General features: G+C 27.6%; 8 protein-coding genes and 2 non-coding genes across 12 annotated transcripts; 5 read left to right on the top strand and 5 right to left on the bottom strand.

Moving 5' to 3' along the window:
- The first annotated feature begins 5,131 nt into the window (after positions 1 to 5,131).
- On the top strand, positions 5,132 to 6,376 carry LOC113867933 (LOB domain-containing protein 41-like). The gene is made up of 2 exons (XM_027503442.1): positions 5,132 to 5,437; positions 5,689 to 6,376. The coding sequence occupies exons 1-2, from the start codon at positions 5,248 to 5,250 to the stop codon at positions 6,351 to 6,353; spliced, it is 855 nt and encodes a 284-aa protein (XP_027359243.1). The 5' UTR covers positions 5,132 to 5,247; the 3' UTR covers positions 6,354 to 6,376.
- A 9,329-nt stretch (positions 6,377 to 15,705) lies between these two features.
- On the bottom strand, positions 15,706 to 15,812 carry LOC113868306. The gene has a single exon (XR_003505327.1). It is a non-coding gene; the product is annotated as a small nucleolar RNA R71 (small nucleolar RNA).
- Positions 15,813 to 16,101: 289 nt separating this feature from the next.
- LOC113866530 lies at positions 16,102 to 17,049 on the top strand. The gene is made up of 2 exons (XM_027501359.1): positions 16,102 to 16,536; positions 16,582 to 17,049. Exons 1-2 carry the CDS (start codon positions 16,102 to 16,104, stop codon positions 17,047 to 17,049), a joined length of 903 nt encoding a protein of 300 aa, XP_027357160.1.
- A 6,781-nt stretch (positions 17,050 to 23,830) lies between these two features.
- Positions 23,831 to 29,073, bottom strand: LOC113868068 (cytokinin hydroxylase). Its single transcript, XM_027503628.1, has 5 exons — positions 28,794 to 29,073; positions 28,377 to 28,603; positions 27,959 to 28,200; positions 27,389 to 27,758; positions 23,831 to 24,250 (listed from the first exon to the last, which is right to left on the bottom strand). The coding sequence occupies exons 1-5, from the start codon at positions 29,071 to 29,073 to the stop codon at positions 23,831 to 23,833; spliced, it is 1,539 nt and encodes a 512-aa protein (XP_027359429.1).
- An 8,323-nt stretch (positions 29,074 to 37,396) lies between these two features.
- LOC113868136 (adenylate isopentenyltransferase 5, chloroplastic-like) lies at positions 37,397 to 38,254 on the bottom strand. Its single transcript, XM_027503700.1, has one exon. The coding sequence runs from the start codon at positions 38,252 to 38,254 to the stop codon at positions 37,397 to 37,399; it is 858 nt and encodes a 285-aa protein (XP_027359501.1).
- Positions 38,255 to 41,919: 3,665 nt separating this feature from the next.
- Positions 41,920 to 42,026, bottom strand: LOC113868219. The gene has a single exon (XR_003505245.1). It is a non-coding gene; the product is annotated as a small nucleolar RNA R71 (small nucleolar RNA).
- Positions 42,027 to 43,038: 1,012 nt separating this feature from the next.
- On the top strand, positions 43,039 to 43,599 carry LOC113866529. Its single transcript, XM_027501357.1, has one exon. It carries the CDS (start codon positions 43,039 to 43,041, stop codon positions 43,597 to 43,599), a length of 561 nt encoding a protein of 186 aa, XP_027357158.1.
- A 9,921-nt stretch (positions 43,600 to 53,520) lies between these two features.
- LOC113867557 lies at positions 53,521 to 57,298 on the top strand. 2 transcript variants are annotated; one of them, XM_027502948.1, is made up of 4 exons: positions 53,521 to 53,734; positions 54,708 to 54,988; positions 55,478 to 55,708; positions 56,746 to 57,298. In XM_027502948.1, the coding sequence occupies exons 2-4, from the start codon at positions 54,752 to 54,754 to the stop codon at positions 56,995 to 56,997; spliced, it is 720 nt and encodes a 239-aa protein (XP_027358749.1). In that variant the 5' UTR covers positions 53,521 to 53,734; positions 54,708 to 54,751; the 3' UTR covers positions 56,998 to 57,298. The 2 variants fall into 2 exon arrangements, with proteins under 2 accessions (XP_027358749.1, XP_027358750.1); XM_027502949.1 differs by lacking the exon at positions 53,521 to 53,734 and adding an exon at positions 53,755 to 53,901 and having other exon boundaries at positions 56,746 to 57,279.
- A 913-nt stretch (positions 57,299 to 58,211) lies between these two features.
- Positions 58,212 to 60,942, bottom strand: LOC113868067 (uncharacterized protein DDB_G0275933). The gene is made up of 3 exons (XM_027503627.1): positions 60,742 to 60,942; positions 60,338 to 60,485; positions 58,212 to 58,343 (listed from the first exon to the last, which is right to left on the bottom strand). Exons 1-3 carry the CDS (start codon positions 60,794 to 60,796, stop codon positions 58,265 to 58,267), a joined length of 282 nt encoding a protein of 93 aa, XP_027359428.1. The 5' UTR covers positions 60,797 to 60,942; the 3' UTR covers positions 58,212 to 58,264.
- A 1,633-nt stretch (positions 60,943 to 62,575) lies between these two features.
- On the top strand, positions 62,576 to 69,829 carry LOC113867328 (ultraviolet-B receptor UVR8-like). 2 transcript variants are annotated; one of them, XM_027502584.1, is made up of 11 exons: positions 62,576 to 62,754; positions 62,842 to 62,986; positions 63,078 to 63,188; positions 63,321 to 63,381; positions 63,677 to 63,795; positions 64,714 to 64,799; positions 65,318 to 65,519; positions 66,620 to 66,673; positions 67,433 to 67,546; positions 68,180 to 68,236; positions 69,338 to 69,829. In XM_027502584.1, the coding sequence occupies exons 1-11, from the start codon at positions 62,726 to 62,728 to the stop codon at positions 69,539 to 69,541; spliced, it is 1,182 nt and encodes a 393-aa protein (XP_027358385.1). In that variant the 5' UTR covers positions 62,576 to 62,725; the 3' UTR covers positions 69,542 to 69,829. The 2 variants fall into 2 exon arrangements, with proteins under 2 accessions (XP_027358385.1, XP_027358386.1); XM_027502585.1 differs by having other exon boundaries at positions 62,594 to 62,754; positions 64,714 to 64,774; positions 65,350 to 65,519; positions 69,338 to 69,809.
- The last annotated feature ends 2,260 nt before the right edge of the window (positions 69,830 to 72,089 follow it).

Here is a 72,089-nt window from a genome sequence, read left to right as displayed (position 1 = left end):
AAAACATTTTTATGTGTTTTTTATTTTACAAATTAGTAATATAAAAATGCTATTTTCTTATTAAAAATAATTGTAACACCTTAATATAACAAAAGTCATTAATTAAAATACAAAATTATTTTCATTTTAAATTAAAATTATATCACACGAGTGCTTATAAGATCAAAGTCAATATGTTAAAATAATTAAGGAAGACAATATCATTAATAAATGTTTTAATATTTATCAGTTCAATTATTAAATTACATAATATTATCTTAATAACTTTATTAATTGATTATGTATCTCTAATTCTAGATAATTCTAATTTTTTTAAATATATAATTTAACAGTAAAATTTTAATTATTTTTAAATATATATATTAAAATAAAATTATTTGATAATATATCAATTAACTTTTAAATTATATGAAATTTGATCAAATTAATCTACTTCATAAAACTTTTTCATATAAAAATTATATTGATAATATTATATATATATATATATATATATAAAGAGTTAATAAAAATATTCTTTTATTAAATTTAACACCTACTATTAGTTAATTATATGTAATTAACTAATAAATTATATGTAAGATAATATCGAGACCCACACTTTTATATACAGAGAGATAAAAATCTTACTTTTATATATGTAATTATCATTTGTATGATTCACACTGTACTTTAATAATCTTCAGGTTCTTCCTCATTTGATTATATAAAGATTTAACAATTTCCATTGTGGTACATATATAATATGGTTGTAATTTTTTAAATTTATGATACACGTGTGCAGATAAAATTTTGTTATGAAATATTTAAAATTGTATGCTTATTGCGTACAATATCATCAAACTCTTTTATTGGTATCATACACACCATTAAAGAGCAATGAAGAAAAGTTAAGAATTATTTGTAAGCAAAATTATGATAAATTATATATTAATTTTGTCCTAGAATTTTAAAAAATAATAATAATCTCCTCAACTTTCCTTATTCTCAATTCTCTTCACTTGGCTTAAGTTGAACACGTTAATTTTTTTAATTAATTTTAGCGTTTATTTATTTTATACATTACTTTCTTAAAATAATAACTTGCCGACAAAGAGCCCATTTGAAAAGACATCTTAATTAAACATATATTTAATAATTTTTTTAAAATGTTAAACATTATTTTAAGCTATATTAAAAAAATTATTGAAATAAACTATAAAATTATGAATTGTTTTTATAAACTCTTTCAAATACTCTAAAATTTTATAATATATTCTACAAGAACGTGAATTTAAATACTAATGTCGATGTGAACACTTTATTAGTGACTAATTTATAAATACTTGTGTAAATATATTTTCAACCTTAAGACATGTTTTGTTTCTAATAAGTTCTTGAAATTCAATTCACTTAAATTATATATAAAAAAAATTAAACAATTTCATACAACATTTATATCAGAATTGATTTCCAACGTTAGAATGTGGCTATTTGAGAAAAGATGTACCCACAATAAATATTGAAGTTAGGTTAATATAATTTTACTGAATATCTACAATAGTTTATTTATCATTATAGATATCACATCTTAAACAGGTATCTTCAGCTTAATTGATGATGAATATATATTTTGAGTAAGATATGAAGAATTTTAATACGTAATTCCAATTGCATTTAACTGATGTAAAGGTCATCTTTCATATTCTCCATTTGAGAAGTTTGTAACAAACACACAATGCACAATTTGTAGTTGTCTGCAACTAGTTTTTTTTTATAGCTTGTCTATAACTTGTGTATTTTCAACCACTCTTAACAATATTTTGTATCTTTATATTCTATTAGTAAATAGGGACCCTTTCAAGTTGAATGAGCCTAGGATTTTGGTAAAAATAGGCAACTATTTTTGTCAGAATAATGGACATGTTCAATGTTACCAAAGATGCTTCAAACCTTTACAGCGATGAAAGAAGGAAAGGAACAATAAATGTTCAGAATTTTTCAATTTAGTTTATTAAAAATGTAAGTATTATTTGTTATAAAAATATAATAGCTATTTCTATCAAAATAATATTTTATTATTTATATTTGTTTAAAATTAATCTTAAAAATTGATAATGACGTATTCATTTGGATTTTGATTAAATTTATTTTAAAATAATTAATTAATTTGGCTAGAATGGTTACACTCCATGTAAAGTTTTTGGCCTGTGCACCTTGCATTGTTTGATATTTATGTGTATCTTTATTAGAGAAGAGAGTATTTAATCATATAAAAAAATACAATTTATAAATATTTTATAAACTTTAATTTTATTGAATTATTTTTCAAATTATACCTGTCTTACAAATAATTTCTTAAATTAATTTAGAGTTAAATTACTAATAAAAAATTAGACATTAGCTTGCGTTAAATCTCAATATGATTATAATTAATTTTTTACGCATAAAGATACAACGAAAATTTTGAATTTAGAAAAAAAAAAATAAAAGCGAAAGTAATAAAAAATAAAGAGTATATATATTATTGTAATAATAGTATAATGGTAATTATTATATAATGGCATGTAATATATAATGTGATAGTTGAGATTCTTTTACGAGGCTGGAAAATTGAGATGATTGAAAATTTATTTCGTTGCTAATATAATTCTTAATTTTCATAAAGATCTGTTTAGAAAAAAGATAAAGCTTAGCGATTGATTGGAAAAAATCAATAAAATTTAAAAATTAATTAAAACAAAATAAAAGTTTAAACTGATTAATTATAAAAACAATAAAATTTAAGGATCGAATGAGATAAAATTAAAATTTAAGTCTGTTTCTTAGAAAGTTAAGGTGTAAGAGATGCTAAATATATGTTTTCTTTTTATTATATTGTTTTTCAGTAATATAATTAAAAATACACGTTACAAGGTAGCATTTTTATATTTTTATAGTAAAACAATCTTGATATATATATATATATATATATATATATATATATATACTTTTTATATTTATTGAGTATTTTTATTAAAATACAATGCTTTGTCAGATTGTGTAGGACTATAATTTAAATAAACAAAGCAGCACTCCGTCACGAATTTTTCAATTTAAAAATGTGACGATGAAGAATAAAGGATCGAATCCAACTAATTAAATTAATAAAATCGGGGCCAGCCACCTTATACAAAGCATAAAGTATTACAATTAATAAAAAGAATTTATTAATTTATTATTGTCATTTTTAAATAAAATTTATTTTTTATTTTTATTTCTTAATGTGTATTAAGTCCTTCGTTGAATAACAATAAATATTAAAAATATTTAAAACAAAAAAAGACATATTATATCTACTAATATGATATATCTTTTAAAAGATATTTTTTTAATTTAATTTTCTAAGCAAGTATATTATGTCCTTAAATAATAAAAATTAGTAAGCTACTAATTAATTATTTTGGTATATTAAAGAATGGTAAGTTAAAAAGATAGGATTTTTAAATTTATTTAAAATTAAAAATAATTAATTAAAATCAAGACACCTTAAAGCCTCATTTTAAAATAACTATAGATAAAGTCTATTTTTTTTAATTTACTTTATACATTCTTTCCCTTTAGATAAATTAACTCTATCAAATTTATGGGTAGCACTTTTTTTTATTAAATAACGATAAATTAAATAGAAAAGCTACTGGTTTGATAAACATGTATACTATGTATCAAAATAGATAAAAGCTTGATAAAATTATAATTTTTAAAATAATATTTTATCATATAATGCCAAAAAAAAGATTTAAATTAAATATCAATAATTAATTATAAGACTTTTAAAATTTAATTTTAAATTAAAAAACTAAAATTATGTACGTACAATAAAACATACACGTATGAGATGTTTAGGAAAAAAAAATACACGTATGAACTTATTTGCATCTTCAAAATAACTTCTAAAAATTACAAAATAAAATATTATAAATTTGTTAATCTATGATACTTCAAGAAATCAAATAAAAAATTAAACATTAGAAGATCAAGTAAGAAAATATAAACCTTTTTAAAATTGTAAATATGAAACATTATAATACATTATAAAGATTGAAAGATATGGAAATTAAAAATTTTGTATGATTATAAAATCAATTAAATGCAACACAGTAATAAAAATTTATCAAATTATGATATATATGTAGATAAAAATGTAATATACATACATACAATATTGTGTTAAAAATTAAAAATGGTAGAAATACACTATTTTATATATGAAATAGCATGATAGACAGAAGAGTGAAAGACAATCAAATGTTAAAATTAAGATTGTTATAATTAACTGAAGTAAGGGCTCATACAAAATATTTAAGTTAAAGATATAAAATATTTAAGATTACAAATAAAATTATAAAATTATAAAATACAAATATAAATATTATTTTAAAATACATTTAATATTGTTTTATATTCTTAAGTGATCATAAATATTTTGATATATCTTAAATTGTTAAAAGATATATAATAAAATATTGATGTAGTATTTAATAATAGACAAAATTTAGAAATAATTTCTTAAATGTTTTTAATTAAAGTTAAAGTTCAACTGGAATAATTTATGACAATGTTAAATATATATTTTCATTAATTAAAAAAGTCTAATAAATTGGTTAAAAGTTTAATGTAAATTGATCTTACCTCTTTATTAGAGCAAGTTTCGAACAAAAAACCATTGGCTCATGTGACTTGGTCTCTCCTATAGTTTCCTCAGCTGCGCCCACAGTCCCAACACCAAATCCAGAAACCGGTCTTCGGTTTTCTCCAAAACCGCTTTTTATTCCCAAAAACCAGGAGTTTTTTTTTTTACGATTATTTTCATTCAAAACCACTGCTTGTGGACCCTACCTCCCCAATATGTGGCGATTCGACCGCACTCTGAAATCTGAGCGTGCATGACACGCTCCTTCTCATGGAATTGAATTACTTGCTACAAAATTTGTAAGAAGGCAATTGGCATAAGAAAACGTGGCACGGGTGCGCTGCAACTCATGGAAAGGGTGTGAAACTCACGCGCATGAAATGACGGTGGGTTTAGTCGCCCCCACAGAAAAGGGAAACGGATTCATAGCTTAGCTTGAAACTAGAAAGTGGTTCGAAGTTCCAACCTCCTTGAATGTGAAAACCCAGCAGCGCCCAACAACTATAAAGTTCTCTCTTTCTCACTTGTTTAGAAACTCTCAATTGTGTTTTCGACCTAAGAGATAGACAGAGAGAAAAAACTGAGATTGTTTCAAAATGCGAATGAGTTGCAATGGTTGTCGTGTTTTGCGCAAAGGTTGTAGCGAAGATTGTAGCATAAGACCGTGTTTGCAATGGATTAAAAATCCAGAATCGCAAGCTAATGCAACTGTGTTTCTTGCCAAGTTCTATGGCCGTGCTGGCCTCATGAACCTCATCAACGCTGCTCCTCAACACCATCGTCCAGGTTCTTATTTCCTTCTCTTAAACATTTATTTCTTAAAAATCAGACAAAATTAAAATTTTAGTTACTTAAACACGCATAGTTGTTTAATTTAGCTTATCTTAAATAAGTGATTATTTTTTAACAGAATTTTTCAAAAATAAGTGGTTAATTTTGTGAAAAAGTGCTTTTAAGACATGTATGGCTTATTCCTACAAAACGATTATTATTTTTATTGATTGTGTTTTGGTTTTTTTTTTTTTTTTCTTTTTCAGCGATTTTTCGATCGTTGTTATACGAGGCATGCGGTCGAATTGTGAACCCCATTTATGGTTCTGTGGGTTTGTTATGGTCCGGGAGCTGGCAGCTCTGTCAAGCCGCCGTGGAAGCCGTTTTGAAAGGGGAGCCGATCACGCCGATTACTTCAGAAGCCGCAGCAAATGGACGGGGCCCACCTCTGAAGGCCTACGACATACGCCACGTGTCAAAAGACGAGAATTCAACCGGCTTGAATGAAGCCACTCAGCGAGCCAAGTCTCGGCCCCGGCTTAAGCGAACTGGCACCACCGTCGTCAAGCCAAAGACCCTTAAAGGAGCTCGGACCGGTCTGGATGAACTGGAAACGGCGAACCGAACCACGAGCCACGGGTCGTCCCTGAGCCACGTGGCAGAGGGAGAGAGCAAGGAGAGTGAGAGTGTTGTGTCAGTGGAGACATCGATCCTATTTCATGACGAACCAGAGTCAACTGTGAAAGCGCGTGACCAAGCCGATGAGAGTGGTTCGGAGATTGGTTTGGAATTGACACTTGGGTTCGAACCGGTGTCACGTGATGATCACGTGGTTCCTTTAAAGAAGAGAAGGATTGAGTTGATGAGTTGCTGTGGCTCAGCGGAAAATGGCTCGTGCAAGACGGAGTTGGGGCTTGAATACTCGGCTTGAACGGCTTGCTTGGTTTTGACTTAATTGGCTTCTATTGAGACTTGTAGATGAGATGAGAAGTTTAGAGAACCGCAATTAAGCTTTTTTAGTTTAATTTTTCAACTTTTTTTTCTTTGTTGGGTTAACCCTTTGTGAATGGGTGTTGTACAAATGTGGCTGCTATGTAGAGGAAAAAAGAAATTAGAAATATAGAAATATATTTATTGCAGGGAAAGTTATTTCTATTCTGTGTGGTGTCACTGAAGATGAAAATTGTAAGATAATAATTAATATTTTTATTTTAATAATTTTAAAAAATCTGAATCAGATTCGCTGGGTATTTATCAATGCGTGTGTCTAGTAGCTTTTGATATTAAAGCTGTACGTAGGTATGTCACTTCTTAACATCAGAATTAATGGATGTCCGCGGCATGGGTCGGTGTCCACGGAAGCCATGTCATGTAATCTATTGTTAAAAATATTTCAAATTTATAAATTTTTATTTTATCTTTTTACTTTTTACTTTTGAATTATAAATACTCTAATAAAAAATAATCGTCTACCTAGTAAATATGATTAGCCAACATCACATGCAAATTTATTTAAATAATATTATTTTAAAAATAAATTCTTAAATTAAAGTTTTTTAAATATATTTCTTATCTGATATGAATTTTAGCCAAATTATCTGTATTGTACTTGCATGTACGATAAGTTATTTTTTTAATTTTTTAACACATTATTGGTGGTGTCTAACTAACATTTTACTAGAGGTAGACATGTGTCAAAATTAGAATTGTATTGTTTATTTTTAAATGATAGGCAAGTTATTGGTCAAAGAGCAACTCTATTAATTACCAAGTAGCGATACACATGTATAAATGACACGTGTCAAATGAATAGGTGTATCGGTTAGTTTTAAATAATTGTCAATTCGCTGGTGAAGCTGCATCAACATTATTGGCCTATAGAGCGCGATAACAAGTGAAAACTTAACACGTCTTAATAATTGCTGGTTATATAAATGATGCATTGAAAAATCTATGTAACTGTGGTAATATATATATATATATTTTGTACTCTTCACATTTGCCTTACATTGCTAAAGGAAGAAAAAGCCTTTGGAGGAAGAATAATTTTTGGAGAGCCCAAGTTAGTTTTGTCAGTAATTATGTTATTTATTTGTTATAAATTTTGATTATTTTTGGTTTAGATAAAATTTTATATTTGTTATTTTTATAAAAATAATTTTTTTATTTAGTAGTTAAAATAAAATTGTATAATGTTATAGAAATTTTATTATTAGAGAAAATAATCTATATAAACAATATTAAGATTTTATTTCAATATGACTGTAATATTTTATTATGTATTAATAATTTAAATATTTGTATATATTATTGAAAAAATTTAAAAGCTATGAGAAGAAATGTTAAAATGATGTAAAATAATTTAACAGAGGTGATAAAATTATTTTGAAATTAAATTATTATAAAAAAATGCCTGATTTGAGTAAAAATTTATAATCTTTATAAAATAAAATTTGGTATATAAAATTATGTTTATTAAAATTTATTATAAACTATTGTGATAGGTTACGTTGTTTTTTATGCAAAAAATTTAAATAATTTAATGTTTAGTTTATGTTGATATTTAAATATAATTATACTAATTTTATTATGTTAAAAAATTACAGAAAAAAATTTAAATATATATCAATGCAATATTATTTAATCTTGCATGGTAGGGTCTTAAAATTCGGTATGTATAGTAAAAATTATGTTACTTTGTCTATTTTATAAAATAAATATTGTAAATAAAAATATTTCTATTATAATAGAGGTCAAAATTGTGTATAATTATAAACTCACGTAATTTCAATTTTTTTAAACAAATGTTATCAATATAAAATCTATATTAGTCTATAATAACTTAAAAATTCAATTTTTTTTAACTTTATATAAATATAATTTAAATAAGTTACATAGATTTTCTATCCTTAAAAAAATTATTTATCGTAATTATTATTTTTAACTATATTACATTTTTATTATTTTAAATATACATATATTTCATTTAAATTATATTTTAAATTTCCTTTTCATATTGTCATTAAGAATGAATTTATTTATAATTTTAATTTTTTTAAATTCTATTATTTCTAATTTATTAGTAACAAATTTTAAATATTGTTTACTATTTATTAAATTTGTTTCCATGAAATTTTGATTTATTTTACTCAAAATTATTCTACATTTTAAACATGTTTCATAAAATTATACTTTCTATACCTTTAATTTACCCTTCTAATTAATCTTAACAAGTGATGAAATTTTTTACTAATTTTATTTAATTTATCATGTTTTATTATGCAATTTTAATTTCTTAATTTAACTCATTATCTATTTTTCTTCTCAGCCAATTTAATATATTATTATGTTGTAATTATAGATTACTTTAATTTCAATTTACTATTTTATAAAAACACTCAACTAAAAATTTATTTTATTCACAATTAAAAAATATTAATCTATTTTTATTGACTTTACTAAATATTTTACACAAAATTTATAATTTTTTCACAACTGCACTTAAATGTAAATATATTATAAATTTTTTCAATTTAATGCTAAACTTCAGAATTAAATATAACAACAATTAATCAACTTCTAAATCTATTTTTTTAAGAAAAAATATAATTCAAATATTATATTTTCAATTAATTTTACATTAAATTATGCAAAAAAATATAAACATTAAAATAAATTACAAAAAAATTATACACGAAATTTTTATCCTTCACTAACCGCTTTTTCCGTTGAAATGGAGTTCAACTTCTATATTATCCGATACCAGAATCTGCAAATATTCAAAATATAACAAACTTATTTTTTTACAAATAAAATAAACATATTTATTGAAAATTTTATTTTTATCTTTGAATTTCGTTTAGAAAAATATTGTAAAATCAACAAATTATTCTCCGAAATTTGACACCAGTAATAGAAAAAATGCTTCTGGCCAGCGTTAATGGAAGATGAAGCGCAAGGACAGGAAGAAGAAGGCTTCTGTGTCACCAGTATCAACCATGTCATGTGTCACAATCAGAAGCATTATCGTCACTGATGCATCGATAGGCTAATCGACAGGCAGACTTTAACACGTATTTCCATTCTCCCTAGTTGTTGATTTTAAAAAAGGCTATCGTCGCTATTGGGACTATATAGATGATGATAAGACACGTGACAATTATCGTCCTTGTTTGTCCGATACAAGTAAAAAAAAAAATTTATTTTTTTTAATTACTCAAAATTCTTTACCTCCACGTGTTCAACTTTGAGAAAGTATCGGTTGGGGTTATTGATAGTGTATTAAAAAATTAAAAAACAAATAGTCTATCGTACATGCAGATAGTGTATTAAAAAAGTAAAAAAAATAGCATATCGTACATGTAGATGCGATACAGGTAATGACCTGTCCAAAACTCGTACCAGATAAAAAAAATTGTTTAAAAAAAGTCTATTTTAAGAATATGTTTTTAAAATGACATTATTTAAAAATAAGGGTGTGTCATGTAATCTATTGTTAAAAATATTTCAAATTTATAAATTTTTATTTTATCTTTTTACTTTTTACTTTTGAGTTATAAATACTATAATAAAGATTAATCATCTGACTAGTAAAAATGTTTGGGCAACATCACAAGATATGTTCCTACGTTGTACAGGTTTATTTTATTTTATTAAATAAATTTATTTTAAAATAAAAATTATATAATATAATATATAATAATAATATTTTATTATATTAAGTATTGATATTGAAAAAAAACTTATAAAATATTTTTTTGTAATTTTATTTATTTTTTATTCTTCTTAAATTTAATGATCATATAAAATTATTTGTCATTATAAAATTTTTAAAAATAATTATAATAATACTTTATTAAATATAAAAAAAATTTATAATATGAATTATAAAATATAAATAAAATATTTTTTAATTTTTGACTTATATATTTATTAAACTAAATTTATATAATACATCATTTATTTATAATTATTTGTTATAAAATTAAAATAAAAAATTTATTAATTTTTTATGCATTTGTTTATAATTTTTAAAATAATTAATATAGTTTTTAAAATAAATCTCTCATAAAATGCATGAGAGATTTACTAGAGTACTTAATCTCTTTTTTTGCTTTTCTTTCACTTTCTCCTTTTCTCTACCTCATTTTTTTTTCTTTATGTTCAAAATGTCCTCTCTCAAACAAATTTTCAAGCTCCCTTTAATGCTTCCTTTTCCATAGTTATTTCTTCCTCTTTTATGTTGGTATGAGTTTTGCTTTTAGAATTTTCATAAAAGACCAAAAATTCAGAATTTTTCATTCTTTATCTATAAAATAAGCACTAATTTATAAACTTAATTATTTACAATGTTTTATTTTCATTTTGTTATATCAAATGGACATTTAACTTGGTACAATGTATCTTATTTGGCAGTGTTATAACTAGGGTAATAACGGATGACGATCGCATAGAAAAAAGAAAGAAGTAAAAAAAGGTTGCTTAGTTTAAGGAAAAAAAAAACTGATGATAGAGAGTCACTATTAAAATTTATTATAAAGAAAATACTGAAAAAACTATAATTAAAATAATAATCTTTGAAATTGGATTTAGAAGTCTTTTACAAGTAAGAAAGGTATTAATACTCTATAACATCCGTTACACATTTACCTTCTAATGATAATTATTTTACTTTAGAAATATTTATTTTACTCCAAAAGAAAATGATTCCTATTCTTGCTATTTTTAATTTATTACTATCCCTTTATTTTCCTTTTTTTATTTTTTTAAGAAGAAAATCTTGAATTATTTTTAGTCTTTTTAAATTCAAAATTATATAGGAAAGTATATAAAAAATATCTTTTGAAATTCTAGAATTGGGAAAAAAATTAAAAGATATTTGGGACTTTACGAGTCAAGTTTTTACTTATACGTATCCCTTGAGAAATCAAAGTCATGTAATTCTTTTGATTTTTAAAAATCAAGTTTTGGATAGGTTTCAAAGATTTTTTTCTAGAAAAATTATTATTTTTAATTCTATTTTTAAAATAAACTCACTATTGTACTGGATTCAAGTTAGCACACAACTAATCAATAAACTCTTACAATCCAAATAACATTTAAGATAAATCTACCACTCTATCAACATTATTTGGTTCTTGTGTGGATTCAATATTTATTTTAAAAAATAATAGATTCTTCTTATTTTGGAAATAAACCCACTCTTGCACATAATTCTAGTTAGTAGATGATTATTCAATAAGCTCTTACGATCTGAATGACACTGAAGATGAATTTACTACTCTACCAATATCACTTGACTGTTGTGTAGATTCAAAATAATCTTAAACTTTTCTTATTTAGAAATAAAACAATTCTTGTATAGAATTTAAGTTAGCATATGACTATTTAATAAACTCTTACAATCTAAAGGATATTAAAGATGGATTCACTACTCTATCAATATAACTTGGCTATTGCGTAGATTTAAAACTTTTTTTTTTAAGAAAACGTAAAAATGTATCTATTTTCCTATAAAAAATGTACAAAAAGGAAAAAAAATTTAAGTTTTGCAAAAGAAAGGATTTGTAAGGTTTTAAAAAAAAGAGCTTTTAAGGTTTGCAAGAAAATAAAAAATTATGATTTTTAGGGTAGAAAAAACTATAGTTTTTAGAGTTAAAAAAGTAGGATTTTTAAGGTTTGCAAAAAAACTTATAGGATTTTAAAATCATAGGTTCTTTAGGTTTTACAATAAAAGGAAAAATTATTAGCTTAAAAAAAATTATGATTTTTAGGGTTTAGAAAAAAGACTTACGATTTAAAAAAAGAAGAAGAAGAAATTTTATGGTTAAAAAGAAAATTAGAGTTTTTAGGTTCACAAGAAAAGGAAAGATTTTTATGTTAATAAAAATTAGAGCTAGTGAAAAATAATTTTAGGGTTAAAAAAAAGGATTATTTTTATGTTTGCAAGAAAAGAAAAGATTATTAAGTTAGAAAAAATTATGGTTTTTAAGATTTGCAAAAAAGACTTTTAGGATTAAAAAAATAAGATTATTTTTAGGTTTATAAGAAAAGAAAAAATTATTAGGTTAAAAAAATTAGTTTTTAGAGTTTACAAAAAAAGAATTTTTTTTAATATAAACAAGAGAGAAAACACATAAAAAAGACTAAAAGTAAAAAAAGAAGAAGAAGAGTTTTTACTTGTTCTAATAGATAAAGAGAAATTAATTCTCTTTTACATTTGTTTTTGTTGATCCTTTTATGATGACTTAGAGTTTTTTATTGAATTTTTCTTTCAATCCTCTAGATTTATTCTTTCTGCATATCTAAAAGAATATGCTTTAGAAATTTTTAATAATATCACAACCTTAATTTCTCTTTAACTTTTTCTCTCTTTTTCTTTTTTTCCCTCTAATTCTCAGACTCTCCAAAGTCTTTTACTTTGATTCCCAAACTCTCTCAATTCTCTCTTTTTTCTATTTCTCTTTTTTTTTTTTAAATTACACTTCCTAAACCCAAGATCTTATTTAATATACATTTTTTATTTTGATAAAAAATAAAAATTTAAAATTTAAAAATTTTGTTTTTATTTTCTTTTGGAAAACAATCCAAATAAAATTGGTTATTCACATTTAGTTTAATAAAGATTACTTTTTGTCTTTGTTAGGAATTGAAATAAAGATTAATAGTTCTTTTATCCAATTCAAAATGTGAAAGTCATGTTTATAGAAACATATTTTTATTGTGTAGTTAGTCTTATCACAATTTGTGCATAGACTGTTATTTTTATCTTTTCAAAATCGTGCTTTATGTCACAACTTCCTCTTTCTCTATGGAATAAAGTTTAGTTTTGTGTTTCGTTAACAAATGTAAAGATATCACACTATTTCTTATTCAATGAATGGCTTCCAAACTCCCGTTGTTGTTGCATAACTAATAAAAAAAAAAACACCTTGATAATTATAGGAACAAGCTCTATTAGCATCAATTAGGATCTCACTTGAGCAGATTGTTCTCTCTTAGAGATCAAATTTTATAATTGTCTTCTTTGTTTTTGTTGATGGTTTTAAAATTGCACATGCAACATACATGAATTGATCTAAAAGTTTCCAATTCCTCCCATAATGATTTGAGTCTAGTATAGTATTTAGAGACCAAATGATCACATTGTACAATTCTTCTTCTAAATATAAAATTCTAAACTTATTTTTATGTAAAAAAAAGTTCTTAAAGATCTTTTCAAATCTTCAATGCTTTGCTAATTAATAAATGCTTCCTATACTTATCCTACATTGTAATTCATGAATGATAATTGAGACTTTTAAGCTATTCATTGAGAGAATTTACTATTATTAAGTTCATTTTATTCATATTTCAGGAAAAAAGATCAACAAGTGAAAGCTTAAAAGATGTTGGGAATTGAAGCAAGAAAAGAATATGAGATATACATGGGCAGGTACACGCTCGTGTATATGAGCGTGTATCTCACTGGATACACAAATCAAGCACACAATCAAGCCAGAAATATATACGGGCAAGTACACGCCCGTGTACATGAACGTATATATCACTGATTGCGTCAATTGAAAGGCATCATCTAAACTAGAAATGTACATGGTCAAAGTACATGACCGTGTACATGAGCGTGTACTTCCTAGAAAAGCTTTAAAAGGTAATTGTTAGAGACCAGAGATGTACACGGCCAAAGTACATAGTCGTGTACATGAGCGTGTACTTTCACGTGCGTTAGAATTTAAACTTTTGCGATAAGATGAGCCCTTGGACGACTCATATAAAAGGGAACTTGACACAGAAACCTAGAGGAGGAGTTCGGGGGAAAGAAGAAGTCAGTAACGACTGGAGACTGTAATGAAACTCTTTAATTTCTTTCTTTTGTAATTGTAGTTTCTACATGTTTAGGTTCTAATTGTCCTTTGAGTATCTAGACGTAATGAATCCTATGTGACTAAACCTTCTGGAATTCTTCTTAATGTTATTTCATGTTTTCTTCTCTTGGGTTTAATTGAGTAGTATCAATTGTCTCCTATCTTGTTTTCTTGTTTGATTTTGAGTAAAAATCCTGCATCAAATTAACATTGTTCAATTAAAAGGACTTGAATGTATTTCTAGAGATAGAAAGACGTAAGTTTTCTGTATTAGGAATAACCCTAATTATGAAATTCATAATGAACTTAATGCAACCTAGGGGTATTAATTAAGGAAGAGATTCTGATTGATCAATCGAGGGTTAGGAATCATTATCCTTGATAAAAGTATTGGTTTAATTTAGAAATTCCTGCAGCGATAAGGGATTAGAACTAAGTAGTTAAAGGAGAATTTCAGTTATTTGGATATTTAGAAGGATTTACAATCTAGATACTTGCTTATTTCTCTTGAATACACTTAGTCATACTTTTCTATATTTTATCATCATAAGAAATTTGTTCCTTTTAATTTATTATTCTCTTATTTCAGCAATTTTATCAACACAATTTCCTTCTCATATTCATTAACAATTGGATAATTAATGACGTAATTCTTAAAAAATAGTCCCTGTGGATACAACAATTGGTACTCTATTTTTTACAATATTACTCTGACAATGGGTACACTTGTCCAGTAATCAATTTTTACACACCAAGTTTTTGGCGCCATTGCCGGGGACTGATTAATTAGGATTCCCTTGATTACATATTTACTAATTTTCTTTATTCCTTTAGTCTTGAATTAACTTTTCTATTTTGCTTTCATTCTTTTTTAGGAGCTGATTTTTCTAGTGTATGACCAGAACCCGTTCTGCTGCACTGTTTGAAGAACTATTTGAATTTGACCCAGAAATAAAAAGAACTTTGCAAAAAATTCAGAAAGAGAGGCGACTGCTAGTACAGAGGGAAAATGCACAAACCCACATGGAAGGAATGACAAACAATGAAGAGCAACCAAGAACCATGTCCGATTATGCTCATTCATCATTAATTGGGACAGAATCTAACATTGTCCGTCCAGATGTGCAGGAAAATTTTGAAATAAAGCCTAATGTTATTAAGATGGTTTAGCAGTTTGTTTAATTTGATGGGTTGCAAGATGAAGACCCCAACGCTCACATCGCTAATTTTCTGGAGATCTGTGATACGTTCAAGATTAATGGAGTTACTGATGATGCAATATGCTTGAGGCTATTTCCATTCTCTCTCAGGAGCAGAGCAAAACAGTGGTTGAACTCTCTCTCACATGGATCTATCACTTCATGGAAGGCCATGGCAGAAAATTTCTTAGCAAAGTATTTTCCTCCCGCAAAGACTACTAAGATGAGGAATGATATCTCTTCCTTTTACCAATTGGAGTTAGAGACCTTATATGATACATGGGAGAGGTTTAAAGAATTATTAAGGAAGTGCTCACATCATGGGATTCCTGACTGGCTTCAAGTGAAAACCTTTTACAATGGATTGAACCCTGCCACAAGACAAATGATAGATGCTGCAGTTGGGGGAACTTTAAATAGCAAGACACCAAGGGCTGCATAAGAACTGTTTGAAGAAATGGCAATGAACAGTTGTCAATGGAGCTTCACTCAATCTAAACCTGCGAAATCTGCTGGAATTTATAGTCTTGATGCAATAACATCCTTGGCAATGTAAGTTGATGCCTTAGGGAAGAAGATTGATGGTTTATCTGTTAACCATCCAGTTGTTCCGGTGATGAAATGTGATATTTGTGGAGGAAACCACCCTAATCATGAGTGTCAAGCTACTCAAGAAGAGCATGCCAATATGATAGGAAATAGACCACCTTACCAAAATTATAATGGCATGAATAATCTGGGCTGGAGGAATTATGCAAACCCACCATGGAACAACAACCAACAGCCGATGCGGAACAACACACTCCCAAGATTTCAACAAGCTTCACATTCACCACCACCCCCAGCTGAAAAGAAGTCAAACCTTGAGGAATTGATGACCAAATTAATTCAAACTTCAAAATCTTGGTTCCAATCCACCGAAATAGCACTAAGAAATCAACAAGCTTCTATCCATAATCTAGAAAATAAGTTAGGTCAAATTTCTAGACTCCTCTCAGAAAGACCCCAAGGGAGCTTACCTAGCAATACTGAAACTAATCCTAAGGAGCAGGTCAAGGCAGTAACATTAAGGAGTGGTAAAACATTACAAGATTAGGGAAAGCAAGAAGTAGAAAAAGCTGCAGTTAAAGAGGAGGATAAATGTCAAGAGAAGACTGTGGAAAAGCCCCCTGTAGTGAAAGAATTCATACCTCCACTCCCCTACCCAGCAAGATTGAAGAAGGACAAGGATGATGAACAATTTGGTAAATTTCTTTCCTTATTTCGTCAACTTCATATCAATTTACCGTTTGTTGATGCTTTGGCACAGTTGCCCAAATACGCCAAATTTCTGAAGGATCTATTGTCCAACAAGAAGAAGCTGGAGGAGTTGGCCATGGTAACTTTGAATAAAGAATGCTCAGCAATCCTGCAAAACAAGATGCCCAAAAAATTGAAGGATCCAGGGAGTTTTACTCTTCCTTGTCTCATTGGTAGATTGATAGTTGATAGGGCTTTGGCTGATTTAAGTGCTAGCATTAATTTGATGCCATATTCTGTTTTTAAGAAATTAGGTTTGGGATAAACTAGGCCAACTAGGATAAGTATTCAATTAGCTGATAAGTCAGTTAAATATCCTAGGGTTATCATTGAAGACGTGCTTGTAAAAGTGGACATTTATTTTTCCTATTGATTTTGTGATTTTTGATATGGATGAGGACACTGAAATTCCCTTGATCTTAGGTCGCCCCTTTTTAGCTACTGCAAAAGCCATAATTGATGTGAGTGATGGAAAGTTAATTTTGAGAGTTGGGAATGAAAAAGTCACTTTCAAAATTCCTGAAATAATGAAAAATTTCTTAAAACAAAATGATTCTTGTTTCTTTATTAAAGTAATTGATGACTTTGTTTCTGACTGTGCACAGGAATTCTTGATCTCAAACCCATTGGAAAGGAGCTTAGTTCATGAAGAAGGAAAAGATGATATGAGCCTTCTAACTCAAGAACAGTGGTGTTAACTAAAATCCACTGGGCCATTGTTGAGAAAGAAGAATTTTGAAGTTCTAGAGCAGAATTTAGAGAAGCAGCCCAACCCATCCACTAATGAACCACCAGATGTAGAATTGAAGGTCCTACCTGAACATCTGGAGTACACCCTTTTGGAAGATGGTTGCAAGTTACCGGTTATCATTGCTTCAGATTTAACACAAGAACAAAAAGCCCAGCTGTTGAGTGTACTTCGGAAACACAAGAAAGTAATAGTATAGAAGATCTCTGACATAAGAGGGATTAGTCATTCTTTTTGCACTCACAAGATTTTGATGGAGTCTTGTTTTAAGGCCGTAGTGCAACCACAAAGAAGGCTAAACCCAAACATGAAGGAAGTGGTGAAAACGGAAGTAATTAAGTTACTCGATGCCGGAATGATCTATCCCATCTCAGATAGTCCTTGGGTGAGCCCGGTGCAAGTCGTTCCAAAGAAGGGAGGAATGACTGTGGTGCCCAATGAGAAAAACGAGCTGGTGCCTACTAGGACTGTCATTGGATGGAGGGTTTGTATTGACTACCGAAAGCTGAATGATGCAACAAGGAAAGACCACTTCACTCTTCCATTCATTGACCAAATGCTGGAGCGTCTTTCGGGCCATATGTTTTATTGTTTCTTGGATGGTCTCTCAGGATACTTCCAAATTTTAGTTATTTGGATACTTAGGAGGATTTACAATCTAGATACTCACTTATTTCTCTTGAATACACTTAGTCATACTTTTCTATATTTTATTATCATAAGAAATCTATTCCTTTTAATTTATTATTCTCTTATTTTAGCAATTTTATCAACACAATTTTCTTCTCATATTTATTAACAACTGGGTAATTAAGGAAGTAATTCTTAAAAAATAGTCCTTGTGAATATAACACTTGGTACTTTATTTTTCACAATATTACTCTAACAATGGGTACATTTGTCCAGTAATTGATTTTTACACACTATTAATCTATATAACATATTAGGCAATCGATGAATTCATAGATCGAGGGAGTTATAAAACTATCATTAAGTAGCAATGTTCCCATGCTTGATCAGTCTTTTGCAAGACTTTTATCGACAAAATATTATTTACTTTTGGTAAGTAAGACTATACGCATGACCTTGGACCATGTGTGGCAGTTCTTTTTAGTCGACAATCGTGAAGCAAGAATTGAAGAAGGACCCTTGCATTAAGGTTATACGATAGATAGTAAGGATTTAATGCATCCATAAAATAAAAAATTTGATTTTGATTAGCCATAGTGGTTTATGAAAAATAAGTATTCATATACCAAATTGTAGAAGTGATAATGAACTAGAGCTTTATTTCTTAAAAATTTGATACCATTTTAGGACAATAACTCAGGCAAAAGCAGCAGACAATTTGTGTGTATAAAAAATTGCATTGAACATAAACAAGTTTATATATAGAAATTGAATATAAGCCAAAATGACAAATTCAAATCAAGGTAAATACAGATGTTTATAAAATTTGAATAAAAAGTAATTAATTAAACCAAAAATAGTTAGACAATTATTAACTAACTACCATCCTAATATAGAAAGCAATTTACTAAGTAATTAATAAGGAAGCCTTTGCATAAAAATTCTCTACATAATTATATTGAAACAAAGTAGCCTTAAGAACACCGTTGAACAATCGAATTATGATATAAGAATGAATAACTATGGGGTTAGAGTAGTTGGCCTAGTTATAAGACATATTAACTTAAACCACAAATAAATGTTAAGTAAGATTAGTTTTTAAGAGCCCTAAGTTAATGTTAGGCTATAAGCACAGGTCAAATTTTAGGGTTTCAATATTTTTAGTGGCTTAAGGTCACCACTTGTTAGTCAATCTTACTCTTAGGCTTCATAAGTTAAACTGATGGTATAATTTCTATTTATAAACGTGCTTCATCAATTTTGTTATCTATTTTACTCTAAAAATAAATAATTAACAATAATGCCATGCTAATAATGTTTTTAATTTTGAGTGGATCATTCCAATGATAATAGATATAATGAGATAGTAATTAAGATAATTTAACGTTACGAATTTAAATGAATAATAAACTAATACTACCCCTAGTTTTATTTATCATCAAATATAATGACTAATACAATAAAGTTAATTATAGTTCACACTTAAAAATCAAAGCAATAATTTTTTTTCTCATAAATAATGATTATTAAATATATGCTGAATCTTTAAGATTTGACTGAAACAATAAGTTGTCTAAAACTTCTACTAAAATCAAGTAAACTCAAATTGAGATTTCTCATTATTCTTCAAAGTCATTTTTGTTTTGGATAATCTTTTTCTTCAAAAATCTGGCTCTATACAATACATACTTTTTAGATGGGCTTCTCTCACATAAACTGTAAACCCAGTTCATGAATGGGCCATAGTGGTTAAGAGGTAAACCTTAACAAAGAATAATAGGCCCGAGTTTAGGCTGAGTAAAAATTCAAACAAAAAAACAATTAACCTGAAGATTTTACTATTTCTTGACCCAAAAAACAAAAAGAAGATAGAAAAGATAGGTTTTACTCTTTTAGAACGCCTCCATATATACGAAACTGGTAAATTTATATTATATTGATTATCATTTTTAAAATATAAATTAAAATAAAACATTAAAAATAAAATGTGCCTTATCACATTAAAACAAAACTCCAGTAAGACTTTCTCTTAAAATGTTTCTAATAGAAATATTTTATATTATTAAATAAATATAAAATAAAAAATATTTTTTAAATTGAGAAAGAATTTCCACATTCATTATCTTTAAGTCTGGTTTTTTTTTTGTACAAAATTTTTTACAAGAAATAATACTTTAATTTAAAATAAAGAAAGTCCTCAAATTCAAAGAGTACTTGTATCACCTATATTAAGCCACTTAAGGAATTGTTTGAGAGAACATTTTCCAAAAAAGAAATAGAAGGAAGAATATATTTTTTAATTTTAAATTAAGAAAAGTATATATCATTTATAATAATAAATATATAATAAATATATTAAATTTATATTAATATATTTTATATATTTTATTTTTAAAAATATTAATTTAAAATACATTTATTTAAAATAAACAAATTGTGCTCATCCTTTTTATTTATTTCAAAATTCCTCTTCCCAAATAACCTCAAGGAATAAATGGGGTTTAATTAGCTCTTGTTATATATGAATTTGAAAAGAAAAAACTGAAAAGAATAAAAAATGTCATACTTAATGCAACAAAATGTGATTTATTAAAAAAAAAAATTCACATTGGTTACCCAGAATATTTTATTTTTTTAAGAAATATGAAATAATAGTCACAGAAATTTAGAGAGTAGGGTTCTTTATGCAATAAATTTTCACAATAATATTTATGTAGTCACTTTTTTCTTTATTTTTTTATTAATTACCAAACTTACCCTTTTCTTTTTATACATAAGCGAATGTATAAACTATGGAATAAATATAATTAGTTAAATTTATATTCAAGCACTTGTTGTATTATGACACAAACTCTCTAATAGCACTTTGATTTCACTAAATGTTTCTCATATACACAAACACAACACCTTTTAGATGTGAAATGGTGTCTTAAATGAATGTGGTTGGAATAAAAGAATGGAAAAGCAAGTAGTGGGAGAAGCAGAATGATGAAGAAGTGGAAGCATATGAATGAGAGGTGGCTGAGAAAAAAGCTTTTAAGGTCGAAAATGGAGATATTGACCCTACTGCCATTACTCATTTCACACACAAGTTGCCATTTTTCATCATTGAAAGCATATCACTTTGTTGAATCACCTCAATACACAGAAATCATCAAATTATATTATTAGAATCAAATCATTTTCTCAAGTGTTATGGAACGAAGCAAAATTAAAGAAGATCCTTTAACCCATTAAATCAAATTTAAGTTGTTTATGGGCCCCCAAAAGCCTTATCTAAACATCACGTGAAAATACAAAAGTCATAGTTAAGGTCACACTTAATATCTTTAATTTTGCCTATAATTCATCATTTTAATTTTAAAATACTCTAATTATATTGGTGTTTATTTTTTATTCTCTCTCTATTTGATAAAACAAACAAATAAGTTAACTAAAGTTGAAAAACTAAATGATTAAATTAAAAATATTGGGTGAAATTAGTCGCTTAAAATTTTAATAATGAAAGTAGTTTGAAAAGTTAAAAGTTTTAGAAATTAAAGAAATAAAGAGATTAATTGTTAAAAAATAATATAAAAAAAACATTTTCACCTCATAGCTGAAAAGTATCATTTAAAAAACACTAGTTAGAGACTTAGAGTAGCGTTAGACAAAATGTTAATAATCGCATATTTCATATATCTTATCAAATAGAATTATTTTTGTTAAACAATTTTTTAAAATAATTTTTCCACTAATTGAATCATTCTTCTTTAAAAACATGGACACTAATTTAGACATTTATATATACTATCTAAAATCTAATATTTATTTAATTTTAAAAAATTACACATTAAAATAAAGTAATATAATAATCTACCTATTTATTTATTTTTATATAAAATTATATATTTATTTATTGGATAAAAACCTTAAAATCAACCATCAGATTAATCAATTTAACATTTAAAAGAAGATATTACATTTTATAAATATTTAAATTTATTATATATGTATATCATTTTTGTATTTTAATTATTATGATGATGTTGTTCCACGTCATATCATAAATTTTATTATAAAATCAAATATTAATTAGTATATTCTAAGCAATTTTATTGAAATTTATTTATTTTTAAGATAGCTTTATATACTCTACATTAGAGTTAAAGATGAGGAGAGAGATATACATAGCTAAAAGAATGGTTTGTTATATTTTTACTCTCCTTAGTTTAGGTTATGTACAATTTAGATTTTAAAAATTTTCACCTAATTATGTCTATATTAAATTGTTTCAAATTTATTTTTTAATTATTCTTTCCTGCCTTAAATGTTTCAATTTTAATTTTTTACTCAATTTTTACACTTTAAAAATATTAAAGTTTATATATTTAAAAATAACTAAAAAAACATTAAATTGCTTCAAATTTAATCTCACATCTTATAATTTTTTTGAAAATTTTATTATTATTTTTTTAACTTTTGAACTTTTAGAATGATTTTACGTTTCAATTCCATTAAAAATCTTCTGAGATATTGAATAAAAAATTGAGGACTTTAAGTAAAAAAGTCAATTAAAAACTAAATTTGCATAATTTTAAACATAAAAGACTTAATCCTAGCTTAGGTAGATTTCTAGAGAAGCTTTTATAAGAAAAATAAATAAATAAAACTTTTGTTAAAAGTTAAAAATTACTTATTCTTTCAAATTTTAGAAAAATTATAAAAAAATACTTTAAAAATAGAGAAACATAAATAATTTTTAATTTATAATTTTTTTAATTATTTTTATATTATTTTTTCTCTTATAAAAATTTCTTTAAAAGTTTACTTAACTAGGCCTTAATCAATTTAAGAATTGGGAAACTAAAATTATACTTAACTCAAATTAGAAAAATTTGAAAATAAATTTAAACCAAAGAAATTAATTTTAAAAAAATATAGTTACAATTTTTTTTTTCTCATTCAGTTTAATTTGAATTTGATTCGGGTCATACACCTGGATGTGATACGTAAGTCTACCACTAAATATGTTTTGTATGTACAAGAATTTAAATTTAAAACCTTACTTAAATAATATCAAATTGCTTACCATTTGAACTAACCTCCATTAGTAAATATAGTTACAAAATAAAAGAAAAAAATCACTTATTCTAAAATAAAAAATATTTTTTAGCACCATGTTATGAAATAAAAAAAAAAGGAACCCATGTATTTAGAAAGAAAGTTAATCGTTATATATTTACTTAGTAATGACTTTTTTCACTTTTTAATAACATGGAAAAAGAAAGAAAAACAAATTATAAGATACAGTTTGTCGGAGCAATTATTTTTTTTCAATTCATGAAATTACAAAGAAAGAAAAATAATAATAAAATTAAAATTAGTCTAGTACACTCTCACCATAATATTTTATTTATTTATTAATTTATTAATCAACATTTTTAAAATTAACAAGAAATAACCTATGATTACAGCAAAAAAGAAGTAAAAACAAAACCCTCTCTAATTTAGAATAGAAAATGATGTGCATATCCTAATCCATGCAATCATTACTTCATATTTTTCTTCATGGTAAAATTTGTTTGGGGGGAGCTCAATAAGATAATTATTAGAACATCTTCCACTATATATAGAACTCTAAAGTTGATCAAGTAAATAAAGGACTATATATCTTATGATATTTATTTTATGTTTCTAATGGCTTCAAACAAACTTGAACTCCATATTTGGGCTTAATTGTGAGGACAACCACAGGTGCATGCCTATAATTCTCTGAAATGGTGAAGCTAAACCTTGAGATCAACATAGCCAAAATAATCTTAGCTTCCATCATAGCAAAAGATTGTCCAACACAATTTCTAGGACCAGAAGCAAATGGTATAAAACGCCCAGGAATGAATGACTTTGAAGCAAACCTCTCAGGGTTGAATTCATTTGCATCTTTACCCCATAATTCTTCACTGTGATGAATAGCCAACACTGGAATCCAAATTGATAATCCTTTAGGAATATAAAGGTCACCTAACACAATGTCTTCAAAAGCCATTCTAGGAAGCACAGTTGCTGGAGGATAGAGCCTCATTGACTCGTTAATAACCATCTGTAACTGCAACATCAAATTAAAACCTTTGCTTAGTTTATCATATATTCAAATTTTATGTTACTTTCATTAATTGGATAGTAGAAAATAAAGGGTTCCTAGTTTATTATTCTGTTGACCATCCAAGTTATACTAATTTTAAGGTCATGCTGATCATTGACCATCCTTCAAAAGTCTTGCCTTTTTACAAAAAATAAGAGAGATCAAACATCAATATGAGGAAATTATTATATTAAAAATAAAAATAATTAAGAGAAAACCTTCCACTTTTAAATTAACAAAAACATAATTTTTAAATAACTAAAAATAATATTTTTTATTAGAAAATATTTATCACATTATAAATTTAGAAGTTTAATAAACTTTTTTAATTATAATTGCTATCTTTAGATACTCGAAATTATTTATAAGCGATATTAATAAAAGAATTACTACTACTACTGTTTACTTCACAGAAATTTTCTATTGGGTCTTCTTAATCTTTAAATATTTCTCAAATTTTTTGGGTCAAGTTCTTATTCTCAATCAACAAGATGAAGAAAATGTATGAATATTTGGGAAGTGGGTAGCCCATGTCATTGAGTAGGACAAGCTGGGTCCTCTCATTTTTACCTTTTGGGTTTCTTTCTCTGACTAGAATAATAAAATGATTAGGAGGCATCACAAAGATGCGATCTTTCGATTCATCTATAGTCTTGAGTTTGGTTGACCAAAAAAGAAATCTTTATAGTCTTGAGTTCTACATTAATTTACTTTAAAATATTGATATAAAATGCATAAAGTAAAGTAATATAATAATAGTAAGATATGTAATGGGTGCAAGTAATAAGTTTTTTTTTCTTCTGAAAAACAAGTATGACTATAACATTACTCTAAAATTCAAGCCTTCACGTAGTGAATTCAATATACTACTTGAATAACACTAGCTGCTGGGTAATGGGTGCAAAGATTATTTTTAAATCAGTTATATTTACTTTATGTTTCTATATAGAGTCACCTTCTAGTTAAACTATAATATTTCTAGGTTGTCTTTTCTAAAATTCGAGGCAATAACTAAAATGCTCAAAGATCTCTAATTTTAATCTTCATTTTTTATTCAAAGTTTGTTGGACTACAGTGCATGATTAAATACTAATTACTAATAGAAAAGGTTAAATACATAATTTTTTTTACTTTAATTTTGATTCATTACTAGTATACAAAACATTAACATTTGATGTTAAGATTGAACAACTAGTAAGAAATTTTAATGGATACATAAACTATTAATTCAAATCTCATATCATCATTGTCAAAGTATCATATAATAACATGTTATTTTAGAATAATGCTTTTTCAAACAAACATTATAGTCATGTCCTAGTTAAAATATAATGTTAACTAGAAGCTTAAGATCTTCAAGTTTAATTAGGCTTATTATGTAGCTAGGAATAAAAAGAAATTACCTTATAAGATTACAAATTTCACAAGTTGTAGCTAATTATCTTACCCGTCCTACTATAGGTTACTTTATATTTTTATTAAAAATAATATACTAATAAATAATTAGGAAAATAAGTTAAAAATAAATAAATTTTCAAATATAGAGAATTGATTCTAGTCATACTCATGTCATCTTTTATATATATCTAATGGATTTCATGTTTTTAGAAAGCTTTTGTTTAAATAATATAATGGATAAGTTAATTTCACAAAATATATTTTTAGATAACATTTTAAATGTGGATAAACTGAATTTTTAAAATTAATTTAAGTTTCATTAAATGTTATCAATTTTCTAATTTTATTTAACAGTGTTTAAAACACTTTGAATTTATGTACTAACGGTGTTAAATATCTCCAAATAAGGTTTAAAATAATAATAATAATATTGTTCAAAAATAAAAATATTATTATTAGTTCTAAATTTATGCTTTAATTACATTTTTAATTCATTTCAAAATAAGTGATATTACATTTTATTTGATTAATTATTTTTAAAAAATATATTTTAAACGAAATTTATCACTATCACTGAAGCTAAAGAATTTAATGGTTTAATAACCTCCTTTCAAGGAAAAATGTAAAAATAGATATCAAATGTACTTAATGATATTAAACAGTTTTCATAATCAAATTAGTAAAAATATTGTTCAAAAAATTAAAAAATCATTAAAAATATTAAAAATTACTGTAATAACAGATTTGTAATATTTTTAATAAAATATTTTTTACTTTTAATGTCTTAATGATTTTTCTTAAAATATTGGTTAAAAATATTAATAATTGGCACAATTGAACATTATCTAAAATATATTATATGTGCAAAAGGAAACAAAATAAAACTGTTATGCCCTTTTAATAATTCTTTTATTATTTTATAAACTAAATATTAAATAATATGTACTTTTTTAAAATTAAAATTTTATAAATAAAAAGTGAAAACATTTAATAATATTCAACATGCAGAATAAGATGGCTAGCACGAATTTGACCAAAAATACGTGAACAATATGAAATGGCCTGCACACGGTAAACCTGTTTTTCGATGTCCTGTCAAACCTCAGCAGTTTTTTCTTTTTTAAAAAATATTAAATATATTTAATTAAATATTATAAATTAATATAAAAAGTATATATTGACTATTTATATGATTTTGAGATAGGAAATTTTTTTATTTTTAATAAAAAATTAACTTCTTAATATGTATTTTTGACACATAGTAAAAGATTGATTAAAAAATTAATTTTGTTAATTTATTTTATAGCTTTTAATATAAAATCTGAAATATTTATTATTTTTTACATTGTCTCTATGAATAGTAATATTTGATAATTAATATAATAAAAAATTGACTTTAAATATAGAAAACTACTGCCCATTATTTAAGAGGATCCCACTCAAAGAATTAAAAATAAATTCTTTATTAAAAATTATTAATGCACTCCTATCACAATTTTCTATGCATCTCTAATACAACTTTCAACAAAAAAATATTTTATTTTTAAATTATTTTGATTTGATTAAACTTTAAATGTTGGTAATTCTTTTGATTTGATTAAAAAAATATCTTATAGACAAGAAATAAGTTTCATGATCAATATAAGAAAAAAATGCAGCATTAATGTGAGGAAAAAGAAAAGCATATAGTAATTTGTTGCTAACCAGAGTGAGCTTGGATAGTTGATCCAGTGATGGAGTTTCCCCATTGAAGACCTCTCTGACTTCAGCTCTGACTTTGTCTTGCCAAAGTGGATTGCTTGCTAATAGCATGATTGTCCATGTGAGTAACAGTGCTGTGGTTTCATGTCCAGCAAAGAAAAATGTTTTGCATTCATCCATTACTAGTTGCAAATTCAAGTTATCACCCTCTTTTGTTATCTCATCCAATAGTATACCCAACAAATCATTCCCATAAGAGTTGCTTCTCCCCATCTTCACACATTCTTTTCTACTCTCTATGATCTCCATCAATAGCCTCTCCACCTCCATTTTCATGCACTTTATCTCTCTGTTGTATGCACTAGGAAAAAACCTACACACATAAATTTAATGCTGAATGATACATGTATTGATCATTTGAAAAATGAGACATAGGAACAAAATCTAAAATATATAACTATAGAAGGGAATGGAATATTTTATTCAATTCCAATCTTGAACCATACACAATTGTTCATTATGATTTAATATTAACACTACATTACATATATATATAATTCAAAACTGACATACCTGCTTCCAGGAAACCAAAGATGACGACTTGCTTGAGCACAGCGACTCTGAAGCTGTGTGAGGAGGTGAAATATTTGCTTTCCCTTCTCATAGTTTGTTCCAAACTCAGTTCTTGAGATTATATCTGCAGTGAGTTTGGTTACCCATTCTCCAATCTCCACCTCACTTTCCCCACACTGTAACACATTTTCCAGTGATTCAAGCATCTCCTTTGTGCATTCCACCATGTGCCCACCATACCCCTACTCATCAAATATCTATCAACACTTTAAGATCAACCATTTTAATCCTTCTTCTTATCAAATCAAATTACTTTGTTCTCTAAGTTTATTAACCAATATTCATTTCAATTTTAGATAGCTAGGAGCAATAATAATTCATGTGTATTAGTATGATCAATATATATATATATATATACCTTAAGTCTGTCTCCCATGAATGCAGGGGCAACTATGTGACGTTGGTGAGACCAATCTCCACCATTTGCCATCAACAAGCCTTTCCCTATGAAATGTTTGGATCCCTGTTGTTGCTGCCATGATTTCCCAGATATGGTACTGTACTTCGACAAAAACTCCTTTATCATTCCACTCTCTGTCAAACACAGCCTTGGCTCTATACCATTCCAAAATATAAACCTCTCTCCTGCACCCTCCCATTCAAGTCAACATCAAAATCAAACAAATATATATTAACAATAAAGATTTAATTTAATTTGTTCAAACTTTTTAATCAATTCTTCATTTTTCATGTCCTCACTTGAAACTCCTACAAAAACAAATCTTTAAACACACATATAATATATATAATTTGATGTGCATATAATATAGAATACCGTATTGTTTGGACCAGGCAACAAAATGTGGCAAAAGACGAGGAACAACATCGTGGTTGATGGTTTTCATGTCTTGAGAAAGGGCTCTTGAAATAAGGGAAGCCATGTCTAAGATGTTTCCAGTGAGAAAGCGTGGTTTGGGGCCACACACACCTTGCTTCTCCATTATCTTTTTTATGCGTCTTGGAGTGAGCCAATAACATGATATGGTATCATATGCAACTCTCAATACCAAACTCACACAGATCACCAAAAGGGTTGTGAGAACCACCATAGCCATGCCTCTGTGTTCTATGATCACCAAACTCACTTACACTTTGCAAGAATTCACTATGGAATTCCAATTTTATTCTTCACTCTACCTATATATATATATATATAGTAAGGATCCCTTCATTTAATTATATTAAATAAATATAATATTGTATCTTAATTAATAACTCTGGGGTTGGTGGGGAGTGCAAACGTAAATCCCACTTTCAATTTTAATTATATTTGCAGTTATTCTATTTTAATTATCATAATTGTGAAAATATATTTTACCATTTGTTCTGAAAAAATTGCTAAATATAGCCAACTCAGTCATTTGCAATCGTGCTATGGTTATATAAACCTTTCAAATTGTGTATATATGTATATATAACAAAAGAGTTATTAATGGAATATTTATGAGTATATTATAATAAGTTAAAAAACGTTTTTTTATTAGAAAAGTATTTATTGTATTAAAAACATTGAATCCATTCAATATATAATTAAGTTCCAGCTTAAAAAATGAATTTAATTTTAATGCACTGTGAGTGTCAAGATTTTTATATTATTAATTAATTGAAATATATTATAGGTATAATTTTTATATTAATGATTATAGAAATTAATATCTTATATAACAATTCATGAGTGAATGAAAATATAAATTATCTTTGCATTTTTTATGTATTTAAATTAAATTATTAAAAAATATTTTACTTAATTTAAATATTTAATAAGATATATTTAATATTTTTTAATCAAAGAATTCATTAAAATTTGTGTCACAAGTTTTATATCGATTAGCAAACCTTATTATGAAGGAGTTATTAATTTATTATATATTATTAGTACATTATAAGAAGTTCAAAATAAAATATTTTTTATCAAAAAAACGTTTATCATATCAAATATATGAAAACATTCAATATTTATTTTTGAAAATAATTTAAAATTTTTAATATAATATATTTAATACTTACACGGTGATATTGCAAAGATTTTAAATTGAGTTGACTTTTTGGGTATTTTTTTCCCTCAACGTAATATGTGATTAGTGGTGAAGTTTTCTTTCGTGAGTAGATTGGTTGCGAGTTGTTTGTCTTTTAGACAAGCATAATGATCACAGATATTGTATATAATTCATTTATTGCATTTTATTGGGTTTGGTAATATTTGAATTTTTTTATGATAAAATGCTTAGATAAACAAAATTTTATGAATTTAAACTAGGAAACCTGTAATTGCTTGCTGGAGTAGCATGCAAATGAATTAAAATATAAAAAGAAATACATTTTAAAATTTTAATTTTAAAATAAAGATTATTTTAAATTATAAAAATGAGCTTTAGTGACAATTTGTAAATATTATTCTATATTTATATATTAAATCTGAATTTTTATTTTTAAATGAAAGATTTTTAAGGCGTAATATTTAGTGAGAGCAATTTTAGGAATTTCTCTTCTTTTTTAATACGTCACATAAAATTTTCTAAATTAATTATTTAATTTTTTTAATGCGATTTAAAATTGAAATTTAAAGTTTAAATTTTAACTTTTTATTATTTCTCTTTAGATTTAAAAAATTCATCGTAATAATTTTGATGACTGAAGAGGATGGAAAACTTGATGCCCTCGAAAATTGGTTGTTAATATAGTAAAATATTTATTATTAATAAAAAATATTAAATTTAATTATAGTCATAAAATATTTTTATTTAAATTTTATTTTAATTAAATAATATGTAATGCTCAAGGAATTCACTTAGTTGAGTCTTACGTTGACGATGGAAGTTTAATTTGACTATTCATTAAAGAAAATTAAGAAACGTAAGAAAATTATTGATTGAATTAAAAAAAATATTGATTTTATTTTATGTAAAAACTTTAAGTATATATGTAATAAAAATTATATCTTTTTTTTTTTAGAATAAATTGAATTTTAAGACTTTTATAATCTTAATCGATGTTAAACTAAAATTGACTTTTAAACATTATCAACACATCATATTAATAATAATGATGCATCTTGATTATAATAACTTATTTTAATAATTTTTTATGAAATTTCAATTTATATTTTTTCATTTATTCTTATTTAAAATTTATAAATTAATCATTAGTGATAAAATAAACCCATTATTCACTTTAATCTATATTTTGAATAAATTTTATGCGATTAATTGTGAAGCTTTACTTACGAGTGGATTGATTTAATGATTATCCTTTTAGACAATCATAATAGTTACAATTATCTAATTGAGAGAAACCAATGAATCTGTAAATGGGTTGGCTAAATTAGGCCATACACCCTAATTACTCTATAGATGTTCATGAATTTTCTAATATCCTTTCTTTTAATTTTAATGCTATTATAACACATTGTATGGATATTATGTATTGTATGTAGTTGGGCTCTGGCCCATGTTATTCACAAAAATTAAAAATAAAGTTTTATTTTAATAATTCATTTATTGTATTTAGTATGATTGAAATTGGTATATATTGAATAATTGTTTCCTAAAATTAATTGTATAGATAAATACAAATTTATTCGTTTAATTAAAAAATTTCTTAAATAGGACAACATGTAACTATGGAATTAAAGCACGAAATGCAATCACTAGAAAAAAAGGAAATAATGAAAAATACATGGGAGTTAAATTGATTTTTTTTATTTTTAAATTTTTTTCAGAAACATTTTGAGATACAAAAGATGATTTAGAAAAGTGTCTTTCAACAAGTTTTGTTTATGTTTTTCAGAAGCAAACGTAGATATGATTGGTTTCAACACATAATGTTCTCAAATTCAAAAGGAAGAAAATTAAAAACTCTTCACAAAACACAACCTTTTTGTGATTAATAAAAATTTAAAATCAAATTCTCAGAAAGTAAGTTAAAAGATAGTGGTAGGGGAGAAAAGTACGCAGATTCATTCCTAGTTGAAGCATATGTTTAAGGTCTCAAACATATATATATATATATATATATATACACACACACAAATGGCAATTTCATGGATTTAAAAGAATATTGTTTGTAATTTAATTTTTCTTGCACAATGAATCTCTATACATAATTTGTGAATATTAATTCTTAAATTTTAAAAATTTTCTCAAACATGTTTTTAGGTTTTTTTTTTTTTTATGCCAAGTAGTTTTTCTAGGATATGGATATAGTTTGTTAATACAATATTGAATTAAAGTTTGAGTTTTTATATTTTTAAAATTTATCTCTTTATTTAATACAAATAAATATTTATTAATAATTATATTATTTTCTATTTTTAAATTTATAGAATATATTTTAATTTATTGATACATGTACAAAATATAATTATTTTTCAAGTGTATATACATTCAAACATATACATATATATATATATATATATATATCTTAAAAATAATTTATTTGATAAAATTTTCAACTAATAAAAAAATCATATTAAAATATAAAAATATAAACATTTGTAGCATTTAATTAAAATTTTAATTTAATTTATTAAAAATATTATGATAATAATTTATAATTATCTCCTTAAGTCTAATGTTGATTAAAGAACTAAATATTAAGAAAAGTAAAATTTCTTTAAATTAAATAATTAGTTGAAAAATATTAATTTATTTTATATAAAACTAAAAAATATTATGAAGTGAAAAAAGATCCCATGGAAAAATACATAGGGATTGTTTCATTTTTCAAAAATGAAACTCAATTTTTTTTGTTTTACATAGATATAAAATGTGTGGAGAGAGATATTGCTTTCCATGCTAAAAGTATTTGAGTTATGAATGGTTAATAAAATGGTATGAATAAGCATTTTAGATTTGATTTGTAATTGGATATGCCTTCTTATTGACTTCACTTTTGCTTATTAAAACAAATATTAATCTCCACCAGCCTGCACAGAAAGTATAATAGGGCAGAGTCTAGCTTACTTGTGCACGCTTATCAATAGACAAGGAAAAAGAACAAATCAAAAGGGGGCAGCAATTAGCATACACTTGAGATAAAAAGATTATAAATCATTACAAGTTAGGTCAATGCAGGCCAAGTAAAGATCACTCATTTTTTTATGTTGTAATTAAAATTTCTACAAAATATTTATACAAATAGCATTTCTCAATAAAAGGGTGTGTGATTGTTGAGCCCAAATACTTATAAATTTAATTATTAATCTATCTGATTCTGTGTTGACCAGGAGCATGGAAAATTACTTGAATGAACCACCTAAAAATAAAAGGGTCTTCAAAGAAGTGGCAGCAAAATAGTCTTCTCATGCCCTGTAAGGGCGAAAGGGAGCACAATTCACTTCTCATAAGATTTTTCTTAACAAAATTATCATAATCCTCAAATGTAAAAGAAAAGGAACATGACTAAGTATGCCTTTGGCCACTCAAAATGCATCATATTTTCATTTTAATTTTTCAAGAATTAATTTTTTATTTTAGTCTCTTATTTTTCAAAATTATCGGTATTACTCTGTTGGATTAAATGTGATTCTTTTAAAAATTTGATATAATGATAATATTTGAATTAACATAATCTTTTAGCAAAGATTAAAGACTAAAACCAATTATTTAAAAATAAAGTAAGGATTAAAAAATTATAAAAACTAAAATTTAAAAATAATATAATTTAGGAGACTAAAAATATATTTAATTCAAAGAAATACTATCAAACTTGAAAAGAAAACAAGTAAAAGGAGAAAAAACTGCTCAACAGCTCATATAGGAAACCTCCATTACTAAGACACAACTTTAAAGAGAAGCATGGGCATAAACCCTCCACAAGGAAGCAAGAAAAAGTATCTCCTTATTCCACAAATAAGATTCACATGCAAAGATCAGTAGCTGAAAATACCAGCATTTAGCTCCAACCAAATAAACCTCAAACCCAAAAAAGATAGTGCACCTCCAGCACATATTCATATCATTTTCCCAAAATCACAATAATCATAAACAAGAAAATCTCAAGTGGGAGAACAAATCCAAAGTTAATCAAACTACAGTATCGACAACCATCTAGCAGACTCCAAACAAAACAGGATTATAAACTATGCATGTGAGGGTTGACTGCTGAGTGTTGAGATCATGATCTAGAAATTTCATGAATATTCTCCTTTGTTTGGAAATTCCCCTGATAACATACACGTACTTCTTTCTTGTTCCAAAATGCATAGAAACGCCCTTTCTTATAGACATATACTAGCTTCTTATGTCACTTCTTCAATAACTTGGTCCAACTTTTTCACTATTTTGTACACATACAACTGGGAATGCATTATTGGAAATGAGACTACGTAATTGGGACTTCAGTTATATAGTTCGTGATGTCCTTAGCTTTTCAACTTACGTGGATACTTTTTCCATTAATTCCATTTGTTATTTTTCTGGCAACTATACGATTCTGTCAACTAAAAATCATATTCAACTACGCAGTTGAAAAAGTGTTGTCTCTTATTATTCACTGTAATATAAGTAAATGAATTAAGCAACCAACAGACAAAAATAAAAATGCAGGAAAAAGCATACCATATTTAGTACATGAAAAAATTGATTAATATCACCTTTTTGGTATTAGGATTGAGTAATCATATATTACAGCATAGACCATGTTAAAATAGCTGGAAGAAACAAAACAAATGAAAATAGCAAGTGTAATGATGAAGAATATTAACCTGTTAATTTACAGGTAGACAATAAAAAGAATAGAAGCCACAAGATCTTTTTCAGAGAAGATATTCGCAACAGCTCCAACAGTAAAGCTTAAACTAATGTAGATATACTGAAATACAACAAAATGCAAGATTCAAATTAAGCACTACCAAACTTGTTACTGAAAAGTAAGTAAAGAACCACAGATATTAAACAATATAAGAATTTTCTGGTGAAAGCTAAAAATGACCACGATTAATTAAGATCAAATATGAATTTAGCAAAAACATGGCAGTGTGTCATTGGCCCTATTTGGAATAAGTTTATAAAAAATAGCTTATAACTCTCATAACAAAGAGTTCTTAGTTGATTCAAATTTGTTGCGCATTGCTCTTTCTGCTATCACTACACTAGCAAGGATAAACGTAAACAAATTTGAATAATACTATATAGTACGCATGATTTGAATTGGCAGTAAATTGAAAGTGAGGTTAATTTTCGAAATCTAATGACTAAAGTACCATTCAAAATACCTTTATGAACCAACCACCAACAATAATCAAGATCATTTGCAATACCCTTCACTTTCTTTCCCCTCCCATTTTAGAAAATCAACTCAGTTTCATTCACCAGGTTGGTTACTTAAACTAAATGAAAAATCAAGAGTAAAAGTTCCATCACCCATTATCATTCAACGAGTTGGAATTTGTTTCTGTAGAAAGAATTAGCAATTCTTTTGGATAAATGGGGAAAAATCTGAACCGCCAATCTTAATCCTATATATATATATATATATATATAAACTCTACTAAATCCAGACCCATTCTTATGGGACATACTTTTACCCGCAAATCTGAAATCATCTCCTTGTAACACAACAGTTTTTCTATGCTCTCACCGTTTCCAAAACAAAGTTGTAAGACTATTCTGACGTTACTTAGTTGTTAAAAACAAATAAAAATAATAATATCATAACATTTTTATAAGTAAAGTTTAAAATATTTTTTTAAAACTCCAAAATATTCATGGGAAGCCACGAGGAAAGTTATTTTTACACTCCGATAAATAAATACGTATATCTCTGAAATTAATGAATAAGTAATATTTATTAATAATTTAATATTAATAAAAGTTGCACTAAATAAATTATGAAATAAGTTGATTACTTTTTAAAAGTCGATAAGGTTTGTTTGAAAGGATTTATAAAATTTATACCTTATTTTAAAAACTTTTTATTGTCATTATAATTTTTTATAAAATTATTAAATAAATATTTAAATTTAATTTAATATAGTATTGATTTTTTATATTGTCATTAAATGGTAAATTAGTTGTTATATTTATGTTATAAAAAGTTGTATTTTGATTGATTCGCATTATAAAAAACTACCATAATAATACATTAAAATTAAAATCTATATATTTAATTAAGTCATATTTTCAAACGTATGATTATGATTAATAATATAAAAATTGTGATATGAACGTGTAAAAAAGTTGTTTAAAAATTGTAAAAAGTACAATAAGAAAATAATATTATTATAGATCAATGACTGAAATAGCTCTAAAAATAATATATAAGAATAATTGTAATATATTCAAATATTTGTTTTGTTGGTATAAATATTAATACACCTATATAAATGTAATATTTCTTTTTTGGGTCTCTTTAAGTAACCACAAAGTATAACAGGTAATAATTACTGAGTTATGAACAAACCAAAATTCTATTGGGCTGAACTACGCACTGTGACTCACAATCACAGCCACCAACATACACTTCCCATACAAAGTTTTATGGAAAATATAGTAATTACAAAGCTTGTGTCATGCTAAACTTATGCCTTATGAGATGCTCTTATATCTTGCATGTGACCCAAACACCAAATATATTAAGCCATATTTACGAGAACTAAAATTATATTCAAAACTGATACAAATATGACATACTAAATTATATATAAGAATTCTGAGAGAGAGAGAGTACATTTAAAACAATTAAAAAGAAGATGCGAGAGAAAGAATACAATTTTAGCAGTTTCTCAAATAATGTAAAAATATTAAATTACTCTATTAAATATTTTAAACTACTTTAAAAAATATTAATGACTCTTTATATTTTTAAATTAATTAATATTATGTTCATATCTTTTATTTTTTAATATGTGTCAACGGACACATCGTATCCTTTATTTTAATTGTGATCAAACATGGATCAGTTATGTTGTTATTAGCCATTAATAATATGTGAACATTGAACAAACAAATCAGAAGAATAACGCAAACAACGTTGACAATTTTTTCATTGGTACATAAAAAGCATCCATCCGTCGTATTTCAGAAAATGGTATAGATGGACAAATTCTGCCAAAACAAAAAACTATGAAAAAATGATGGATTTAATCAAAATATATTAATAATATAAAAACTTTTTATATTCTTATATTGTTATGTCAGTGGTATTTATTAACTTTTATAAATTTAAAAGTTTTATATATAAATATATATATACACACGTGTGTGTATGTGTGTATTGAATGTTGAATGATAATGTAGGAGTTTTAATACTGATAATATATTAAAAATTGAACTCCAAAACTATTTATCTCTTCTTTTATTCGCATATTCATCACATTTCAAGGAACAAAATAGCTCAGTTTAAATTATTGCTTCTTGTTTCATCATTTGGGTACCCTGTCTAACGAGGGCTTATTGTCTCCCTAAGAAACCTTAGCACTATATCCATGCTAGATTTAACAACAATTTCTTCATACAAATGCTCATAATTTTCTCCCCTTAATATAGCCATAAATACTTCTGTTGAATCAATTATATTCATTCCCCATTGAAGCTCATCATTTAGCCTACGAATCTTCATGAGTTGAATTTCAGCCAACTTGAATGTATTTTCCTTGGTTCTTTTAATAGCCTCTTGTAGCATTTTTCCTTTATAATCTTTATCATTCGTTTCTTTCTCAATAAGGATATATTCATCAAACTCAGGAACTCCAATGGCTCTTCTGATTCCACAAGAGTAATTTGCTCCAGGAACAAATGCTTCTCTAATCTCATCAACAAGCCCAGCATCCACCATTTCATCAACCCTTTTGTCTAGGTATTGAAACAACACTGGCAAAGAGACATGAAGCCAAATGAAGCAACATTCATATTTGGACCGAAATGCATTGTTGGGGTCCTCCACTAGTGCTTCTAAGTAATTGTTAGACCCTCCCACAATAATGGGTAAGTGCCCATTTTCAAGAATGAGATCAATGGCATCAAGTGCATGCTTACAAAACTCATCAACAGTGAAATTGTAATTAGGGTCATCAATGATATCTAGCAAGTGATGTGGAATGCCACAACGTTCTGACTTTGGTATTTTGTTCACAACAATGTCTAATCCTTTGTACACTTGAATTTTGTCAGAGTTAATGATTTCAGAGGAAAATTTGGTGCCTAAGCGGATGGAAAGTTTGGTTTTTCCAGTGCCGGTTGAGCCCATTATAAAGAGCACCTTCTTCTTGGCAAGGGTTGCAGAGCAAGGGAAAGCCATGTAGATTCTTTGTGTAAGATCTAAATTAAAATAAAACAAAATGGTTTATTTGCTTCAGTATATGATTTCGCTAAACTACACTTTTCATACTTTTTGATGTTTCGTTAAAATGGAATATGAAAATGACAACCCTTGAGTCAGCTCTATTATTTAAGTTACAAAATTTATTAAATTTTAAAATATTTATACAATAATATACTCTTATCTTATTTTTTATTAAAAAAATTATTTTAATTAAATAATATCTATGTTATGTATGAAAAACTCATTATTTATAAATAAAAATTAAATTAAATTAAAATTTAATTGCACAAAAGTAATACACAACTTAAGAAAAATTTTAAAAAATATTAAAAATGCTCTTGTTTAATAATATAAACTTAAATTTATAATAAAATTTATGTTGAAGCCATTATAGAACATATGATAGAAAAGACAAGGCAAAACAAAGAAACGTGTGGGTGACAAAAGAAGTCTAAATGCAATTCAATATATAAGAAGATTAAACTATGATGCATACATGAAATAACAAATGATTGTTATACATAAATAAATGACATAGAAGTTTTTTTTCTTACCTGCACAAAGATTTCAAACTTCAAATGTATGGAGAGGAAACAAAGAGAAGCAAATTAAAAGGACTACCTTTTATGGAATAAAGTTTGTCAAAGGAATTTCATGCAAAAAGATAAATCACCCAAAAAGTGATGAAGTCTTTTTGTTGCTCTTTACAATTAGCTTACCTGTAGGGATATTTATATGGCATTACTGTAGTCATGTCAGTAATGGAAGGTTTAATTTGACAATTAGTGTATTAAATGCTTCTAATTTAAACTATTTTTTAAACTGATAAGAGTATTAATTACCAAAATGAAACATTTTAAATAATTAAGTAACAAGTATTATTTTACCAAAAAATAATAAGTATTAAATAATTTTTTTATTTATTCACTATTTCAATAAGATAGATAATTGTGATGAGATAAGTATAATGTGAAAAAAAATCAAAATAAATAAACATATTAATTTTTTTTTAATTTACATATAATTATCTTAATCAATAGGTAAAAAAAATTAAAAAGAAAAGTACATTTATTTTATGCTGATGTTAATTAATATTTTTCTCTTTTTTTTCCATAATTTCTTATTTCAAAAATATAAAAAGTGTTTTATGATAAAAAAAAAAAAAGGAAACATTTTTATATTTTCTTAACCAATGACTTTTTAAAAATCAACTATCATTTACCTTATTTAAAATAATTTTGAAATATATTTTGGAAATTTTCTTTTATTCATTCATAGTTCGTGAATTCTGAATTTTCAGATCAAAGGTATTAATTTCTTGTCGGAACATGTTCACTAGACTATTCTTATATTGAATTCATTTTATTTTGTAATTTATTTATTTAAAACCGTTTCCAAAACTTGTTTAAGAGTAATAGAAGAGACTTAAATGATAGGTTTTAAAATGGAGATTTTGAAAAGCTAAAGCCTTTATAAATAGAATTCCCAATTCAATCTTTTGATTAAATAAAAGAGATAGAATTATAAAAGCAAAATCAAAATACCATAATTTATCTCATAAACCTAAGATTAAATTCAGTCTTTGACTAAAATGGAAAATATAATTACTATCCAATTTTGGTATTACACAGATTTAAATTTTACTACCTAATCTTGTACAAGTCTTTTTAAGCCCAAAAACTTAATATTATTATCAGGTCTTTGAAAACATCACACACCCAAAAGAATCTTTCCATAACTCTAAAAAATAATATCATCTGATAAGTCTGTAATTAGGCCTTCTTTTACAGCTCATATATTCATATTTGATCTTTATTTTATTTGGATTTTACACTAATTTATATATTAATTGTGCAGTTTGGTATAAAGAGACTGCAAGTGGATTTTAGGTGCATTCTAGGCCTAAATTGATAGAAGATTAGAGCTTCGCAGCAGTCAGCACGCCCAGACTCATTCAATAAGCACGGAAGTCCTTCGAGCCCATGCACAATCGTGCTTAAGGCCTTGCATGGCCGTGCTCATCTGCAAGAAACATATTTATAAAGAGTTTTTAGGGTTTTCAAATCCTATAAAAGGGAAGATCTGAGGCACCATTGGGGAACACTGTTTTTACATCTTGGCTTTGGCTCTAAAATACATCTGATCTCGTCTCTCTTGCACGGTATCCTTGGCACATGCTTGGCGATACTTGGAGCTTCAAGCGATCGTACTTGAAGACCGAGAACACATCTCACACTCTAGTTTGCTATTTCTTTTGGTTATGGCTTTGTTTATAATTGTTTTAGTTCTTTTCTTTAGCATGAGTAACTAAGTCCATAGCTAGAGCTATGAGAACTATTGCTCATGAATTTATGGAATTTTGATATTTGAATTTAAATTTGATTTTCATCTTGTGATTAGATTTTATCTTATTGCGCTTCTTTCTTAATCCTAATTAATTATATCGTCAAGCGACCGTACCTTGGTTAATTAATAGATCTATAAGGTAAAACGAGACAAAGGATTAGGTGGAGCAAACCAATCTTTCTCTTCTAATCGTTATTAAATTAACAAATTTGTAGGTTCCTAAAGCTTTCTTAAATTAATGTCTTGCATGACCATTGGGGATGTCAATTTAGAGAAAAGAATATTAATATTGCATGACTATTGGATATTAATAGTATTCGTATGAATGATTGGTAATCATAAGAAAATTGAATTTAGAGTTAAATAGAAAAATAACATAAAGGATTGAATGAGAAAACTCATATACCCTAGGTTCCTCTCCGATAAGTTTAACCAAGGCGTGCAGTGTATTCCTTGCTCTTAGTTTTATAATTGATTTTATAAATTCTTATTTTTAATCAATCTCGTATCTTTGAAGCTTAAACAATTGAATTAAGAAATTATTAGTAATTGAAAATCAATCCTTGTGGGGCGATATTTCAGAAACTTTTAAGAACCCTTTATTACTTCTTGATGGGTACACTTGCCCTTCGAACAAGTTTTTGGCGCCGTTGTTGGGGATTGCTTTTTCAATATTAAGAAAATCTCAAATTTAATTGATTTAAGCAATTTGTGTTTTATTTTATTTTGTTTTGTTTATTGTTAAATTTTTCTTTTATATTTTATAATTTTCGTTTTTATTTTATTATTTTTTTTTATTTTATAATTTCTTTTAATGTATGCTCACTCGTTAAAAGTGCTCTACAGTTTGTTTATTTGATCCAGAGATTGAAAGAACAGTTCGTAGACAAAGAAAAGAAGTGAGAGAGCAAAGAATGACAGAGGAAAGGAGATCGATCCAAGATTACATGACACCCACTGCTAGAGGCACTCCTAGAAGCATTGCGGCACCAAATGTGGAGGCCAACAATTTTGAATTGAAACCAGCACTTATAACTATGATCTAGAACACGATACAGTTTGGAGGCCTGCCTAATGAAGACCCCAATCTTTATCTGATAAAGTTTCTTCGATTGAAGGATACCATCAAGTACAATGGAGTCTTCAATGATGCTATTCGACTCCGTCTTTTCCCATTCTCGGTATCTGAAAAGGTGAATACTTGGTTCGCCTCACTCCCAGCTAACTCCATCAAAACTTGGGAGGATCTCACTCAACAATTCTTGGGAAAGTACTTTCCCCCATCAAGGTCCTCTAAGCTTATGACGGAGATATGTTACTTCCAACAACATGAAGCAGAATCCTTATTCGAGGCATGGGAGCGATTTGGAGAGCTTTTAAGGAGATGTTCTCATCATGATTTTCCAACGTGGAGATAGGTACAAATTTTTTACAGTGGCTTATCAATCATACCAGGGCTACAATTGATGCCGCAGCAGGAGGGTCCCTCATAGGAAAAGATCCAGATAATGCATACAAGCTAATAGATGAGATGACATCTTCTAGCTTTCAGTGGCACACCGCTGACTCTTACGACATTAAGAGGAAAGAGACCGCTCCGTTCTACCAAGCAGAGAGCAACAGCCCACTAATGAACCAAATGAAAGCCCTTGCAAAGCAACTAGAATCTTTAATGAAGGCTCAAGACCAACCTGTAAGAGCTCCTGCAAGCTCAGAATTTAAGCAAGAAGAGGTAAACTTCATGGGCAATCACAGTTTGGGGTGGAGGAGTAATCCTCCTAACTCTTGGGGGAATGGCTTTGGAAGTCAAAATTTAAGTGTTTATCGCCCTCCTCATGTGCAAAGTCAGGGAGCAAGACCTGAAGGAAAAGAAGCTCCTAGATCTCAGTCCAACTTTCAAGAACAGATGATGCAATATGTGAATTACTCTGATAAGAGGATAACAGAGCTTGAATCCAAGTTGGACCAACATATTGAGAGAACTGATAAGAGGTTCGCAGAGGTCAAATCTGAAATACAAGCCAGCTCCTCTAAGATGAGTGCACAATTGGAGCAACTTACGAATCTTTTGAGTCAAAGAGTGATGGAAACACTACCATCTTAACCTGAGCCTAATCCAAGGGAGCAATACAATGCCATTACTCTAAGAAGTGGGAAAAATTTGAATGGGACGCAAACACAAAAGTCATGCACGCCTGTGCTAAAGGAGGAGCACGCCCTTGCATCACCCTGCACGCCCACGCTGCCTGAAACAGAATGGTCGTGCTTAGAACAACACGCCCTTGCAGACAATGAAGGCACGGCTGTGCTAGACAGAAGCAAGGTCGCTCAACGAAGGCATGCCCGTGCTGGATGATGAGTAAGGCCGTGCTTACCACCCAGATGCGAAAAAGGAGACAAGAGAAGATGTACCAATGGTGACAAAATCGAAAGTTCTATTTCCACAACGATTGATGAGTAGCCAGAGAGACCCTCAGTTTAATAAGTTCCTTGGGATCCTCAGAAAGCTCCACATCAATATTCTTTTTGTTGAAGCCATATCACAGATGCCGAAATATGCTAAATTTCTCAAGGAGATGCTAAGCAACAAAAAGAAATTGGAAGAATTCGAGACAGTCAGATTGAATGAGGAGTGCTCAGCAATTTTACTAAGGAAGCTGCCGCCTAAGCTTAAGGATCTAGGGAGTTTTACAATTCCATGCACTATAGGCAATTCTTATTTTGATAAAGCGCTCTGTTATTTAGGTGCTAGCATCAATCTAATGTCATTTTTTATGTTTAAAAGGTTGGGTATGCGAAAACCCAAGCCAACTTCAATCTCTCTGCAGCTTGTTGATCGTTCAATAACGTATCCTAGGGGCATAGTGGAGGATGTCCTAGTTAAGGTAGATAAGTTCATGTTTCCTGCAGATTTCATTGTCCTTGACATGGAAGAGAATGACGAAGTACCCATCATACTAGGGGGCCTTTCCTAGCCACAGGAAAAACGATGATAGATGTTCACAAAGGGAAACTCACACTGAGGCTAAATGATGAGGAAGTTATATTTCAAGTTTGCAATTCTTTCAAGTACCCTTCTAGCCAAGAGTTCTGTCACTTTGTGAGCACTATAGATGTTGCTTCTCCCCCTCTAATTTATGTGAAGCATGGAATCACAAGAAAAAGGCCAAGGAGGAAGCAATATAAGAAGAAGAAAAGGCAAAAGCTTAAACCATCCATTAATAAGCCTCCTAATTCGAAGCTTAAATTTTCTTCTCTTTATTCTAATCCCCATCTTATGAATAATTTTTCTGATGTAATAGGTGTTGGGGAGGCAAAGCTGCTGGGGAGACAATTGCATATCAAGGGAGTCACCTCTGAGACTCATACCTTTTTTTCACCATGATTTAACAGGAACTTCAGGCTCGTAACGTTAAACAAGGGCTCCCAGGAGGCAACCTGTATCTTTTATTTTATTTTATTTTTATTTCTTTTTGTTTATTTTAATTTTTGCTATTTATATTTTATTTTTAGAATAAAGAATAAGCATATTGAAAGATTGCAAGAATGGAGTTGATTGTTCCCACACTTTTGAGCTCTAATTTGGAAGCACACTCGTGCTTATCACATACACGGTCGTGCATTAAGTCGCAGTTGTGAGAAAAAGCTTTACACCATTAGCATGGTCGTGCTCCCTCATCCAAAGCCGTCGCGCCAAGAATTATCAGGGAACCTCTTTCCTTTTTATTCAATTGCCCTCTTTGCATGCTTTTAAGTTAATTGCTTTCAAACATTTAGGACAATGTTTCGCTTTAAGTATGGAGGAGTAGTTCTTAATTATATGATTGTTATTTGCATGTTACTGAGCAAAGTGCCTATACTATTTTTTATGATAATTTAAAACTTTTTCCCTCATGGAATCCAATTTTTTCCAGATAGAAGAGCATGTTGAGTGATTATTATTGGCATTATACTTTCATTTGGAAACTAATAATTAGCTAGGTTCCTTACTTTTATGCTCTACATTAAACTTTAACCCACAAATGTGAGTTTTGAGTCTTAAAGAAAATTTTTATCTTAATTTAATTAATTGTACCACTTTCCTCATTGTTTTGTGTGATTATCTCCTTAGGTTTTGTGCTCTAGAACTTGACTTGGAACTGACTTAAGACTTCTCTTTTTAATTACATATTTTTAATATGATTGAGGCATAATAGGATTTTATTCTTGGCTTTTAGCATGTTTGAAATACAACTAGTTGTCCACTTTGAGCTTTATTGATTTTCTTAGTCTCTTGCATTAAATTTATAAAATATTTTAATGACCTTGAGTTTATGAATGGAGCAATTGAGTTGTTGAATTGTTTGATTAATTCTCCTCTATATCTCTCATATGCAAAAAGAAAGAAAGAAAGTATGAAAAAGAAAATGAAAAAAATAGAAAAAAGAAAAGAAAAGAAAAGAAAAAGGGTTATATATGATTGAAAAGAGAAAGGAGTAAAGATATTGTTCATATACAAAAATATAAAAATTACTCCAAGAGCTTCATTTGTAAACTTAGGGGATGTTTATAATTTTTATAATTTATTACCCCTTTGTATATCACATTTCTTTCATTTATCTCACCTCAAATTATTAAACCCCTTGGCCACATTATAACCTGAAAAAGACTTTATGATTTTTACTTGCATTTAATTTATTTAGTGGAGAGTCGGTTTATAGTCAAGCCTATGGTAGTACATTCTTCTTTAGGAGAATTGAGTGATATCTTATTTGTCCCTTAGTGAGGGAGGAAAGTAGAGCATCTCAGTTTGATGTTTGAGTGAAAAGTATGGAAATATAAGATTCTAATTGGGAATCCTTTTGATTGCTTATGCTCAATGATATTACTCTTGTTACTCTCTTTATCTCCTTATCTCAGGTTCTTTATGTGGTATTATGTTTTAAGTTATTATGTTACTCTTAATCAGCACTTTGCTTGAGAACAAACAAATAGATAAGTATGGGGGAGTTGATAAGTCTGTAATTAGGCCCTCTTTTACAGCCCATATATTCACATTTGATCTTTATTTTATTTGAGTTTTACACTAATTTATATATTAATTGTGCAATTTAGTATAAAGAGGCTGCAAGTGGATTTTGGGTGCATTCTGGGCCCAAATTGATGGAAGATTAGAGCTTCGCAGCAGTCAGCATGCCCAGACCCATTCAATAAGCACGAGGGTGCTTCGAGCTCATGCACAGCCGTGCTCATCTGCGAGAAGCCCATTTATGAAGAGTTTTTAGGATTTTCAAATCGTATAAAAGGGAAGATCTGAGGCACCATTGGGGAACACTGTTTTTACATCTTGGCTTTGGCTCTAAAATACATCTGATCCCGTCTCTCTTGTACGGGATCCTTGACATATGTTTGACAATACTTGGAGCTTCAAGCGATTGTACTTGAAGACCGAAAACACATCTCACACTCTAGTTTGCTATTTCTTTTTATTATGACTTTGTTTATAATTGTTTTAGTTCTTTTCTTTAGCATGAGTAATTAAGTCCATAGCTAGGGCTATGGGAACTATTGTTCATGAATTTATGAAATTTTGATATTTGATTTTAAATTTGATTTCCATCTTGTAATTAGATTTTATCCTATTGCGCTTCTTTCTTAATCCTAATTAATTATATCGTCAGATGACCGTACCTTGGTTAATTAATAGATCTATAGGGTAAAACGAGACAAAAGATTAAGTGGACCAAACCAATCTTTCTCTTCTAATCGGTATTAAATTAACAAATTCGTAGGCTCCTAAAGTTTTCTTAAATTAATGTCTTGCATGACCATTGGGGATGTCAATTTAGAGAAAAGAATATTAATATTGCATGACCATTGGATATTAATAGTATTCATATGAATGATTGGTAATCACAAGGAAATTGAATTTAGAGTTAAATAGAAAAATAACATAAATGATTGAATGAGAAAACTCATATGCTCTAGGTTCCTCTCCGATAAGTTTAAACAAGGCGTGCAATGTATTCCTTGCTCTTAGTTTTATAATTGATTTTATAAATTCTTATTTTTAATCAATCTCGTATCTTTGAAGATTAAACAATTGAATTAGGAAATTCCTAGTAATTGAAAATCAATCCTTGTGGAACGATATTTTAAGAACTTAATTTAAAAACCATTTATTACTTCTCGATGGGTATACTTGCCCTCCGAACATCATCGTAAAGTGTGCAATCATAGATTTACAATATTTATTCAATGTGATGAAAAATAAAAAAAAATAAAGAATAAACACAGAACTTACACTTTGTTTGGTTTGAAAAAATAAAAAAATAAAAATTGAATAAATTGTTAAGTTGTTTAGTATATGAAAGAAATATTAAAAAATGAAAAAGAAAAGAAAAAGGAAAATGGGAGAAGAAGAGTTTTGATGCAGGCCCATGTGAATTTTTTCTTTGTATTTTATTTTTACAATGTTTCAAACCATAAGAGTTATGTTTGTTGTGCTTTTTTTTTTCTTTCCTTATTTTTTTTCTCTACAATTTTCCTAGTAACAAACAAAGCATTAGTATTTAAAAGTATACAAAGCTTTTAAATAAAATTTACATTAAGAATTAAGATAAGTAATTAGATGAAGTAGACAAAGAAAGAATAGAAAAAGAGGAAGACAAAAGAGAAAAAGAAGAAGTAGATGATGAAAACAAAATTCTCATGAAATAATTGATGTATAAAGTGTTGATAGTTTAAGAACTTTAACCGAACATTTTTAATATTTATTTTTTTTCAATTTTCAAAGTTGTTGTCAATAAAAATAAAATTCTCATAAGATAGTTGATAATGTTGAGAGTGTCAACAATTTAAAGAGTTTTAACTCAATATTTGTAGCATTTGCTTCTTCTTTTTTTCTTAATTTACAAAATTGTCATTAATAAAAACAAAATTCTTTGCATCTTTAAAGCTTTGAGGAGAAAAATGAAAAATTAAAAACAAAAACACTCAAAGAATTATTCTAGTTCTTAGTTTTAAAATTTAAAAAATATATTTTTAAAAATAGTTTTTAAAATTTAAATTAACAAATAATTTTTTTATTTTAAAAACAAAATTATATTTAAAAAAGAAAAACAAACAGTTCTTAATAATTTTATAAATACTCTTCTTCTTATTTAAAAACTTTTAAACAAAGATTATCATTAAATAAATCTTCTCTTTCTTTATTTTATTTCTTAAAACTTAACTTTTGAACAACAAAAATTTTTAACTTATGTTCTTATTAAGTCTTGCTAAGCGTAAGTTATACCTGTGTGACTAAAAGATAAATTTTTGTTGTACATGTAATAGCTCAATAGCTAGTTACATTGTCACTGTTACAATAATATAAATATTTTAAAATATTTTAAATAAAAATAATAATTTTTAATATATTTATTATATTTTATAATAAAAAAATAATTCATATGTTGAACATACATTACACAAGGATGATTACTCTTATACATAAATGCATAAAAATAAATGTATACTAAAAATATTCAATCTCATGGTGCACTAATTAATTATAATGGAGATAAATGTGAAGTAAATTTATCTTTAGTATTATAAATTTAAATTTAAAATATTTATTTTTAAAAATTATGTAACCATTATTTTTAATTTAAAATTAATTTTACAATTCATTTAAGATTTTAGTTAAAAATAAAAAATATTTATACTAAGAAAAATTATTATTTATATAATTTTGTATAATAATTAAAAAGCCTTAAATTGTATGAACCAAGATTTTAGAAAAAAAACTACGTAAATATATTTGACTATCATTTTTTATTTTTAACTTATTTAGAGTCATTAACAAGGTTGATAGCCGTTAACTTATTTAGTTCTTTACTTCAAAATAATTATTATCTTTTTTTTATAAATAACATATATTTTATCATGTTTAAATTAGGTAGAATTATTATGTATAACAAAATTCTTTCTCTGATTATTTGACATAACTATATTCATTAAACTAAAATAATTATTATTTGGTAGAGTATTGAATTTTTTTTTTAAAAAAAACACTATTTTCATAATATGATTTTATTTATCACACTTGTAGTATTTTATTTTATTTTTCAATAATAATGACCAAACATTTAATATATTGTATGAGTATTCATAAATATAAATTAATTTTAAAATACTAATAATATAATTAATACAAAAACTTCAATAAAAAGTGATTTGTAATGAGTTTCAAAGGTGATTGGTGACACTTTCAACTTATTAATCTAGGATTTTATATCTTAACAACTCTCAAATTTAATTAATTTTAAGTTAATTAAGACTTGCATTTTTATTTTTTAATCTAGGCTTGTAATTTCAAATTTTTGGCCTCTACTTCAAGTATTTTTTTCCTTTTATCTACTAGGTTCGTGCTCTTTTTTCTTGAATCTTTTTGTTATATATATATATATATTATGCTTGACTTTTTTATAGAATTTTTAGGCTTTATGTTACTTTTTTTTTCATTTTTCGTTTAAGTAATTTCTCATTTTTCATCTCTTTTTAAGGCGTTTAAGTTTGTAAACTTCATCTTAAGTTCAAAGTTCACATGTCCAAAGGTTAATTTTTCACTAAATTGTGAGAAATCATCTTTGCTACTTGCATCTTCTTCATCATTAGAGTTTATATGAGTTTTCCATTATTCATATACCTATGAATCATCATCGCCTTCTCATTAGAAGCATCACCTTTATATATGCTTTTACACACTCACTCATATTATTTTCTAAGTCTTTGTCTTCTTTAATAACCACATTTTTTTTGTTCTTGCTCCATTCCCTTGTGCTTTTGTTGCATTTTTGTTCTTATTCCTTTTGATTTGATCTTTGTCTTCTCATTCCTTTTAATACTCTTCGTATTTTTTTCATCCTTTTGAACAACAGTTTTTGTTACTTCTTCACTCTCCTATTCTACTAACTTGGGATCAACAAATTCATATATTGGGTGTTTATAGTACACATGCATCTCACCATTATTTCTCCTTCATGCATTTGTCATATGATAAATCTAGATTTTGTTAGGTTTTTAGTTAGTTTTCTAGGATTGTTTTAATAGAAAGTATAGTTTGAAAGATAAAAATCTTATAAAAATATATAATTGTTCAATAAATTCAAATTTTATTTTTAGTAACTCAAATTATTTGGATTCAATAGTGTTCTTATGTAATTGCTATTATTGAATTAGTTTTGCAGGAGATTCTAAGAAAAAACTCATGAATTGGAAGTTTTAAGAGGTCAAATGAGTTTAGTGTAATCACTTTAGGTACAAAAAGTGAACACTCCAAAGGTGTAGAAGTCAATTTAGGTTGAGCATAAGCACTTTCAACACCAAAAGCATAAAGTGGGGCGTAACCTGCACGTATTCACTTTACATGTTGAAAGTAATTACTCTAAAGGCTTTTGAGGAGATATATGTTGTGTGTTAGCACTTTTCTCACTGAAAGTGAATGTTGCAAAATTGGAAAAGGTAGTATGTTCTGCATATAAGCATTATTTGTGCTAAAAGTGAGTATTGCAGAACTTGAAATGAAGAAATAGCATGTATGTAAACACTTTTCTCACTGTAAATGAAAGTTCCAAAGAAGAAATGTGAGGAATAACCTGCGCGTAAACATCTTTAGAACCAAGAGTGTTCACTACAGAGACTTTGATAGGGAATCATGATGCGTATTAACACTTTCATTGCTGAAAATGTTCACTCCAAAAGTTTTAACTTGCAAAACACCCTACGCATGAACACCTTTAGGGCCAAGAGTGTTCACTTCAGAGACGTAAGAAATAACTGACCCTACACATAAATACTTTTAATGACAAAAGTGGTTACGCCGGAAGCACAGGAAAGTTGTGAATAGCTTAAAGCTCGGATTTTTAGGGATCTTTTTTTTTTTTTCCTTTTCCATACTCTTAGAGAGTTAGAGAGAGAGATTTGGGGGCTAATTTTAAGGTTCAATTCTAATCAAGCTTGGGACTTGGATTCATTGAGATTTTATGCATATTCTCTTCTACTCTATCTTTCTCTCATCTTTCTAAAATGATGTTTTGATTTCTTTTTGTTAGGGATTGATAGATTCTATTTAGAAATTGTAAATTAATTGTGGATCTGAGTTTTAGGTTCTTGGTTGTATTGTTTCTTTCCTTAATGAAATTCTTGAATTAACTATTCAATTGAATTGAACTTAGAGATTTTACATCAATGGAAGTTAAGTGAACATCTTAGATTTGAATTGAATGTCAAGATTTATGATATCTTAAGAATAAGCATTCATTATCTTGTGATCTCTTAATTTCTCATTTTTAATGCAATGTTTGATTGATTTACATCTAAAGAATTAGGATAATTGAGTCAAGGTATTGAACTTTGATTAACCTAGTGAAATTAATTATTAATCAATTAAGGCACTTAAGAATTCAGATCACATTCAATTTTACAATTGACGAATAGGTAAAATCATCCTTAACCTTAATTGCCTAGCAATCTCATTTCTGGAACCTTCATTTGTTGCTATTTCCTTCTATTTTACTGCACTTTTATGTTATTGTCTTAAATATTTCAAACTTTATCAAATTTTGATTAGCTCAAATAGTTTATAATCTTGCAAATTGGTAATTGATTGTATCAATCTCTATGAATGATACTCAAAACTCATAATTTTGTATTTTATTATTTGCTACAACTATCAAGCACACTTGCTAGATAAATTGCAAAGCAAACATCATCTCTAAAAAATTAGCATTTGACTTCAATATCCTTGATCTTGTGTGTAATTTTTTTATTGGGTTGCAACCAAAACACATTTTTCACTTTATCATAGCTTAGTACATGGCAAAATTTATTGAAATTGAAGACATCCAACATTTCATCATTTGTTTCGAACCAAACTTCAAAATTTTCTCCATACTCTCACCTCAATGATGTATGAGAATTGTAATAAAATTCATTCTACATGATAAAATACACTTAAATTAATTAATAAATAAAATAAGCACATGTATAAAAATCCATCACTAAAAAACTATTATAATTTAAAAACCTAAAAACCCTTAAGGGATCACAATCGACCTATAATAAGTACAAATTGTGATTTTTCTACATATAAACACTCAGTCACACACATAAAAAAGAAAAAACCAAACGACCAAAGTAAAATAAGAGGACCTCTGTAATGGGAAAGACCACAGTACTCTAAGAAACCTTTAGATTATAAGTAAAAGATGAAAGTGAGCATAGTTAGGTACCTTTCTTACCACCAATAAATGATTGATTCCTTCTATCAAATGACGTGTAGTAGCAAATATTGTTTCATACAAACTAAATGGATAAAAATTAAATTAAATAAGCATGAATGGGTCATTCAAAGGAGAATACCAAAGAATGTGAATGAGGTTAGGTGTAATAACTTAATTTTTAAAGATAAAATTAAACTTTTATACTAACACACAAATACAATATTGTTTAGAGTTCACCTAGATGTTTAGGTGTCACAAATCAGCACTTTGTTACTTATTTTTAACGTTAAGAACTAAATTAACTCATAATTATTAATTTTAATGACTAACGTTTCAAATTTAAAATTTAATAGACTTTTTTTTTACTAACCTTACATATTTCAAGGATTAAATAAAAATTTACTCTATTATAAATACTTAATAACTTGATATCTTAACTTGTGAGAGGACTAAAATATAGATATAATAACATTAAAAACTTGTTATAATTACTCATTTTGCTTATTCATGAATAATTTATATGAAATGCTAATTCATGTTAATTATAATTTTTTTTGAATATATATATATATATATATATATATATATATATATATATATATATATATAGAAAGAGAGAGGGAGAGGGAAAGGGAAGGAGATATCTGTAACGCAAGTGGAATAAATATTCGTGTAATAATTCTAGTAATATTAATTACATTAATTTTGTGTGTGTTAAATAATATTAATTATAATAATATTTATTATAAATAATAAAATTATTATATATATATATATATCAATAAAATTACTAAATTAACTCTATTTTGGGTGAGAAAAATTATGCTTGGACTACCTTACTTTTAATAAGGTTAAAATGTAAAAATTAAATTTAAATTAGGATTGACTAATATTATAATAATATTAAAATTATTTTATAAAAAATATAGTATTCAATTATTTTAAAATAAAAATTTTCTATTAAATAAAAATAAAATTTTTTTAAAAAATATTATTGAAAATAAAACTAATAACTATAAAAAATTAATAAAAAAAGTGCAACTCAACAAAGAATAAAATAATTCTTATATATATTTTGCATTTACAAATGAAAACTCAAATATATATAAAAAAATTATATTAACATTAAATATAAGACATATGTATATAAATATAATACATATAGTTTTTATACCAAAAAATAAAATACGTAAAGTTTTAAAATTATTTTAAATAATTATAAAGTAGAACACTAATTCATAACCTGCGCCTTACTCTAGTTTATAAACAATAATTATTAAAATATTATTTTCATTAATTAAATTAATTTTACTACTTTTTAGAAAAAATAAAATTTTATATTTTTAATTTTTTTTCTTATTTACGAATATTTACAAACAGAAAAATAATACACCAACCACTTGGTAATTTTTTCTTAAGTAATAAGGTACAACAAGTATATGACTTAAAGAAAAAATAGCAATTTACCTAAAAGAATATTAAAAACATATTCTTTAATATACTGAATATTTATATTATTAATTAAAATTTATTAAAAAACAAAAAAACGTTAATCTTATTCATAATTTAATAATTTTTAGTCATATTTTTATAAGATTTAATAAATAATTAAAATATTTTAAAAAGAGGTAGAGAGATGGAGAAATCCCTAGAGCGGATGGGCCCTGCGCATGCAAAAGCCCGCCTACTGCAACAACAGCAAACGTGAAACAGAGTCTTGAAACATCCTTTGACGACCAAAGGAGGCCATTTTCATGTCATAATTTCGGATATTTTGAGGAATGATCTAGAACCTTACCCATTCTGAATTCCCACGTGTGTCCTCTCGTCTCCTCGCACGCGCGTTTCATCTCAACTCATAGAGGTCTCATTTCTTCTTTTATTGTCGCACCTCATATTCATCCTTACAATTTCTATTGTTTTTCATTCCATGACTATTTTGGCTTTTAGCTAATACGATCTTCAATTTGGGTATTTAGCAGCGTTCGTAAGTTTGATAGCGATTAAAGAAGGGGTTTGTATAAGTTCTCGGTAATGTTTAAGTTATGTTGTGTTATTGGAAATTGGAAATGAACTAGACCAGCAATTTTTTAAAAGGTTCTTCAAATTGGGATTTTTTTTTTTTTTTTGGTTAATTCATATGCAGATAAGATTCTGGAAAATTTGTTTGTTGGGTGTTATTCAGTTACTGAAATTGACACTTTTTTTGAGTTACATGATGTTCTGTATTGAACAACCCCCTTTCCTGTTGGGGCAAATTCCGAAGTGGGAGGCTTTTTTTTTTTTTTTTTTTTTGAAGTTTTATGATTATCCTGATTTTGCTTAAATAAAATATGAATTTCATTCGAATATAGAAAGAAGGATTACAGATGAAAAAAGTGACAGGGATGATAGTTGAAATGAATTTGTTGAGTTTTAAGTATTTTGAATTCCAAGTGATTTGCATCCCTAATTCCTTGTTTCTATCTTTACTTTCTGTTTGTTGATTTTCTTTGTCTTTGATGGTTATTTACACTTTCTTTTTTCTTTACGCTCTTTGGTTACTGGAGCTACAGTGTTGTTCAGTATGGCCACAATTTTGTTTAGAATTTTTTAGAGAAAATAATCTTGAGAAATGTGTCTGAATTGAAGGTTTATAGTTTGGTGATGAAATTAACTGGCTCTTTGTGCTCAATAATTTGCTATATCATTTAAGGTTAATTGTGTTGCATAGTTACTTTGCATGATATCTGAAATCTTAATTCATGATTCATTTCTTTTTGCGTAGTTCCCGGTAATTTTTAAGGGATATTCCAGCTAAAATGATCTGACTTAAAGCATGTTTTTGTGAAGTGCAGGCATGTAAGTGTGAAGTTTGAGGTCCCAGTCCTATTTGACAAAAATGAACATCCAAGTTGCTGCTAGCCAGCCTGGGATTTATACCAAAAATGTATCTCATTTGCGCCATTTTCATTCTAGACCATGTACATTACCGATGGTGTTCAACCCTCTCTGTGTGACTTCCCTGAGCATTGGAGCTAAACCGTCATCTGTCCAGCAATGTCTGCCTATCCTTAAATTTCGGCAACCTCTACACGTTTGTTTGGCTGGTGGACAAGGAATGATGGAAAATAATGGGGTAATACACCTTCACACAAACTACATTATAACTTTTTGCTTTATAAGACGTCAGTGGTTATTTTGTTAAGTGCTTAATTTTCCTTTAGATACTCAATGAGAAAACTTCTTGATAATTCTTCCCTTAAGTTATTGATTGGATTTTCGCCAAATCTGTGCTGCCTCATGTAGGATATTTCTACTGTCACTTCTACTAAGAATTTGATTGTTTAAAAGTTTATTACAATTAATTTTGATAAAATTAATTTCAAACCATTGAATGTAATTGGTTATGTGCTAAAATTGATCTCAGCCATAGATTTTTATTAGAATGTTTGTTTTTCATTCGAAAATATGAGAATTGATTTTGGAACAGTAAACCAAAATCGATTTTATACCCAAAACAGGCAGATGAATTATAATAAGCACTCCCTTTCTTTAAATACATTTGTAGTTCTGTAGTTTGGGTTTGAATTGTTCTCCAATTACTAAACACTAATATTGTAATTAGGATTCCCAGCGAAAAGCTCTTGAGAAAGCTATGGAACAACTTAAGGGACAGTCAATAGAGGATATGTTACGACAGCAAATGCAAAAAGGAGGAAGTGGGGGCAAGCCTCCAGGAGGACGGGGTGGCGGCGGCAGTGGCAGCAGCCCTGGTGGATCAGATGAAGGAGGCTTTACTGGGATGTCAGATGAAACTCTTCAAATTGTTTTAGCAACAGTTTGCTTTTTATTTCTGGTAAACTCTATCTCTTGTGTTACATGAATTGTGTATGGATCTCTGCTTCCCTATGCACTTACTCATTAGTTTTAAGATTTCTTTATTGTGTTTGAATAATGAAGCAAAAGCTTGAAGTAATGTTGCTAAACTGACAAATGGTAGTTAATTCTGTGTGACTGTATTTAGACTCAGTCTGGACAAGCTTCTCAATAAATTCTTATAGAAAACAAATATACAGAAGTAAAATGACTTAAATTTTTCTCATAAACTAATATCAACTTATGTTCTACTTTTTTAGAAGTCATCTTATTTAACTTTTCTAAAACTTAATGTATATAAGTTAATTTTAACATATTAGAGAAATTTTATTTATATTACTCCTTTATTTTCTTTTCCTAGAAATACTTATAAAAAAAAATAGTAAAATGAATCAAATCTCTCTCGTAAGACATAAGTTAATATTAACTTATGCTCTTCCTTCTACTTTTTTAAAAAATTTCTCATTTAACATCTCCAAAACTTAAGTTTATAAATTATTTTATCTTAAAGATAAGTTTTATTCATATTAACTTCTTTGGCTCAATTTGGATAAACTTCTTAATAAATACTTACACGAGAGACAAGTCAAAATAAAGTAATAAAAGAAATCAAAATCTCTCATGAGTTAAAATTAACTAATGTGTCTTTTTTTCTTTAGAAGCTCTATCATTTAATCCTTCTAAAACTTAAAGAGATAAGTTAATTTTAACTTGTAAGAAAGTTTATTCATTTTTCATATTGTTTTTCTTTTCTTATAAAGACTTATCCATAAGTTTATCCAAACTAGGTCTTTAATTGAAGATATGACTGTAAATACATTTTACATTAGAATAAACAACTGGCACCTGGAACTGATTTCGTAAGTCCTTATAATGCATGAGGTTGTTGAGCATGAAATATGTTCTTATGCAAATCCCTGGTGATATTTAATTAATTTAGACATGATTATTTGAATAACAAAGTTGATAGGATGTATGTGCCATGTCTCATTGGTTAACATCCTACATCTTTTCCAGTATATGTTTGTCATCAATGGCTTAGAACTTGCAAAGCTAACTAGGGACTTCATCAAGTTTCTGTCTGGTGGAGGCCAAAGTGTTCGATTAAAGCGAGCCACATACAAGTGGGTACGATTGTACAAGAATATCACAGAGAAGAAGGAAGTTGACAAGAATGGGTTGGAGAAGAAGGCCCCCACATGGTGGTTCAATCCTGATTTCTTCCGAGGTGTCCTTAGGCATCACATGAAATCAAATTCAGATGAATAATTTTTCATGATTTTGTATCCACTCATATAACCTATTATGTTTTTCTTTAGGACAAAAGGAGCACATTCAATATCATTCTTCGGTTGCTTGATTCACAAAACACCATTTGAGAGTAACTAGTTTAAGAAGAGGTTAAATAAAATTATCGTAGTTTTTTGGCATTATTTAAAGGTCACGGACAATCTAGTTGCAGGATTGATGAACAGGCGCATCTTAGGTTTTGCAAGATTATTTGCTGTAATTATGCTGATTTTTCTTGAAGTTAGTGTTTATTAGCGCCCCCCCAGCATTTCTTTTGTTTTGAAAAGTATGTTTACATTGGTTACTTTTTCTGCGTTGTTAAACTTCATCGCTTATTATTTAATTTAAGAAACTCGCATCAATATCAGTGCACATTGCCTGGCTAAACAGTTTCATTTGAAAGAGCTTTTAGAAAACGGGACTGTCCATGAGTTTTTTATACTTTTTAAAATAGTTTACAAGAATTTTTTTTTGGTTCATTTTAATAAACTTCATGATTAAATTTCCATCGTAAATGTTCCTATAAACAAGTGTTTAATTAAGCTGCTTATTCAAATGATTGTACACACTTAAAGGTCATTCAAACAAATTGAGATTAATTTTACAATAATGTTGAAACAATGTCAACAAAAATTTTTAGCAAGAAAAAATTGTACCAACAATTTACATGCTTCCTCAGTTGAACAAAAATATTGTATACTATTAATAAGTTTTATGCTAAGTAAATTTGCCACATGATTAAGAACATTAATTATATTTGATTCAGAACATTCTAGAACTAAAGTAATGCCTTCTTTCAAGTCACTATTTTATGCTTCAAACATCCAGCCTGAACAAAATTAAGGGTTTGTTTAGAGCACCGTTAATGGTGCTACAATAGCACAAAAAGACGTTTTCTCTACTACCTTTTTCTACAAATAGAAGAACAAGACACGTTAGACTGAGTTGCTATCTCCCACGTCAATTTGATAATTGTCATGACTTCAACTTAACGTAGTGAAACTGAATTTCTAATGAGACACTAATTTAAGATCATGTAACAAACAACATAAAATCAAGATCTTTTCATTTATGTTTTATTATTCATACAAAATTCACAAAAAAGAAAGAGAGTTGAAATAATGAGACTCCATGACATTACAATAATGAAGACCTCATTCTAAATATCTAAAAAACTTTGAATGCAAGATGCATCGGAGTATACTGAAAAACCGTTTCTTGCATACACTTCGGACTGAAATTTAGTCTAGATTCTAGCAGAGCCCTCTCCACTGTGTTTTAGCATGTATTCTTTCTTCATTTCCTCCAAAACAGAATCATTGGTGCTGTAAAGAAATTACAGAGAGGTATCAATTTCTCATTCACAGCAGTGTGTAGGCAATTAAGCTGATGATAATGGCAGCAAGAGAGACAACAGAAAATCAAATTTCACACGAAGAACAAGCATGATAAACAATAATTAATGCTAATATTGACTGGCATTTCTCCACCTAGGTCAGAGACTCGAAATGGAAATTAAGTAAATTTTACTTAGGTCTCGGAACAAAAGCGATCTAAGCAGTGAAACTGTATTGACAGAAAGCACACAATAAATGGATATGGAGTTCCCAGTTCCATCACCTCTTCACGCAAAAGAAGTACGAGGGACCACAATCAGTTTATCATCAGGCTAGTATGCTATGAATCTGTTATATGTCAAATTTGTGTTTCCATGATTTCAAAATTACCAAAGATGAAACAAAGAAAAGAAAGAGTGAGTACTATTTAGGCAATCTAGAATTTTGGCTCGCACAAATGAAGTCATGTAAACCAAATCATGCTTAAATTGTCTTATAAAAATCTTTACACAAACTAAAATATCACTAGAAGATTGGAATTTCAGTTGGTAATCCACCCAAGCACAAACCTAGACACTAATCATTGGGAGGTAATATATGCACCTAAAATCAGTTGCCAAAGTACTTTGAGCCCCATTTGCAAAATAGAGTGAGCAAAACAGGTAGTTAGGTTATTTCTATTTCACATTTTTGTGAGATTACTTGACCATATATAAACTTCATCTTAAGCTGTGAATGAGCAGTAACTACTAACTAGGCATTATGCTAAGGTATCTTTGGGAGAGGAGTTTTAGAGGAAAAGGGAAGGGAGGACAATTATTTTTTTAAAATTAAGTGAAATTATATACTGGTTATATAAATAAATAAAAAGATTAGGACACTAAGTTTCTTCTAATCTATTCTTTTATTTATTTTATTTTAAAAATTATCAAATGAGACAATACTTGTTGAAAATGATAAAACATGCCCTCCCTTCCCTTCCCTTCCAAAATCCCACTCCTATAACATTGACCTTAGATGTGTTGTTAGTTCAAAAATAAGGATAATTCATAATCATCAATATCATTATTTTTAACCACCATGAATGGTTCAAAATGCAGTATTTTTTGCTGTTTATTCAAGTAGCTTGCAGAAAGACAGATTTAGCCTGCAGATATCCCAAGATGCATCCATCCAGTGTATGTGTGTAACATTCCTCTAACCACAGAATAAGTGGAAGGTTCAGAAATATCCATGGTTAATATCAGACAAACATATGGCAAGACATCGTTGGCCAAGGGCTACCATTTCTGCATACCAGTGAATGAAACCTAAATGACTTCTATTAATTGTTGGACTTCATGTATCTGTGAATATACCAAACAAGCGAATCTAGAAAAACATCGTTTCTCAGTCACACTAACAGTTGGAAATTGGAACAATATAAAGTTTACAAAGCACTGAAACACTGCCAGATAAAAGTTGTAGTCCTCAAGGAATGGTCACTTTGCCCTCTAGGACCTCATATATGGTATAATTGTTATTAGTCATTCTGGATCTATTTGAGAGTTAAGTTTTGGAGAGGAAGAGAAGGGAGGGTAATTTTTTATTTCTTATTAACATTCTCTAGTTTCATACTTTTTTGGATATAAAAGTCATAAAATGATAAATTAATATACACTTAATGTGCCAATCTTTTATTTACTTTTATAAATATAATATATCTCTTTAAATTTGAAAACAAAATATTTGCCCTCCCCTTCCTTTTCCTCCAAAATTCAACTCCCAACATCAAGGACTATTGACTAGAAAGCATTTTATTCGTAGTATAAATGTACATTGACAACACAAGGATATTAAAGACTACATTTATTACAAACATTCTTATACATATCATAGAATGTATGAACAGATGCATTTAACTTGGATGAATGGAATTGACAACCATCCAAGAATTGAATCAAAGGAATCAAATCAATGATTCATTTCATAACAGAGCTTACAATTGATGCAGACAATCATTCAATTCTTTAGCTTGTCGGCGACATTGCCAAACAACTGAAAATGTTCTCCCCGAAGCGCATTCAGCATATTTCGCTGTGTAATGATCACACTCTTTCAGTGCCTTCTGCTTCATTTTGCTGCGCAAAGCTGAAAAATTGATAATATACATACACATTAGTCTCACTTTAAAGAAACTTCAGAAAAATAAAATAAAAAAAGAAGCTTGATCTTATTCTTAATCATTACACCACTTTTGGTATCATATGAGAATGGCCCATTTGAATTAAACTCACGATTAATGCAAAGGGTATGCATTTCTTCTTCCAAAATCAAATTTTTGCTATTATTTGTGAGAAATCAAACGGTGGGTTTAGGGTTTATAGGTGAAGTAAATAGGTAGTACCTTCTTCCACTTTCTTCTTGACGTGATTCTCGCGTGCGTCTTGAATGTAACCCATTGAAGTTTTAGGTTGTTCGTCTAACACAGCCGATTCACTAAACAATAGCTCGTTGCAGCTTCAAGGGAACAGGTGTTCAAGTGAAAAACACAAATGAATAAATAAAAATTAAAAAATAGAAAAAATGTGTGTGGTACTTGGTTTTGGTTTGTTTGTCGTCGTGACTTGGGAAGAACACTTCCTTATTTTTCTAATATATGTGTGAGAAAATTACAAAATGTATAAAAAATATTTTTTTTATTTTTTTATAAAAATAAAATAGAACATTTTTTATTTTTATTATAAAAAATAAATAATAGATTTAAGATGTATTAATTGTTAATTTTTTTATATTATTTTTTTATTAGAATTATTAAATATACAAATTACTAATTATATTATTTAATATTATAAATACTTTTAAAATAAAATTTATATTTATAAAAAATATAATAAAATTAATTACTTTCTTTAGTTTTAATGATTTAATTTTTTATTTTTTATAAAAAGACTGGAGAGAGTATATTTTTAAAATATTTATGAGATGGTAATGTATGAATTAATTTAATTTCTAAATTTTTAAAATTTTAATTTAGTTTTATTTGTGTTAAAATCTAGTAAAACAAGTTTTTAAATATTTGGGCTAAACATTAGCCCAATAACTAGACAAACAACATAATTTAGCAAAGAATGATGTGTGGACTTGTCAATAATTATATTTTTATTAAATTTTTTCTTAGACTATTTTTAGTATGATTATTTTATTATTAATTTAAGGTGTCTTTTTACTATTCGTATGTTATTTTATAATTATTTTTCATTGTAAATATTGAATTAATTTTTAAATTAAAATAAAACATTATTAAGAAAGAATCGAACCAACTTTGAAGTAGTTATAAAAAAAATTATTTATTGTTTTTTTTTCCTCAAGAACTAAAGACTCGTTTGAAAAAAGTTTATAAATAGATTATAATTCTCATAAGTTATTTTTAATTTATTTTAATAAAATTTATTATTAAATTTAAGATATAATTATTATTTTAAAAACTTATAAAATAAATGATTAAATAAACTATTATCCAAACATATCTTAAATAATAAAAAAAACCAGATGAATTCACGATATTAATAAGAATTATGTTATCTACAGTAATTTTTTTCTTATTGAGACGATGAATAAGTTCCTTCAATATCTTATATACTTTTTTTACCTGTGTATTTTGATCTCAATAATCTAGATATTACTTTTCATAAACATGTTATCCTAACACAAAAGTAATTACCTTTTATTTTATTTTTCTAATCTTTATCCTTTGTTGCTTTGGTTAGTTCTTGCCCCTAGAACTATCGTGTATAAACCTCTTAAAAATTTCATAAGAGAAACAGAAATTTTCATCAAATTTTATTTATCACGAGACTATAATTTTGATAATATATATATATACTACACAAGATTATGGCAGTTTACTGTTTGAATTATCGTCTGATTAATTTATTTTGCTGTCAGTTATTTCCTTGTCGATAATTTTCTATCCAATTTATTTCCTCAACCACTTGTTTGTCAAATGGTTATGTTTCATTTCTTGTCAAAGTTTATTTTCTGACCTTTTTTAATAAAAAAAAATGCATATGTAACATTAAAGAACCTTAACATCATATTTTAATTAATTTATAATTTATTGGCATTAATTTTAAGTATATAAAATTGCTAAGTTTTGAATATAATAAACATTTTAAAAAACTCATGTTAGGCATTTTCATTAATTTTATAAAGTTGTCTGCAAGGTGCAGTAGCACTAGGTTTTGTTGAGTGCTTTTTGTGTTTGTGTTTCTATTCAATTCAAACAGATTACAAAAGGCAAACACTTACTCGTCAACCTCACGCAAGTGATTGCCATCTGATAATCTTCTTCACTTCACTTCACTCAACTGTGAAACCTTCTTTGCTTAATGGATTCTCATTCTCACATCATCGCTTGGTTTGCTTTTTTTCTCTCTCTCTCTCTCTCTCTGTTTCTCGTAACTCTCTTTCTCTCTCTTCACTCACCACAACAGTGACACTTCAGGGGCTCCGGCGAAGATGGGCAACTGGGAATTGGCAACAACGAAGAGAAGGAATGGGTTTGCGTCGTTAAAGCCCTTCAATCTCACCGTCTTCGCTCCGTCGTAGCTGGCAGCAGAAACTCCCTTGCCATTTGTGATGATGGCAAAGTAAGTTTTTCTTCTTCAATTCGTTGAAAACAAAGGTGGGTATATCTCAAAATCTTATATATATATTTGTGGGGTGTTGTTTTTGCTGTAGTTGTTCACTTGGGGTTGGAACCAAAGAGGTACACTTGGACACCCTCCTGAGACCAAGACTGAAAATGTTCCCAGCCAGGTTAAGGTTCTTTCCAATGTTAAAATTGTTCAGGTATTTATTTGTTCTCTTCATTTCCATTTTCTTAATGATGTCTGTTTTTGGTTGTGTTGTTGGTGTTTGGTCTATATATATCTGGGTGTGTGTGTGTGTGTGAATTGATGGTTGAGTTGTGGTTTGTGTTAGGCGGCTATTGGTGGGTGGCACTGTTTGGCTGTCGATGATCAGGGAAGAGCGTATGCCTGGGGTATTCATTTCATTTTCACACTACACAATTCTTTTACTATTTCCTATAACAAGAGTATTCTTCAAATTAGAATTAACGTAATTCAAAGTCGTAATGTCATTAAACATAATAAAGTGTCTTTTCATTTTCCACTTTGACGATCATATGGCCTCCTTTTGTTTTTTTATATAGTTTCTCATCTATACTTGATTTGGTCTCTTATTAGTTGAATTAGTTTTTGGACTAAGGGTGTGTTTGGGTAAACTACTTAAGCAGGAACTTTTTGAAATTCTAAGAGCAAACGTAATTGATGCAGGTGGAAATGAATATGGGCAGTGTGGCGAAGAACCTGAGCGCAAGGATGACACGGGTAGACCTTTAAGGAGAGATATAGTGATCCCTCAGCGCTGTGCTCCTAAGCTTGTTGTTCGCCAGGTAACTTATGCATTCAAGTGCTATGCAATGATGGAACAAAAATGATTTGCCGTTGTTTTGTTAAAGAGCTAGTCCTACTTTTGATAAACTCTAAATGAAACCATCGAAAAGGAGTTTGATGTAAATGGAATCTTAGGAGACTTTGTTTTTGAAAGAACAATATGGTGTAATTTAATCCATGTAGCTTTGTTGTTGTTATTGTTCAATTCCCATATAAGTTTAGTAAGATATTAGACTAGACAATGATTTGGTTTCCAGATGTTTAAGTTGCTCTTGCTTGTTTCTTAACCAGCTACGACAGGGGAAAAAAGTGTTTATATTTCTTAAGTTTAAACCAAATTACAGCTCCTGATATGTTGGAAAGCAATTGATGCATCTGAGATTCATTGTGCTTATTGATCCATGTAAGGGCGTCTGAGGCATGTTCAAGCTAAAGTGGGTTAAACTCTAATAAGCAATACACCTCTAAATTTATAATTTTTTAGTTGACCTATTCCTAATTTTATTTTAAATGTTTAAGTTAATTTTTAAACTTGAAATTTGTGAGATGTGCTCCGGCCATAGCAGGGGTAAGTCTATAACCTTTTCTTCAGCCAGTGATGTGACGGTACAAAAATTATTTTGTAGCTACAGAAAGGTTTAGTTGTTCCTTTCAGATTACTATGTATGTGGTGCATTTAGGTGGCATGTAATCCGAATTGGATTTGGTGTTGTGAGCTTAACTGGCTTGATAAATTTAATTTAATTCTTTTTCTAATCAAGTCATTATGCAATAAATGTAGTCCTACAGTGTTTGGACTTTGGGTTTGTATAGGAAATTCTATGTCTTTATTTTAATCAGTGCATCATCTGCATATTCAAGTTCATGGCTTTTGCTTGTTTGTTGTTTGATATTTTTCTACTTGCTGGTTGGTGCAGGTTGCAGCTGGTGGAACTCATTCAGTGGTACTTACCCGTGAAGGGCATGTTTGGACATGGGGTCAGCCTTGGCCTCCTGGTGACATGTAATTCTTTTTTGGGGGAATAAAATAATACTTATTGTGATGAAGGCAATGAATTGTAAAGAAAAAGGTGGATAAAGAATCTTCCTATATAATGAACAGAACAGAAAACACCAAGGAAAAATATAAAATGTGATTAGGCGTCCCAAATTCCTAATTAAATACCCATTAAAAGGGTCATGTGCTTCACCCCAAACAAATAGCAAATGCCCAGTCTTTCTCAAATAAAGTGACATGTCAAAGAAGCCTCCTTAAAGATACTAGAGTTCGGCACCAACCAAATGCTCCAAATTGTAGTGTAGATTTATTTCACTTTGATCTAAAAATTTGGCCTCTTTACCTGTACCAAAAAATAGTTAAGCTTGATCCAGCATTTTATTTTCTTGGGGTTATTTACACAATTATGTCACTTTTTCTGAATGTGAACTTAAATTTTCATATTAAGATGCTTTTTTTCATCTTAGGTAACTAAACAGTTTCTACTTTATGCTGTCTTCTAAATTTTTTGCTTTATCTTGTAGAAAACAGATTTCAGTCCCTGTTCGGGTGCAAGGTCTTGAAAATGTGAGGCTCATTGCCGTTGGAGCATTTCATAATTTGGCTCTTCAAGAGGATGGAACTTTATGGGCATGGGGTAATAATGAATATGGACAACTTGGAACTGGAGATACCCAGCCAAGATCACAACCTATTCCTGTTCAAGGGCTTTCTGGACTTACTTTGGTTTGTTTCTCATTCTGCAAAATCATGTTAATTTCCTCTTCTCTTTTGTGTCAGCAGACAGAATGATATAATTTGCTGTATATACAAATGATGCTAATTTCTGTTTGAACCAAGAATATGAAATTCCAAGATGGTTTGTAGAACTCTACTCTTAATTTTATTAGCAAGTGACACAGTGGATTTCATGTGATGCTTCAGCAAAGAAAGCACAGTAATTTTAGTAGCTTTTATGCTCATAGCCAGCTTTATGAGCTTCATAACATGCCCTGTTTGTTCTGACGGGATATTTTTATGCACATGGTAACTGTGCGATGTTATTATCTATTAATGAATGCAATACTATGTGGAGTTCTGTTTTTATGCCTACTGACACATAGGAATGAGCATGTATGTATATAAGAATTTATGTGATGAATTTTATGACGGAGAAGCAATGACAAATAATTGCTCAAGGATCATATGAAACTTAACAACATAGGAATTAATATGATGTATAGAAAAAAATGGCAAATATGACTATCTCCTAACTGAACAAGGTTAAAAGTTGGGAAAGATCAAGATTGGAACAGGAAAGATGTGGATATGGGTTTTTGGAGGTAATCCCTTTATAGATATTGATCGCAACATTTCTGACTCTTTCTTTGATATTGCTACCTGAGTCCTTTTGTATTTCCTATTTTTCCTTGCCAAGCTGAGGATGTTATTTAAGTTGTGTAGCAAAATGGTCTACACATTATGAACAGATTGTGCTTTGATACCTTTTCTAATGCTTCAAGAAACACAGTTGGCCCAGAGGCAGCATGAGGAATAGATTGTTTTCACCATGTTCTATACAAAACGTTAAAACATGAAACAAATTCGAAACAAGGTAACTCTTTTGTAATTATTTGCAGAAACAGGAAATGAAGAGAGAATGTCATCTCAAACCAAACAGATCCTTAGTTGTTGAGATATATATTTTGCAGATATAGCTGAATATGCTTTAACAATTCATGTTCTTCAAAATCAGATGTATCATTCAGAATGTAGGCATATATCATTTTTATGATGTGTGTGGATGAATTATCTAATTTCTTTTCGTAATCTGTTTGGAACTCTAGGTAGATATTGCGGCTGGTGGATGGCATTCTACTGCATTGACAGATGAAGGAGAGGTTTGTTTTTATGGGATCTATTAGGTTTGCGGTTTGTTTTTATGAAATCTATTGGGTTTAAATTTAAATGTCAAGAAATCCATGTAAAATATTTGGTGTCCATGTTTAACACTTGTGTTTAAACCTTTTATTTTCCTTTTTCTTCTGAAAATAGTTGTTATAGCTGAAAACCATACATGCATCATTTTTTCTGGAAACAGATTTTGTATTATAGTATTAGCTGCATGGTTGACATTTCATTGTTTAGTTTTTTTTTTTTTTCCCAAAGGAGATGCAATTCACATGATCTATGCATATGTGTTTCGGCTTTGTTGTCATAAAGTCAGTGGCAAATAATAATATCTTGATCTTGCATTGCTCAATGCACCCATATTTTCTGTGATTGTTAAGCGAGTAGCATGTTACTGGAACATCATCATTCAATTGAAAGGGAAAAAGCAATATAATATAAAGTGGAAGATATTATTGACGTTAGTGCATATATCTGAGCTGTAACTTCTAGTTTAGGTGCCAACTATGAAGCCAAATAATTAGTTTGCAAATTTAAGTAACTATTAAGTTAAACTAAAGGTGGGACTGTAAGCAATGAATGGAGATAAGCAATATGCTTAGGACACTCATTTGGTTGATAGTGAATACCTTGGCATATGCATAAAATCGGGATTTGAAGAGCCAAAGATTCTTGGTGGATTTTTGATGGCCACATTTTTCCTGTGAGAATAGACTATAATGTTATCTTTGTTCTGAAATTTGTTTTAGGTATATGGCTGGGGAAGGGGGGAACATGGCAGGCTTGGATTTGGTGATAGTGACAAGAGCAGTAAAATGGTACCCCAAAGGGTTCAACTTTTAGCTGGGGAAGATATTGTTCAGGTACTCTCTCTTTAACTACTACTTTCTTGATCAGGTTAATCTAAGTATGGAGCATTGGTGTCATGGCTAAGAAAAGAAATAATATCAATGGTCACTCTCTAACCTTCAATTTAGTTTAAATATTTTGACCTTCAGGAATGACCCATCCAAATGATGAATTTTTTTGTTATAACCACCTTATCACTCATAATCATTAGCTTTCATTGAATGACAAATTCCCAACTACTTTTTTTATGGGATATCTGTTTTTATTCTGAAACTGTACTTGTTGCAGATTGTTAGTGTAATTATCTTTCCTCATCATAACCAAAAACCATGTACCATAAGAAATTGATATAACCTTCTAGCATCAATTTTTTAAGCTTGAGATATGTCTACATTATATCTCACTTGATATTATTGGTGTTCCAAAATGGAGAACCAAAATATCCAAAATTATGGAAAGATATACTGTTGTGAGAGTATAACTTGGCATCCATATTGTTTGCTTTGTATCTCCTACTAATCATCACATCTATTTAACTAGGGGGTAAAAATGGAATAACTGAGAAACTTTTAAAAATATTATAAAAAGGGTTATATAAAGTTTATCTATTTTTTTGTTTGAGATGAAGTTTATTGGTTTGTGGACAGGTGTCCTGTGGAGGTACTCATTCAGTTGCATTAACCCGGGATGGGCGCATGTTTTCTGTAAGTATTTTGTCATCTTAATTGTCTTGTCTTTGATTTGATCAAATGATAGTATCCCTCCAAAAACATTTATAATGATCATTATCAATAGGAGTGTAAATGAGTTGAACTACTGATGAACTATTCACGGTCGACTTGTTAAACGGTAGGCTAAGTTTATTTAATTAAATAAGTAAGCTCAAGTTTAAAGTTAGGTTTAATTATTTAAATAGGTCAATATCAAAGTTTGCAAGCTAGACATTAATAACTCGCATATATATGCATATTTATAATTTATTTATTATATTTACTCAATTTATATTTTTTTTATTATTATCATTATGTGTATATTATTTATCTAATTTAAATTTTCAAGAGTTGTATTTTAAAATAAATGACCATAATTTTTTAAAAAAACATATACCAAAATAAAATTTTAGCTTAATTAAGTTTTTAATTCTTACAAAAGTTGCACAATTTAGACTTAATCCTTATAAATTTTTTTGTTAGGATATAATTTGTACTTTTCACAAACTATTGTTTTTAGTCTGTTTAACTAACGTCATCCATTAAAATACTATTGAATGTCAATTTTTGGTTAGACCACATTATAATTCTATTTTATCTTGTTGTGCATCAAAGGTGGAATAGAATAAGAGTTTATCCTACTTTTATCTTTTTTTTTTGCTTTATTCAACTCTCATATTTTATCCTTTTTTATTTATTCAATTAGTCGGACTCTATAAGATTATAAGATTTTTTTTTACTTAAAACATTTTTGGTCTTTCAAAATGTAACTTTGTTTTAAGTAAAATGTACTACTCAGCTTTTAGAGTTGAGTTTTTTTTTTTTGGTAAGCAGAGTTGAGTTTAAACAACTAATAATAATAAGATTTTGTTGAAAAATAAACATTTATCATACTTTTATATCTTTAATGCAATAAATGTATTATTTTTCAATAAAAAATTACCCTTTTGGAGTATTTAAACTCGGTCATAAGTATTGAAGTTAACAAAACTTTTTGTTTTAATATTCCCACTTTAAATTTTTTGTTGTAGCCCTTACATTTAACATTAACATTACGCATTTAATTCTAAAGTTTATTTGCTTAACTATTTGCAGTTTGGTAGAGGTGATCATGGACGTCTTGGATATGGGAGGAAAGTGACCACTGGTCAACCAATGGAGGTTCCTATAGACATCCCTCCTCCAGAGAATCTGAGTGACAGTGCAACTGAGGGACATTGGATAGCTAAATTTGTTGCTTGTGGTGGCCGCCATACTTTGGCAACTGTAGAATGGAAAGAAGATGAATCTAAAGATTGACTCATAAATTATAAGTAGATGAGCCTAATCACTGATTTCAACTCAGTTCAGCTCATTCATGTGTCCCCTCTGATATTACAATCTTGTCTTTGTATAAATCGTACATGTCACACCAAAACAATACTCATTGTAGTAATGATGGGGTTTGCTTTTTCATGCTCCTAATTTGCATAATCACTTACACCACAAACACACACAGTATGTGTCATGGTAAATGGTTATAAGTGATCTTAGAATACTTGTTAAGGAATACAAAATAAGTTCTTATTAAAAATGTTATTAAAGGCTCATTTGTTGTGCTTTTTTATGTATTTTTAATATTTTAGACTGTCTTAAGGATATTGATTAACATGATTCGTTTATATACGATGTGTGATATAGTTTTAATAAAGTGGAAGATAATTTTCATTTTGTTAACTTCAATTTTAAGAGTTGATTTTAAGTATTTAAAAATAATAAGTGTTTATTGAAAATTTAGTATTTTTTATATTCTTAAATTCTTGATATAATAACTGGGTTTTTTATATTAATTTTTTTTTTTTTTAGTTGTCTATTTTTTAAAGTTGGGGTTAACGTTTTTTATAAATCAAAATGTTTTTTTTTTCTTTTTACCCATAATTAAAAATACTCGCACAATAAATAAGATCTTTGTTGACAATGTTGTGAAAACTTTTTTGTCCATGAATGGACAACAGTGAGGACATTGATTGACAATTCATTAGTCCAATTGTTAAATTGTGATTGAATCGATAATAAATATAGTTATTATTATATAAAATATTAAGTAATAAATTAATAAAATATAGAAAAATTATTTTGAATAAGTAAAATTTTAAATTTACTTACAAAATGACTATATTATAATTCAATAATAGCAATTCACAAGTCAGTTTCACATCAGAAGAAGAAAATAGTATAAAAAATATATAATTTGAATATAAGAAAATCAGAAGAAGAAAAATAGTAGAGAAATTTATTTTTATTTGTTTATATTAAGAAAAAAAGTAGAGAATTATTTATTTTCTATGAAGAAATTTAGTATAAAAATTTACAACAATTTATTAAGTTTCTTATAAAACTTTTTAGGAATTAAAAAGGTAAGAAAAGTTTATGATTTTCTACAATTTTTTTACCAATATTTTTACAAAAAAAAATTGAAAAAAAAATTGCAGTAATTGTTAAAAGTTCTTTCATTGTTTCTTAGGAATAAAAATGGTAGAAAAAGCTTAATATTTCTTGCAAATTTTTGTGCAAAAATTTTCATAGAAAAAATTATATGTAAATTTATAGGAAAACTTAATAATTTTATAAATTTTATTGTCAAAATTAGTGTGAAAAATATTTGCAACAAAATCCGTATAAAATATCTTTTTCAAATTTAAAATAAAAATATCATTTATTCACAAAAATTAATTAACTAATTTTCTCATTACAAGAAAATAAAATAAATTTTTTAAAATATAAAACAATTTGAAGATAGTTATAAATAATTTAAGAAAATTTTATATTAATTTAAATAAAAAATATTTTCTATTGACAAAAGATATTAATTAATTTTAAGTTAAATAGTAATTTTAATTTTTTACATGATTTACTTATTATTTTAGTATTTATGTAAAAAAATTATATTTTAACTTTCATATAATTTTGTTAAAATTAATATTTATTATTATTGAAATTATAAGAGAGTATTAATATATTTTTTATTAAATATTAAAATAAAAAATAATATATTATATGTAATATTAAATTATAAAAATTTTATAAAAATAAAAATAATCTATTATATATTTTTTACTAAGAGCAGCATTGATGTGAACAATAAATAATTTTTCTGCCTACGGAATGTTGTTCAGGTGAAGCACTGCTGAAAAATTAGCTTGTCCAATATGTATAGAAAAAATAAAAACTTTTAGATTAACAAAAGGAAAAAAAAAATGTCTTGGTTTGATTGTCATCGTCAATATTTGTCCCATAATCATGCTTTTAGAAAAAATAAGGATTCATTTTACAAAAATAGAATTGAAAAATCTATGCCTCCACCTCAATTAAATGGAGAACAAGTGTGGGAAATTGTTTGTTAAATTTCTAAGATAACTGCAATGCTTCTACGCAATTTAGACGGTGATCCACCCAATTTTCCAGAGTATGGACATTCCCATAATTGGACCAAAAGAAGCATATTTTATGATTTACCATATTGAAAATATCATTTGTTAAGACACAATCTTAATGTTATGCATATAGAAAAAAAATTGTATTTGACAATGTATTTCACACTATTATGGATAACAAAGAGATGACTAAGGATAATAAAAATGCACGATTAGACTTAGCAGAGTTTTGTCATAGAAAGGAGTTATTATTAAAAACAACTAATAATGGAAAGCTTACAAAACCCAAAGCCAATGATCAGAAGAATGATGTTTGTGAATGGGTGAAAGGGTTAAAGATGCCAGATGGTTATGCTTTAAACATTGCTAGATGTGTGGATATGAAACATAAAAGATTGTTTGGGATGAAAAGTCATAATTGTCATATTTTTATG

This window comes from Abrus precatorius, unplaced genomic scaffold (assembly GCF_003935025.1).
Source record: "Abrus precatorius isolate BTA unplaced genomic scaffold, Abrus_2018 Scaffold5, whole genome shotgun sequence".
Taxonomy (NCBI): Eukaryota; Viridiplantae; Streptophyta; class Magnoliopsida; order Fabales; family Fabaceae; genus Abrus; species Abrus precatorius.
This window is presented reverse-complemented; position numbering and strand designations above follow the sequence as displayed.

Coding starts and splice junctions, on each gene's coding strand:
- LOC113867557 (XM_027502948.1), top strand. CDS start 54,752: ATGAACATCCAAGTTGCTGCTAGCCAGCCTGGGATTTATACCAAAAAT. Junction 54,989..55,477: donor GAATGATGGAAAATAATGGG/GTAATACACCTT, acceptor TATTGTAATTAG/GATTCCCAGCGAAAAGCTCT. Junction 55,709..56,745: donor CAGTTTGCTTTTTATTTCTG/GTAAACTCTATC, acceptor CATCTTTTCCAG/TATATGTTTGTCATCAATGG.
- LOC113866530 (XM_027501359.1), top strand. CDS start 16,102: ATGAAATGTGATATTTGTGGAGGAAACCACCCTAATCATGAGTGTCAA. Junction 16,537..16,581: donor AAACTAATCCTAAGGAGCAG/GTCAAGGCAGTA, acceptor TTACAAGATTAG/GGAAAGCAAGAAGTAGAAAA.
- LOC113868067 (XM_027503627.1), bottom strand. CDS start 60,796: ATGGGTTACATTCAAGACGCACGCGAGAATCACGTCAAGAAGAAAGTG. Junction 60,486..60,741: donor CAAGAAGAAAGTGGAAGAAG/GTACTACCTATT, acceptor TCAATTTTTCAG/CTTTGCGCAGCAAAATGAAG. Junction 58,344..60,337: donor AATGATTGTCTGCATCAATT/GTAAGCTCTGTT, acceptor ATTTCTTTACAG/CACCAATGATTCTGTTTTGG.
- LOC113867933 (XM_027503442.1), top strand. CDS start 5,248: ATGCGAATGAGTTGCAATGGTTGTCGTGTTTTGCGCAAAGGTTGTAGC. Junction 5,438..5,688: donor TCCTCAACACCATCGTCCAG/GTTCTTATTTCC, acceptor TTTCTTTTTCAG/CGATTTTTCGATCGTTGTTA.
- LOC113867328 (XM_027502584.1), top strand. CDS start 62,726: ATGGATTCTCATTCTCACATCATCGCTTG. Junction 62,755..62,841: donor CATTCTCACATCATCGCTTG/GTTTGCTTTTTT, acceptor GTGACACTTCAG/GGGCTCCGGCGAAGATGGGC. Junction 66,674..67,432: donor CATTGACAGATGAAGGAGAG/GTTTGTTTTTAT, acceptor AATTTGTTTTAG/GTATATGGCTGGGGAAGGGG.
- LOC113868068 (XM_027503628.1), bottom strand. CDS start 29,073: ATGGCTATGGTGGTTCTCACAACCCTTTTGGTGATCTGTGTGAGTTTG. Junction 28,201..28,376: donor TCATGGGAGACAGACTTAAG/GTATATATATAT, acceptor TTTGATGAGTAG/GGGTATGGTGGGCACATGGT. Junction 24,251..27,388: donor AACTATCCAAGCTCACTCTG/GTTAGCAACAAA, acceptor TTGATGTTGCAG/TTACAGATGGTTATTAACGA.
- LOC113866529 (XM_027501357.1), top strand. CDS start 43,039: ATGGTGACAAAATCGAAAGTTCTATTTCCACAACGATTGATGAGTAGC.
- LOC113868136 (XM_027503700.1), bottom strand. CDS start 38,254: ATGGCTTTCCCTTGCTCTGCAACCCTTGCCAAGAAGAAGGTGCTCTTT.